Source organism: Gymnoscopelus microlampas (assembly GCF_963454915.1).
Source record: "Gymnoscopelus microlampas genome assembly, chromosome: 15".
Taxonomy (NCBI): Eukaryota; Metazoa; Chordata; class Actinopteri; order Myctophiformes; family Myctophidae; genus Gymnoscopelus; species Gymnoscopelus microlampas.
In genome coordinates, this window is record NC_139952.1 from 45,004,604 (window position 1) to 45,076,692 (window position 72,089).

Genomic DNA, 72,089 nt, shown 5'->3' on the forward strand with positions numbered 1-72,089 from the left:
TTAATAACCCTTTGTTTTAAGTTTTTTTTTTTTTTACAGAATCAAATGTTTTATGATCATGACTCACCAGGACCCCACATATTTGGCTGCGGAAGATTTAGCTATGCATTAAAAAACCTAAATGATTCAAGTTTCCAAACATTTTCAATTGATTTTCGAAAAATAGCAGATGTACAAGCTTGCAGCGTGTGAGCTTGTAGATCTGCTATTTTTGAATAGCCAAATGAATAAAGTGGTTAAAATGATTGTGACTATATGTTAAATGAGTAGTTCACCCCCAAAATGACTTATTTTCTATCAATTACACACCCCATGCATGAAGCCTTCAATTCATTGAGTCTCCACTGGTCATCAAATCATTGGCTTAGGAATGCGATAAAAACATCTCCATGAATTCAAGGCATCATGGGGTGTGTAATTGATAGAATTGTTTTTTTTTTTTGGATGAACTACTTTAACTACTTTTGTTGGGGACCCCCAATAGTTGACTGATTAAATGAATTCAAGCTCAATTGGCCTACAAACCTGATGTTGAAATACAGACACAGTTGAACATTATAGGCTAGTGTGTCATACCAATCGGTTTGTCCATTAGTTATATGATCCATCCATTCATGGAGTTTGTGGGCCATCAAGAATCAAATCATTACAAACAACAGCAAATGTCAAGTTACTTGGAGTGAACACACATGATGGAATGATGAAAATGACGTGCCTCAACCCCCCACCTGCTGGTTAAACTAAGCCACTACAACCACTCTGGCATCGATATGAACTGTTGAATCTATTATATAAAATGTGCATGGTCATGATATCAAAGTAATACTAACATTTTTTGTATTACTTCTAAACCTCTTGCATGTAGAAACACCAAAGTTAAGATAAATCACACATTTCAAACTTCAAAGGCACTTCTTTAATACCATCTTATTTTCACTCTCGAACTGCTCCCTTCTAAATCAAACCATTGCACATGTAAACCCAATAAAACCCAAACATTAAAGTGTTATTGGCTAGCCCCTCACCCTAGCACCCACACACCCACCCAACTCAGTCCCAAACAGCCAGGGCAAGTAAAGCAAATAAAACTGAAGCAGGAAAGGAAATACACTCAGCTGGCCTTTGGTTTAAAATTTAAACCAAAGGCCAGCTGAGTGTCTGTTTTGAACTGGGAGGAGATTCATTTAAACTTTAAATGAATCTCCTCCCAGTTCAAAACAGAACTTTAAAAAATACCTTTAACCACTTAAGCAGGTCGCAGAGGCTGGTACCAGGTCGGGGGGATGAGCCGTACCGTAGTGCATTCTGTGAGGCCAGCGATTGGCTGAGGTTTCTCCAGTCAATGTGGGAGGGATCAGATTAGCATTAGGGTGTGTCCCTGTTTGGACCATTTGGTACCCTCACAAAAACATGCAGTAATCCTGGTCACTATACTGCCTCCCCCTGGCCAGCCGGGGTGCCTGATGGAGGGGAAAGGAACTGGTTGGAATAACGTGTTCCTTCAACACGCTACGTCCAACCAGGGAAACTCTCCCCTGTCAGGTGACAAGAAGGTCAGTTGGCTCTCATGCATTGAAGGAGGCATGAGCTCGGCCTCCCTAGGTTGGCAAAGGGAAGGTAGTGCCCAGGATTACATAGACAATTGGCACTGGGGGTTACAAAATTGTGGGATAAAAATTTAGAGAAAAAAAAATATATATAAATAAGTGTTACATAGCTCTATATTGTGATAGTACTCATTGCTATAGAGTGTTTGTTCAGTAAAAGGAGTCTCCATGAAAATGCATTTTCAGTGCTCTCTCCTGATTGGCTTAAAATGTGAAAATGTACTATATTCTGTTTAAGAGCTGGAGAGACCCCTGTGACCGAACACACGCTCTCTAGCAATGATTACTATCAGAATATACTACTTTAACCTTTTTAACCAAAAAAATTAAAATAAAATAAAAATATCACTTACTTTAAGGTTGTGATATTTTTTGGTTAAAACAAAAAGTATTTTGTTAAAAGGTTAAAACACTATATTCTGATAGTAATCAATAATGCTATAGAGTGTTTTTTCAGTAACAGATGTCTCCCTGTCTCTCCAGCTCTTTAATAAATAGAAAATACATTTTCCGGTAGGTGTCAAAATCTCAGCCAATCAGGAGAAAGTATCCATTTTTAAGCTTCATTTTTATAGTGTTCCAGTTCCAATTTTGCCTGCTCATTTCTTAGTGTCATCACTTCCAATTTCACTTGTTTAATCTATATCCTGATTGAGTTCTCTATCCTGATTGGATAAAATTGGAAATTAAACTGAAACTGAAACGAAAATGCATTATCTGTTTAATAAAGAGGTGGAGAGACAAGGAGACTCCTTTTACTGAACAAACACTCTATAGCAATGAGTACTATCAGAATATAGAGTTATTTAACACTTATTTTAACCAAAGAAAATCATTTAGCCTACCTTTAAATGCATGTAATCAGTAAACTCATTCATGAGGTTCAACTGAAGCAGCATGACTAAAATATTCCCACACAGACTGCACAGACTGGAACTCATACAGGCTGCTTGAATGCAGAATTCATATTTTGTTATTGAATGAATGTTAATAAGCATGGTCCTAATGCCAGCTCAGCATCACAAAGCTACATTATAATTCTCCCTCCTGTCAGAGGAGTCATTCATTCACACAGATGCCCAAATATGGATTACTGATGTCATAGTATTGACACAATTCAGATAGATTTAGCTAAAATAGACATTCAGGTTGAGTAACGTCATTAGCTATTCCATATAATGATGTCATCACGTAGTGATATCACAATATCATTATTACATCAGATGTAAGTCCTTTTAAATGTCGTTATTGTATTTTCCAACACAAGCCATTCAGCAACTTCAGGAAACAGATTGCCCATCGTTCTAACTACCTCTTCTGTAAATTAGTTGCATTGATTCACAGTGGTGCTGGTGTGTGAAATGTTTCACTGGACGATACATCTGAAAGGAGGACCTAAGAATTCCTACACAGCTGCTGTGGTAGTCGGACACAAGCTGTACTCATTTGGAGGATACAGTAACAACAACAGTGATCAGATTGATGTCCACATCTTCCACACAGTGTCTCTACGCTGGAGGAAGTTGCCCCCATGGACAAATGGAAAAGGAGAACATGACCTTGAGGTTCCCTGCCCGCGCGGGGGCCACACAGCTGTTCTGTTAGAAGATATTGTCTATATCTGGGGGGGACACACTTACTGTAACGTGCTTTATTCATTTGATGTTGACAACCACAGATGGTCCAAGCCCAATATTGCCGGTACCGGTCCAAAGGCAAGGCAACACCACTCAGCCTGTGTCTTGAGGAAGGCCATGTATATCTATGGAGGAAACACCCTGCTGACTGGACACACTAATGACATCTACAAGTTGGACACCGGCACAATGGTCTGGTCTTTAATTGACACCGGAGGAACTCCACCACCTGCTTCATCAGCACACTCTGCCACCATCATCGGGACAAAGATGTTTGTATTTGGGGGCTTTGGGAACCAGGGGGTCTTCTACAACAACATCACAGTGTTTGACACAGAGACCAACAGCTGGCTGAGCACACCTTCTGCACAGCTTCTTCCAGAAATACGCTGGGGTCATTCAGCCTTTGCCTACAATGAAGAGCTGTACATATTTGGTGGCTACAACTCGAACCAACACTTCAATGATATGTGGAACTTCAATCCACAGACCTGCTCATGGAAGAAGATTGAGCCCAAAGGGAAAGCCCTGTGTAAGATATATTCCACTTGGATGGGTTCTTGCATGGTGGGAGATCGTATCATCTTCTTTGGAGGATACAGCACACCTGATGACCTGTATATCTTAGATTTAAGTCCTAATCTGAAGATGTTATCCAAGCTAGCAGTTATTCAGTACGGTGTGGAGCAGTCTGAACTCCCACATGACATCAGGTGGGAACTGGCTGTCATGACTGCCAACAATAACTGAAAATAACATAGCCCTATCTACTTATATAAACGAGGATTGACTTCCGCCTCGCCGCTGACGCCATACCCACAGCACTGATTTCGACTAAACACAACAACTGTACACCAACTCTCGCCACCACAGTAGCCACAACGTGCGCACTGAATTTACGTGGGGATTACGCAACTTCACATTGGTCATTGGTAACATAATTAATTCCACTCACCACATTACGGCCACAACGGAAGGGGAAACAGTTTCGCACCGTTTACCGTGCGCACTGCCGACGGCCACAGCCGAAACAACACGAAGCGGCGGCCATTGAAATCTCTGCATCTCCGCATCGCCAGAACAACAACAGAAGCGCGTTCTTCGCTTCAACCCCCCTTCTTGCTTACCTTTTTGTTCGACCCAGCCCGTTGCTTTCAGTTCAGTCATATCTGTATCACAATATGTCCGTCATTCACGTGCCATGTACATCCCAAACACAAAAAAAAAATCACACCCTGTGTGAAGGAAGCGGTGCCTTTGGGGCGGGGCTTAACTCATTTCAGTTCGTCCCTATTGGTGGTCTGAGTCCACTTACCAAATTTTTACTTGGTACTGGCAGCATGCTGCAAACTGGAATGATGGCTGTTTAAAGCCCAGCCAATGGGCAGACAGAGGGGGCGGGGCTTAAGTAATTACAGTTCGTCCCTATTGGTGGTTTTAGTCCATGTACAAAATTTGTACTCCCTAGCATGCTGTGAACTTGAGTTATGCCTGTTTAAAGGCCAGCCAATGGGAAGACAGAGGGGGCGGGGCTTCAGCAATTCATGCTCGTCCCTATTGGTGGTCTAAGTCCACATACCAAATTTGGACTTGGTGGCATGCTGCAAACTGGAGTTATAGCTGTTTAAAATCCCGTGCTTGGGGGTCCCTGGACCCCTCTTTGATAACTTCAGCAATTCATGCTCGTCCCTATTGGTGGTCTAAGTCCACATACCATATGTGGACTTGGTGGCATGCTGCAAACTGGAGTTATAGCTGTTTGAAATCCCGTGCTCATCCCGTGCTTCCACGGACGGACGGACATAACATACGCTGGGGGTCCCTGGACTCCTCTTTGATAACTGCAGCAATTCTTGCTCGTCCCGATTGGTGGTCTAAGTCCATATGCCATATTTGGACTTGGTGGCATGCTGCAAACTTGAGTTATAGCTGTTTGAAATCCCGTGCTCATCCCGTGCTTCCACGGACGGACAAACATAACATACGCTGGGGGTCCCTGGACCCCTCTTTGCTAACTTCAGCAATTCATGCTCGTCCCTATTGGTGGTCTAAGTCCACATACCATATTTGGACTTGGTGGCATGCTGCAAACTGGAGTTATAGCTGTTTAAAATCCCGTGCTCATCCCGTGCTTGGGGGTCCCTGGAGCCCTCTTTGATAACTTCAGCAATTCATGCTCGTCCCTATTGGTGGTCGAAGTCCACATACCATATTTGGACTTGGTGGCATGCTGCAAACTGTAGTTATAGCTGTTTGAAATCCCGTGCTCATCCCGTGCTTCCACGGACGGACGGACAAAGTCAAGCTTAGAGCGGTTGGCACCGCTAAAAATCACACCCTGTGTGAAGGAAGCGGTGCCTTTGGGGCGGGACTTAACTCATTTCAGTTTGTCCCTATTGGTCGTCTGAGTCCACTTACCAAATGTGTACTTGCTAGCATGCTGCAAACTGCCATAATGGCTGTTTAAAGGCCAGCCAATGGGCAGACAGAGGGGGCGGGGCTTAAGTAATTACAGTTCGTCCCTATTGGTGGTTTTAGTCCATGTACAAAATTTGTACTCCCTAGCATGCTGTGAACTTGAGTTATGCCTGTTTAAAGGCCAGCCAATGGGAAGACAGAGGGGGCGGGGCTTCAGCAATTCATGCTCGTCCCTATTGGTGGTCTAAGTCCACATACCAAATTTGGACTTGGTGGCATGCTGCAAACTGGAGTTATAGCTGTTTAAAATCCCGTGCTTGGGGGTCCCTGGACCCCTCTTTGATAACTTCAGCAATTCATGCTCGTCCCTATTGGTGGTCTAAGTCCACATACCATATGTGGACTTGGTGGCATGCTGCAAACTGGAGTTATAGCTGTTTGAAATCCCGTGCTCATCCCGTGCTTCCACGGACGGACGGACATAACATACGCTGGGGGTCCCTGGACTCCTCTTTGATAACTGCAGCAATTCTTGCTCGTCCCGATTGGTGGTCTAAGTCCATATGCCATATTTGGACTTGGTGGCATGCTGCAAACTTGAGTTATAGCTGTTTGAAATCCCGTGCTCATCCCGTGCTTCCACGGACGGACAAACATAACATACGCTGGGGGTCCCTGGACCCCTCTTTGCTAACTTCAGCAATTCATGCTCGTCCCTATTGGTGGTCTAAGTCCACATACCATATTTGGACTTGGTGGCATGCTGCAAACTGGAGTTATAGCTGTTTAAAATCCCGTGCTCATCCCGTGCTTGGGGGTCCCTGGAGCCCTCTTTGATAACTTCAGCAATTCATGCTCGTCCCTATTGGTGGTCTAAGTCCACATACCATATTTGGACTTGGTGGCATGCTGCAAACTGTAGTTATAGCTGTTTGAAATCCCGTGCTCATCCCGTGCTTCCACGGACGGACGGACAAAGTCAAGCTTAGAGCGGTTGGCACCGCTAAAAATCACACCCTGTGTGAAGGAAGCGGTGCCTTTGGGGCGGGACTTAACTCATTTCAGTTTGTCCCTATTGGTCGTCTGAGTCCACTTACCAAATGTGTACTTGCTAGCATGCTGCAAACTGCCATAATGGCTGTTTAAAGGCCAGCCAATGGGCAGACAGAGGGGGCGGGGCTTAAGTAATTACAGTTCGTCCCTATTGGTGGTTTTAGTCCATGTGCAAAATTTGTACTCCGTAGCATGCTGCGAACTTGAGTTATGGCTGTTTAAAGGCCAGCCAATAGGAAGACAGAGGGGGCGGGGCTTCAACAATTCATGCTCGTCCCTATTGGTGGTCTAAGTCCACATATTAAATTTGGACTTGGTGGCATGCTGGAAACTGGAGTTATAGCTGTTTAAAATCCTGTGCTCATACGGGCGGACGGACATAACATACGCTGGGGGGTCCCTGAACAGAGGGGGCAGGGCTTCAGCAATTCATGCTGGTCCCTATTGGTGGTCTAAGTCCACATACCAAATGTGGACTTGGTGGCATGCTGCAAACTGGAGTTATAGCTGTTTAAAATCCCGTGCTCATACGGGCGGAAGGACATAACATACGCTGGGGGGTCCCTGGACAGAGGCGGCGGGGCTTCAGCAATTCATGCTGGTCCCTATTGGTGGTCTAAGTCCACATACCAAATGTGGACTTGGTGGCATGCTGCAAACTGGAGTTATAGCTGTTTAAAATCCCGTGCTCATCCCGTGCTCGGACATAACATACGCTGGGGGTCCCTGGACCCCTCTTTGATAACCAGTGGTACGTGTGGGCAATGAGAGGAGAGATGGCATAGGCAGTCTCCACGTCCGTGTGTGTGTGTGTGTGTGTGTGTGTGTGTGTGTGTGTGTGTGTGTGTGTGTGTGTGTGTGTGTGTGTGTGTGTGTGTGTGTGTGTGTGTGTGTGTGCGCGTGTGTTTGTATGTGTTTCTTCTTTGCCGTGCTCATCCCGGGCTCATACGGACGACGGACGGACGGACGGACGGACGGACGGACATACGGACAGAGTCAAACGTAGAGCGGTTGGCACCGCTAAAAATTGACAGACAGAAAGGGGGGTCTGCTCCATCTTTGCTTAAAACTGCTCTACGCCCTTGTGACGAGACATCACCAGCACTGACGTTTTGTAATCTGATATCAGGACAGCTGCTCTACGAAAATGGTTCACAGACGGGGCCCATCAACACTCCACTGCTTCTACTGAGATCTACCGTTTCAATCCGACATCATCTACACAGCTCTGCGTCATCGTATCAGCAGGGAGAGCATGGAGGTCAACTCGTCAACCCAGCTCTGCAAACGTCCATAACAAGGTCCGGTTTGACAGCTCAGCAGGAGGCCTACGACAGGAGAGGCATGGTTTTGACAACTCGGCAGATAAGGAGCGGTGAGAAACCTTCGAACTACAGCAATACAGGACGACAGAAGGACTGCAGAAGTATAGAGCCACAGATGTCAAGCGGACGGCTAGATGTTCCAGAATCCAGATCTACAGGCCTTTGAGATTCAACAAAATGTCATCTGCAGATTGGAGGTTACTACATATTGGATAGTCCCATGTGTTCTTTTTCTGCGTCCAGCGCTGAAAAGTAGCTGTGGGCGCATACCGAAAGGCAGTGATTTCAAGGTTACAGGAGGTGGCCTGGTGAAAGTCTTTTTCGTGGCTTCAGTTTTTTGGACAATGAGGAACAACTTTTGTTTTAATGGCTGATTATTCTCCAGGTGTAAACATGGACATTCAAAAAAGAAGTGTTCTGCCAACATTGCGTTGTTAGCTCAGGCGAAAAAAGAAAAACAGGATCATTCCTGTGTGCGTGGACACCCATTGTGAACACTTTTTGTTAAAGGATGTTATATGATGTGTTTTGACCAGTAACCATATGAAGATTGTTTTTCATTTCCCTTTGTTTACAGAAGAACTAAGTGTTGATTTGTTACTAGTTCCTTAACCCACCAGAGGGGGTCGCTATTATGCTAACCCATACACAGGAGAATCTGTTTGTCTAAAATAGATTTTGGAGATCACCTTCAAGTAATGATTGATAAGTCTCTGGATATCCCTTTTTATGGAGGATTATTGATATTCCTCCAAGAGGGAAATTATATGGTATATCCAGAACTATATAATGTATTATTGGTTAATAACAGTATGAGATCTGTAGGTGACCTGTTGGAGTCAAGAGAGTGAGAAGACAGTCACTAACAGCAGGATGGCAAACCCTTAGATTTGAGTACTGATGTTTTTGCATTTTGATTTAAATCAGTCACACCCTGAGGATCCTGGTCTTTGTTCTGCAACAGCAGAACCCAGCTTTAGGTGTGAACTAAAAGCAAGTCACAGAGCCAAGTTCTTTGTGACCAAGAGGCTGATTTCAATACTATTGTCTTTATGCAAGGGTGATGGCAAAGGTGAAATGCATCTCTCTCTCTCTCTCTCTCTCTCTCTCTCTCTCTCTCTCTCTCTCTCTCTCTCTCTCTCTCTCTCTCTCTCTCTCTCTCTCTCTCTCTCAAAAAAACTCTGGTAAAGTCATGCAGACTCAGATTGAATTTATACTGTATTATTTGTATCTCTTGGTAAAAGCTTATTTTGTTGTAAGTACACAAGTGTGAACAAATGTGGTTGTGGAAGAAATCAGTTAGTTGCATGTAAACTTTTCTTCTTGACTCTAAGGAAAATGTTATGTTGTTTTAATCATCTCTTTTTGTTTAACTCATTCATACAAGGTTGAATACATACATGTGTGGACTTAATTTGAAGCTAATAAGATGTTAAACAATGATTTCATAATATGAGCTTGTGTAAAAGTACAGTTTGATAGATACCTGTTATGTGTTAAAACCAAGACAGATTGTAATCCATTGTGTGACTGAGAAGGTCCACCTCAAGAAGTCTTTTGTTTCTAAAAACCTGTTTTGTGAGTGGTCGAGAAGGAGGACGGGGAGGAGGTCCTAAGTCAAATGTCTGTCTGTATAAAGTACAATGTTTTGGTGATTCAGACACACTCTGTGGATTGGCAATGCAGGTGTCAGCGTCTGTAGAAATAAAAGCATTTCTGTGGACAAACCCTCTTTTCGAACTTCGAACTTCCTTGTTGTATTCTTGCACTCAGGGAATAGTTATGGAGTAGTGTTTTTCCTGTCTGATCAATGGACCAATATACGACAATAGCAACCCCAAGGTATTTTATAGATGAAGGTACGATCAGGCCATGGACCAGTTCATGGGAAGCAAACTACAAACCGGATCCGAAAGTTTGGTGAAATGAGAGGTGGCTGGACGAGCTTGTGAACCCAACACTATTTCTGAACAATTACGTCCTTTGTCAGTTAATCGGTTCAGGAATATAAAAGAAGATATAGCACAGGTTGTTTTCTAGGGACAGGTTTTTCGATGTGCACACTATGTAAATTTCATTGAGGCATCTTAACAAATGTGATCCAGTGTGATCCAGTGACAAGACAATTCATTCATTTAATAAATAATTAAGTTAAAGTTCATAACTATACATTTAAAAGCAAATAAGTCTTATAAAAACTTAAACCATTTTGTGGCCTTAGATGAATGTAAACGTTGTGAAAGATGTGAAAGAGATTAAAAAGTTAAAAGGTGAACAGAGACAAAAGAGATCACTGAATTTGTAATCTACTAGTTTCTACTAGTAGATTAGGAGAAAAGATGGTCTATCAGTTCCGACCCTTAGTGACCTATTCGATCCCAACGTCCCTATATATGGAGATACCCATAAATGGAGATGATTGACCTACGAAGTCTGACAGCATAGAATCTCTATAGAGCGTGCCAAAATTCCTGAAAGAGGCGTCAACAAGTGTCTTTTGGTAGCGGCGGACATCTTTGAGGGGTAAAAACCAGGTTGACTTAACATTGCCCAATGCCACGCCCAATGCCAACGCCCCCCGTGGCGTTGGCACGCTCTATAGACTATTCAAAAATAGCAAATATACAAGCTTGTATATCTGCTCTGCTATTTTTGAAAAATCGCGGAATGAAAATTTTTGAATATATATATATTTTTAAGTGAACATTTGTAACTCAAATCTTTGCTTCTGGGGGGGCCTGGAACAACATATTTTGATGGGAACGGCGGCCAAATACATCATTTTGGGGGTCCAAAAATGCACCACTGATATATCATCATGTCATCAGAGTGTCAAAACTCTTGACCTTTGTGACCTTCAACCTGGTCGTGGCAGCACTACGGGTGTCATCCACGGCCTTGGTTGCGTAGGTTAGGCTAGCTATAGTCAGGGGCCAACCCAGCCACCCTATGTAAATTACGCCACTGCTGAAAAACCTCCAAACAGAAACGTAACTAATAATTGGGCCGCGTGACCCGGAAATTACCGTAATAATCCAATAATGGGAGCAAAAAAAAATGGCCGTTTGGCGGCCCGTAAATGGCGTGGCCGTTCTGGAATTTTCCCGAATTTCTCAGTGGCCAGCACGTCCCTGGTCCCATAAGTAAGCATATTACAAGGAACGAAATAACAACTAGGGGTTACATAGGTAACCCCAGTTGTATTAGTTCCGTAGTAATATGCTTACCTAAAACCCCTTCTGTTGCGCTTTTTAGCGTGCAGAGTGAAGGGTTCAGAGGGAGTTCCCTGGGACGGTCCCATGACCCTAACCAATAGAATATTGTAGCCGGGAGTTCATGTGTTGTGCTCTGTGCATCGCTAGAGGGCGTTGATATCCCATAAGTAAGCATATTACTACGGAACTAATAAAACTGGGGTTACCTACGTAACCCCTAGTTTTCAAATAATTGTAGTAGAGTAAAAGTACAATATTTGCCTCTGAGATGTATTGGAGTAAAAGTAAAAGTATTGGAAATTGGAAATACTAAAGTAAAGTACAAATACCTCAAAATCGTACTTAAGTACCGTACTTGAGTACATGTACTTAGTTACTTTCCACCACTGCTGGTAGCGCCGTGCACAAGACATTTGGCAAAAATACTGGCGTGCAGCCTCATGAGCTTCAGATGCATGTGGCCACTGGCCAGTCTATGGCTTCAGTCATCTAAGTCAGTGGTTTTCAACCTTTTTCACACCACGGACCCCTACATTGATATACATTTGGCCCCAGACCCCCATCTAGAAAATATTTTGTGCCAGGGACCCCCAGAAGCAAAGATTAGGTCGTCTGCTGTTCGTTGTCTATAGCCCGAAAGGACAGTCATGGGTTTTATTGGTTGTCAGTGCAATATCACAACCAATCGGTGGACGGCCAACCAATCATGACGAGTTCCTGAGCCTTTTTTACCAAACACGACCCCTTTCCACACAGCCACGCCCCCCATATTTATATGAACAGAAGTGCACCGTGCACGCCTACTTTGAGGCACATTCTTTTGAACGTGTTCCTTGGAGAGTGCTGGCACACTCTCAAAAATATGCAGTAGGCCTATGTACACAACACTTCCTTGCCTTGGCCTGCTGGCACAACGGTTTGCAGGATTAGCCCCAGAGAGACTCACAAACCCATTTGTATATGTCTTGCCTCACAGAGGCGAAAAATAACCCAAATGCCTTCATATAAAGGACCATCTCCAGTCATTCAAACAAATAAATAACAAAAAATCCCACTAAAAAAAATAAAAATAAACAGCCCTTCTAATAAGGGCCACCTATCCTCATGTTTGTTTTATGTTTATTCAGATTTCAGCATGATCACAGATGTTTAACCCATTAAGACCGGGAACGCATCTGTGTCACTTTAGATTTCTTTGGCTATTCAAAAATAGCAGATATACAAGTTCATAGCGCGGCACCGAGTGCCACGCTATGAGCTTGTAGATCTGCATTTTTTTGTTTGTTTTTAAGTTAAAGGAAATGTGTGCAAATCTACATTTTTAACTCAAATCTTTGCTTCTGGGGGTCCCGGGAACAAAATATTTTCAGATGGGGGTCCGCGGCCAAATACAAATAATTTTGGGGGTCCTTCACATGAAAAAGTTTGAGAACCACTGATATATATAGCAACATAATTTTTTTCCAAAAAAAAAACCTGTTAGGATTTAGAAGACATTTTGAATTAAAATTGTCACGATTTTTCAAAAATAAACTTCTTGACTTTTTCCATAATGGAGAGTATGCACATGCGTCACTTTTCCACCGGGATACGCAAACAAAAAAACTTTGCAGATAGAAAGAGGATAATTGAAGCTTTCTGTACAGCTGCCATGTTGGTGAGTTTAACGTTGTTTAATCCAATCAGATAGGACTTTTCTGTCTGGATGTATAGGGGCTGTCAAGGCACGCTCAGGAAGTCGTTTTTTTGCCACTCACTAGTGTTCCCGCATAACTTCCGGGTACGATGATGTCACGCGCCAACCCCCAGCCGTCACCTTCCTCTTCTGGCAAAGTCACACGTGCTCCTCTGGAGTCGGCCACGTCAGCCCTGAAGAAGGAGAGTCATCTTGTATTTTAAAACAAAATGCCAGACGCCAGAGGGTCGAGCCATTAGCAACTTATGGCACCAGATGCCCCGCGCTTGGCTATGGGTTTGACCCGAGATGTTCTGCTCTCCATCCTGTAGATCAGTGGTTCTCAACCAGTGGTCCTTGGGGGGGGGGGGGGGGGGCTATTTTTGAAAAATCTTGAAAATGTGCGCATCTCTTTGAATATATATAATTTTAAAAGCGAACAATTTTAACTCAAATCTTTTCTTCTGGGGGTCCGGGGCCAAATGTATATCAATTTAGGGGTCCGTGGCATGAAAAAGGTTGACAACCACTGCTGTAGATTGTTGTATGTATCAACACATTCTTGTAAGTGACATATGTCCACATGATCGACGGGGAAGGGTCTGCCAACTTGCTGATGCGGTGTGCCTCCGGCCGTCTCCTACTGCCTTTTTTGTGTTTGTTTTGTTACCTTTTAATGCAAATTGAAAAATGTATAAATCTGTGAGAAAAAAGTATAACTTTGGTAAATTAAATCACAGTTGCTCTTTTTCTCTTTTATGCAGGGCATCTCAATAATAACAATTCCAAAACCAAAAGCAAAAGAGGACAATTTTCATTTCATGGATAAAAATCAGTTCAGTCTGGTGAAGAACGTTTTCATACAAAAAAAACAAAAAAAAAACACCTTATCTAGAACCAGTCTTTTTTGGTTGTGTCCGGTTGGTCAGTCGGCTCACTCACTTTGGCCCACAAGGTTCTGGGTTCGATCTCGGTCATCGCCGACTCAGCGTAGGAGTCGCATGGCTTGAGTAACTAAGTCGTGCAGGAGCTGATGGTATAGGTGTGGCGCTCCACCTCTGCAATCCATCTCCCAAGGGTCCAGCCCGTTGGAAAGGGGATAGACACTCTTGTTCTTGGCCGATATCAACGATAAGCCACTCTGACCTACTGCTACTTATGTTGGAGGAGTCCAGCGAGATGTGCCCCCAAACTGTTTACATTATTGCCAAACCTTCAGTCTTTCACATTGCGTACTTTTGAGTCCATTCTCTGGCTAAGGTGTTGTACTGCTGTTTATCAGATTTATAGATGTGCGCAATGTCTGGGACAAGAGGGTCATCTGGGTTTGGATCGCACAGCAAAGAGCATATGGACAACAACACCTTTGAGACCGTAAGGGCAGGTGACCATTGTGACCTTAAGATGTCAAGGCAAATGCTACCGTTGCTGTTTATGTTTGGGTGATAGATTCTTGTTGTGAAGGCTACCTTTGGCGGCTTAAAGGGATAGTCCGTGGGGAAGTGGATGGCAAGGAAGAACACCCCTCCTTGATACGCGCTGTCCGTCGGTCCCATGATGGTGGCCTGCCAGTGGAATAGGTCTTCCCCAACCGGACCGGCTGAACACTGAGCCGGTGGATCCGTTTGCAAGTCCTGCAACTCCTTCTTTATCCTCCTCAAAGCCATGTCAACCCTGTTGAATTAAGTCTGTACGTTTGAGGTTAGGTTGCTTTCAGTAACAGCTAACTCCAAACACCGAATCCTTTGAATCCGCTACAGTAGGTGTTGTTTTCGGTGATGTCTGTGTGACCTGCCTTTTAAAAGGACCAAATTCATTTACACGTGACGTCACTGTTAGGTCACAAAAGATACATCATGACACATGCACAACATCACGTAGGTCAGGGGTGATGCAACTTTGATGATGGAGAGGGGCCGGGCCACTATATTTCAGTGGTGGAAAGTAACTAAGTACATTTACTTAAGTACTGTACTTAAGTACAATTTTGAGGTATTTGTACTTTACTTGAGTATTTCCAATTTCCAATACTTTTTTTTTTAAAGATATTTTTTGGGGCTTTTTTATTTTTTTATATATTTTTTTTTATATATATATTTTTTTTTTTTATTGGTAGATCACAGTAGGCTGACAGGAAATGGGGAGAGAGATGGGGGGGTGACACGCAGCAAAGGTCGTCGGGATCGGGAGTCGAACCCGCGACACGCTGTCAGGCTGGCATTGCAGCCTAGGGTGCCTGGACCGCCACGCTGCGGCCCAGGCCCAATTTCCAATACTTTTACTTCTACTCCACTACATCTCAGAGGCAAATATTTTCAAACATTTTAGTACTTTTACTTTTGATTCTTTAAGTGCAGTTTGATACCAATACTTTTGTACTTTTACTCAAGTAACTTTTTGTAACAGAGTACTTCTACTTTGCAGTATTGATACTTTTACTTAAGCAAAACATTTGAGTACTTTTTCCACCACTGGGAGGAGGGGATTGTGGGTATTGTAGTTTTGACGCACTGCTAAACGTTGTGGGGGTGAAACACATAGATATATATAAAGGCTAGATGGCTCAAGGGGGCGGCGCAAGCGTAGCTCAACCGCGGCCATCTTGCGACGGTCACTCATAACATTATGTCTATGGTGCATATACTTTGAAATAACCATAGCGTGCTCAATTTTCATCCGATTTTCAAACGGTTTGGTGTTTTGTAAACACCAAAGATGTAGTTATGATACTGCATACTTATAATTATAATCATGTTTTTTTTTTTTATACAATAATATCATAACTACATCATTGGTGTTTACAAAACACCAAACCGTTTGAAAATCGGATGAAAATTGAGCACGCTATGGTTATTTCAAAGTATATGCACCATAGACATAATGTTATGAATGACCGTCCCAAGATGGCCGCCATGTGGCGACGTCGTACTCCATTGGCCAGCAGCGCGGGTGAGTCATCTAGCCTTTATATATATCTATGGTGAAACAGATAAGGGACGTTGAGACGCCCCTAGCCCTGGCCCAGAGCGTTAGTGAGTTCTCTCTAACGCTCTGCCAGGCGCTGGGCTCTGCGCTTGTACAATGAATTCCACTGCCCTGCGAGGGCTCCAACAGTAGTGAAAATAAACAAAAGCATTTCGCTACACACCTAAACAAAGGCTGTTTTGTGTTGTTAAAAGTCTGTTCTCGGAGGTGGGAAGCCTCTCAGCACCCCACCTTCTCTGTATAATACACTTTTTGGCCAGAAAATACATTATTTCACCAGAAGGAAAAATCTGGTCAATAGAAAAATTCCATTGACCAGATCTGTAGAGGGCACTGTGGAGCAACCAAAAAAATGTTTTTCCTTCCGGTGAAATGTTTTCTTCTCTGGCCAAAAAGTGTGTTTTACAGAGAAGTTGGGGTGCTGAGAGGCTTCCCACCTCGGAGAACAGACTTTCAACAAAACAAAACAGCCTTTATTTAGGTGTGTAGTGAAATGCTTTTGTTTCTTTTCACTACTGTTGGAGCCCTCGCAGGGCAGTGGAATTCATTGTACAAGCGTAGAGCCCAGCGCCTGGCAGAGCGTAGACGCCCCACGCTGCTGTGAAGAACACACACACACACACACACACACACACACACACACACACACACACACACAGAGAGAGAGAGAGAGAGAGAGAGAGAGAGAGAGAGAGAGAGAGAGAGAGAGAGAGAGAGAGAGAGAGAGAGAGAGAGAGAGAGAGAGAGAGAGAGAGAGAGAGAGAGAGAGAGAGAGAGAGAGAGAGAGAGAGAGAGAGAGAGAGAGAGAGGAAGTGAAGGATCTGTCATATTAACCTGACGTAAACAAGAAGTTGGGAAACATTGATCGACCTCTTTGATCACTTCCATTTAAAGTGAAAGTAGATTCCGACGCGGACATTAGAGGTAAGTTACGACGAAGGAAAAAGAAACAAAACACGGAGTGACCGTAACCTGTGCGATTGCTGCCTGTTGCTGTGTTACACGGGTCATGGTGACTTATTGAATGCCGTACCAGCCATGGTTCACACACAGGACGCTCGTCTGTCACAAGTGTCATGGCGCTACTTGTTCCTGGTTATTGAAAGTGTTACATTTACAATCAGCACATCTACAGAAACGTTCAGATTTCAAATACAAAGTGCCGACCCCATGACCACCGATGTTACACGTTAAAGCGTCTGGGTCTAAGTATCTGTATCTGCCGTATTGTTCAATAAAAGGCATTTTACTCCGATCGACGACCATGTTTTTATTTTTTATAATGTATCAGGAGTGCAATACACCTCCCAACCGATAGGAGCGCGTAATTGAAAGCATATGGAGAAAATGGCCACCAATCGGATTAAAATGCTTTTCATTGAACAATACGGAAGATACGGGTACTTAGACCCAGGCGTTTTAACTTGTTACATCCATGGCTTTGGGGTCAACACTTTATATTTGAAATCCGAACGTTTATGTAGCTGTACTGGTTGTAAATGTGACCGTAACCTGTGTGATTGCTGCCTGTTCCCGTGTTACACGGTCATCGGTGACTTGTCGAATGCCGTGACCTGATTCAGCGGAGTTCAATGTAAAAATGTTTACTCGTTTCGTTTGGGAGTTTCAATGATTTCAAACGTCATCATGGCACTTTAAATGGTTACAACGGTGAAAGCTGATCACGTGTTATTATATATCTAATAATAAATGTGGAAATCTCTTGATAGTTGTGTTGACAGTGGTGGAAAAAGTACTCAAATTCTTTACTTAAGTAAAAGTACCAATAGGCCTACTGCAATATAGAAATACTCTGTTGCAAGTAAAAGTCCAGAATTCCAAATTTACTTGAGTAAGTATTGGTTATTTTCAACAGCTTGTAGAAAAAGATGAACTCGGAATCAGAGGATCAAAGTTGATGAGTAGTTCTTAGTTTTATTTAGCTTCCATCATTGTTACATTCAAGAAGGAGACAGCCTGGTCAAAACTTAGAAGATCTTTAGGTACCGTGGTCAAAACTTGGAAGTCTTCAGGGTGGGTCTGTCTATCGAAGACAACTCGTAGCCTGCTGATTGTTTAGATCTAATCTAATAACCTGCATAATACAATTGTATGTATGCCATATACCGTGCACATGTTTAGGTAATCTAATAACCTGCATAATGCAATTGTATGTACATTATACAAGGGATGATCTCATGGCTACTGCCTGGCACATGTTTAGGTCACATATTGAAAGTGGGAGACATACATTGTATTCTATATATCCTGACTAGCTCTATTTCCACACAATTGGCTTTCTTCCAAGTGCCTTTCTCATAACATGCACTGTTGTAAAATATCCTATATAAGTACAAAAGTATTGGCATCAAAATGTACTTAAAGTACCAAAAGTAAAAGTACTAAAGTATTTGAAAATAGCAGATCTACAAGCTCACAACGGAGCTTGTAGATCTGCTATTTTCAAACAGCCTTTGTATAAAATGGGGCTAAAGTGGTTAATGTATGTTTTATTATGTTATGATTTATATCTGCAAAGTAACTAGTAACTAAAGTTGTCAAATGATTGTACTGGAGTAAAAGTACAATATTTGCCTCTGAGATGTAGTGGAGTAGAAGTAAAAGTATTGGAAATTGGAAACACTCAAGTAAAGTACAAATTACCTCAAAATTGTACTTAAGTACAGTACTTAAGTAAATGTACTTAGTTACTTTCCACCACTGTTTAAATGTAATTAAATTTGTGCCGTGATCGTTTTGGGGTCAGATAGCCCTGGCCCTCACTAACGCCCTGGACCAGGGCTAGGGTCTTTATTTAGTAAGACATGAGAACAACAGTACATGGAAGTACAAATTCACAATGCAAGGTCTACTAAACTGGAAGGCTCATAAAGCACTGAGCTTGTTTAAAATTAGATCCCCATGCACACAAATCATGATGACATGCTGTAAGAGACAGACAGATATACACACTACTATACAGAACGTCATACAATCAGCTTACAGGTTACTGGTATGAAAAGTGAAACATATGTACAAGAGAGAAAAAAAAGGAGGGTGGGGGGGGGGGCGTAGGTTAAGACTTAGACAGGGGCCATTTTCGAATTGCAGCCTCCTGAAGGTGTATCTTTAGGGCAGTTTTGAAAGTGAGTAGGGTTTTACACTCCTTTACTCCTTTAGGTAGGGCCTTCCACATTTTTGTTGAATAGCATGAGAACGAGTTCATTCCCTTTGTTGAGCCAAATCTGGGTTGAACATGATCCGTGGAGCTGCCTCTGGTGTTATGATCGTGGACATTAACATTTTGGAAGTATTTTGACTAATACGGGGGATCCCAATGTTGTGGCGTATCTTGTAGACCAGGCCCATTGTAAGTTGCTGTACTCGGTCCTCAACCCTAAGCCACCCAACCCTAGCAAAATGAGCAGGGGTTAGATGGGTTTTGTGTTTGAGGCCAAGAAGTAGCCTTACAAGTTTGTTTTGGGATGTTTGGAGCCTTGTTTTTAAGGCCTTGGTGGTGTCTGGAACTCAAAATGTACTTGAGTAAAAGTACAAACGTATTGGCATACAAATGTACTTAAAAGTACCAAAAGTAAAAGTTTTCATTGTGCAGAATGTCCCATTCAAGTTTTCAAATGTACACAACTCATTTGAAAATAGCAGATCTACAAGCTCACAATGCGTCGTATCGCGACGCATTGTGAGCTTTTAGATCGGCTATTTTCAAATGGTCTAAATGTATATAGGGCTGAAGTGGTTAATGAATGTGTTGTAATAAAAATCTACAAAGTAACTAGTAACTGAAGTTTCCAAATAAGTGTAGTGGAGTAAAAGTACAATATTTGCCTCTGAGATGTAGTGGAGTAGAAGTAAAAGTATTGGAAATTGGAAATACTCAAGTAAAGTACAAATACCTCAAAATTGTACTTAAGTACGGTACTTGAGCAAACGTACTTAGTTACTTTACACCACTGCACTCATGGTTGTAAAACCCAACAACCAAAAACCATGTAGAATCCCTTTTCCCCCCTTTTTTGTTGTACAGATCAAATCTTGGCCCTTCTCTGTGGGAACATCTAGGATTTTGAGGTCCTTTGTTCAAGTGTGTGGTGGGTTAGACGGTGGCAGTGGTTGACGCTTAAGCATTGGTGTAAAGTAACTAAGTACATTTACTCAAGTGCTGTACTTAAAGGTAGGGTAAGTGATTTACTTTGGTTAAAATAAGTGTTAAATAGATCTATATTCTGATAGTACTCATTGCTATATAGAGTGTTTGTTCAGTAAAAGGAGTCTCCCATGTCTCTCCAGCTCTTTATTAAACAGAAAATGCATTTTCAGTGCTCTCTCCTGATTGGCTTAAATGTTGTCACCTACCTGAAAATGTACGTATATTCTGTTTACTAAAGAGCTGGAGAGACCCCTGTGACCGAACAAACGCTCTCTCTTAAGTACAATTTTGAGGTATTTGCTACTTTACTTGAGTATTTCCAATCTTCTGTACTTATACTCCACTACATCTGAAAGGCAAATATAATTTTACTCCTCTACAATTATTTGAAAACTTTAGTTACTAGTTACTTTGTAGATTTTGATTATTATTACAAAACATACATTTACCACTTCATTTTGGCCATATACCTTTTGGCCATTTGAAAATAGCCGATATACAAGCTCACACGATGCCACACATTGTGAGCTTGTGGATCTGCTATTTTCAAGAAATGTTTATACATTAGAAAACTTGAAATGGGACATTCTGCATAGTGAGTACCTTTACTTTTGGTACTTTAAGTACATTTTGATGCCAATACTTATGTACTTTTGCTCGAGTACATTTTGAATTCCTGGACGTTTACTTGTAACAATGTATTTCTATATTGCAGTATTGATACTTTTACTTAAGTAAATACTTTGAGTGCTTTTTTCCACCACTGCGCTTGAGAGAGAGAGAGAGAGACCACAGTTTTCTGTTACAAAAACCTGTTGTTGGACTGGCTGGCCTTGACATTTCTCTGGCAGTGTTGTCTCGCTGTCACCAACCTTGGTCCGTTATCTGTCTTTCTCTCTCTGTCTCTGTCTCTGTCTCTGTCTCTGTCTCTGTCTCTGTCTCTGTCTCTCTCCCTCTCTTCTCTCTCTCTCTCGCTCTCGCTCTCTCTCTCTCTCTCTCTCTCTCTCTCTCTCTCTCTCTCTCTCTCTCTCTCTCTCTCCTCTCTTCTCTCTCTCTCTCTCTCTCTCTCTCTCTCTCTCTCTCTCTCTCTCCCTCTCCCTCTCCCTCTCTTCTCTCTCCCTCTCTTCTCTCTCTCTCCCTCTCCCTCTCCCTCTCTCTCTCTCTCTCTCTCTTTTTTTATTCCAGACTTTTATTTGTAACAGAGTATTTCTACTTTGCAGTATTGATACTTTTACTTAAGTAAAACATTTGAGTACTTTTTCCACCACTGCGGAATAGTCAAGTACAGTTTAGTGCTTGCTACTCATGTGAGATACAGTATATGACTGAGACTAGGCATTTGGTGATGAGAATGATCAATATAGCATCCATGATCCATCCATCTGCATGCTGTTACTTTAATCCATTGAAATAAAGAAAAGGAACGGATGTTTTTCTGCTGAGGAAATGGCAATGAAAATGACCAATTCCATTATAATCGTTATCTCAATATATTCTCTATACATCAGGTATATTCTATATCAGGGTTCCCCAATAGGCGGCCCGCCGGCCATTTGCGGCCCGCGAGAGGCAACTGTCTGGCCCACGACGACTCCTGTCATAAAAAAAATATATATATATCTGTATTACTGTTCAAGCAGACTAACAAACACATCTGTAAGTAAATTGTTGATTCTGGACTTATTTAGATTTTCAGTATGTACAACTGGCTGCTGATAATCTGTATTACCTTTCAAGCTGACTGTAACAACCAAATATTTTAACAGAGCTGCTCCTGCAGTCTAAAAACTCCTCATTCCACTCGGGGGGCGGGGGGGGGGGTTGCCAACCGGTCCCGTACGTTTCCAAATCACGCATCCCTGCTACCTGATCAAATCGACAGGAAGTGATGAATACTTTTTCATATGTATTTATGTATAATATGTTTACATATTTGTATTATATTATATATATTTATATTTAGCATGTTTTGGTCGTGCATGTATTTCTCCCCGCCTGCAGTTCCAGCTTTGGCCACTGGGGTGGCGGCTTCAATGTTTCCCAGCAACTCTGGGGGCCTGGTGTAATTAGATAGGAAATAAGTCATTTGTTTTGTGGTGAAATTATCCCTTTAAAGCATGACTCCCCCTGCTGTCTGGTTGCAGGTATGACGGGCAGCAGCAGCAGCCTGCTCCTCCGCTCTCTACGGGTCTATCTGAACAACCAGGACAGACTGCAGCCCATCATTGGTCAGCCAGCAGCAACATGTCTCTCTTAAAAACAAAAAGAAAAAACAACTGGAATGGTTACCTCATTGTGTGTGTGTGTGTGTGTGTGTGTGTGTGCGTGTGCGTGTGCGTGTGCGTGTGCGTGTGCGTGTGTCGCTGTAAAATCTGTATCAACACATTGAGACCGGGAACGTCTGTTATCTGCTATTCAAAAATAGCAGATCTACAAGCTCGTACCGTGGCACTCGGAGCTTGTAGATCTACTATTGTTGAAAAATCTTAAACATTTTGTGCAAATATTTGAATACATTTCTTTTTTTAAGCGAACATTTGTCAGTCAAATCTTTGCTTCTGGTGGGGGGTGGGGGGGTCCCTGGAACAAGATATTTTGAGATGGGGGTCCATGGCCAAATACATGTCATTTGGGGTGGTCCTTGACATGGAAAAAGTTTGAGAACAACTGATATAGCAACTTTTTTTTTTCCAAAAAAGTGTAAGGATTTAGAAGACATTTGTAGAATCGGCCTTAGGCCTTGATGGTGTGTGTGTGTGTGTGTGTGTGTGTGTGTGTGTGTGTGTGTGTGTGTGTGTGTGTGTGTGTGTGTGTGTGTGTGTGTGTGTGTGTGTGTGTGTGTGTGTGTGTGTGTGTGTGTGTGTGTGTGTGTGTGTGTGTGTCTCAGGTCTGACCAGTGTGACAGAATGCGTGAAGGCGGACACAGGCGGCGTGGAGGTGTTGTATCTCTGTGAGGCGTGCGCCAGTCGGCTCAGCAAGGCCGACATACGGAGCCACATCATGGGGAGTCTCCACAGATGCAACTACATCGTAAGTCATACATGGGGCAACTGGCGGCCCGGGGGGCCACACGCATAGCGCGGAACCGAGTGCCGCGCTATGAGCTTGTAGATCTGCTATTTTTGAAAAATCATGAAAATGAGTGCAAATCTTTGAATATGTATATTTTTAAAGCGAACATTTGTAACTCGAATCGTTGATGGGGGTCCGTGGCCAAATACATATCATTTTGGGGGTCCTTGACATGAAAAAGTTTGAGAACCACTGACAGCAACAGTGTTAGGATTCAAAAAACTGTTAGGATTTAGAAGACATTTTGTAGAATCGGCTTCAGGTCTTAATGGGTTAATGCGGGCCTGCAGGTTAATATCGGAATACTGATTATTTATATAATTGATTTCAGCTGTTCCAAACATGCAAACACGACCCGCTTTAATTACCTCAGTCTATATTAGTAGCTTAATGACTAATATTACAATTCTATCGTCTTTTTTATGTCCAATGTATTTGTATTTAAGTTCAAAAAGTTAACATACGTATAACTAAATGCATTTGAAATTAAATAAAAATGTTACTTTTCAGGATTCCAATAAAAAAATAGCACAAAAAAAAATCTGGATTCGAATAAAAAAATAGCAGATCTACAAGCTGAAAACGCGTCGCACTGCAACGCGTTTTGAGCTTGTAGATCGTCTATCTGTGCTACTTTTGTGTGACATAGAATGGCGAAGAACGGCATTCATTTAGGAAAAAAGTTAAAATACGGGGATAAGAGGTGTCTGCCCGACAGTATAAGCAATGTGGCCCTCTGGAGTGAGTGTGGAAATACTGTATAGTGGCCCTCTCCATCATCAAAGTTGCATCACCCCTGTCGTAAGTAGAGCTGCCAACGAATATTCCTTCGAATATTAAAAATAAAACAACCTTTGACTGTAAAAAAAAATTAAGGTTTGAATTTAAAAAAAAAAGAAAAATTGCCGCGCGAGTTCTCGCGAGACTCTGGGTGCACGTAATCTTAAAACGGCGGCTGGTCTCGCGAGATCACAGAGCCGTCAGTCAAGGCTTTACTTTATCATACGAAGGTGGTGCGTGCAAACGCGAGCCGCAAGTCCACAATGCGCCGTTGATGCAACACGTTGTGGGCTTGTAGATTAGCGGTGTTTGCCACAAGACACCGTCATACAGCGAAGAATTACGTCAGCTCACAAAAAAAGCATGCATGTTCACTCACACTATGTCACTTTAATTGATTCAAAATGTTAACAGGTCAAGGTGAAACGGGCGATTCATTTGGTAGTGAAGGCCGACAGTTTACAACGAGACTCAAAAATGTAAAAACCATGCATGGATTCTTGTCCCTCACGGTAAAACTCCCTAATAATTTCCCGTTTCATGTCGAGGTAAAGATTGTTCCAACTTCTGCGTCTCCGTTATCCAGATAAGTCCCGGGCTTGTATCATCCTAAACCAGGGGTCTTCAACGTTTTCAGGCCAAGGACCCTTGCCCCCCTAGCTGAGACAGAGATGAAGCAGGGACCGACCCCCTCTACATTGTATAAAATTGTGTTTCAGATGAAACTTTTTTTGTTTACTTGGTCTGCTCTTTTTTCCCTCTACACCTATATCTCTTTCTCAAAAATAGCAGATCTACAAGCTCACAAGCTACAAGCTTGGAGATCTGCTATTTTTGGCTGAAGTTCGCCTCAGAAAAGGGATGCTAGGGTTCAAGTGGTTAAGGAAAACAGCTTTATTAAAATGAGGCTATAGAATCAAATGAGTATGTATCATTCATTTGATCTCGCGAGAGAGATCACATTTCTCAGCACCAACCGCGGCCGGCGCATATAGAGAAAGAAATAGACTTCTGCTGTGGTTGAATTAAGTTTGACTGCATTCAATATTTTACATAAGAAATAATATACATTCGACGTCCGATAGGTTCGAATGGATCGAACCCACATCGTTTTTTAAAAGGAACATTCGAACGTCATTTTTGGCCAATTCTGGCAGCACTAATCGTAAGTAGTCACACTCACAGACCCATCGTTTTTGGGTGGCCAAGCTCATGCTTAACCCCTGAAGGAGGGTCCCTGTTTTGTGATCCTTCCTGCAGTTTTCGACATTGTGTTTATGTGGGCCGAGAGGTTGTAACTGTGTATTTAAGGGCATTACAAATACACGGTATACATTGCACACATTTTCACGATTTTTCAATAATAGCAGATCTACAAGCTCGTAGCGTGGCTATGAGCTTGTATATCTGCTATTTTTGAATAGCCGAAGTGTAAAATAATACTTTTTTTTTTTTGTTGCTCAAATCAAAAAGTGACACAGATGCGTTCCAGGTCTTAATGGGTTGTTAAGTGACGGTGTCGCACACCAAAAATAGCCCAGATGGCCTATTTTCACAGATTGTTGCCACTCCTTCTAACCGTAAGGGACGACGTCTCTCTCTCCTGACAGAAAGTCTGGCACCCGTACGTTATGGGCGGATGGGAGATAACGGACCTGTCCAAGTTGGCCTGGCCCCTGATGGAGATGGCCCGTGTACTGGAGAAGCAAGAGGGACCAGGGGATGTACAGGTGTGTGTGTGTGTGTGTGTGTGTGTGTGTGTGTGTGTGTGTGTGTGTGTGTGTGTGTGTGTGTGTGTGTGTGTGTGTGTGTGTGTGTGTGTGTGTGTGTGTGTGTGTGTGTGTGTGTGTGTGTGTGTGTGTGTGTGTGGAACAGTGGTGTATAAAGTACTAAATCTTACAAGTAAAAGTCCAGAATTCAAAATTTACTCGAGTAAAAGCACAAAGGTATTGGTATCAAAATATACTTTAAGTACAAAAGTACTCATTATGCAGAATGTTCCATTTCAAAATGAATAAAAATCTCTTGAAAATAGCAGATCTACAAGCTCACAATGCGACGCATTGTGAGCTTGTAGATCGGCTATTTTCAAGTGACCGAAATGCATATAGGGCTGAAGTGGTTAATGTAGGTTTTGTAATAACAATAATCAAAATCTACAAAGTACCTAAAGTTTTCCAATAATAGTAGAGGAGTAAAAGTACTATATTTGCCTCTGAGATGTAGTGGAGTAGAAGTAAAAGTGCTGAAAATTGGAAATACTCCAGCAAAGTAAAAGTACCTCAAAATCGTACTTGAGTACAGTACTTGACTAAACGTACTTAGTTACTTTAGACCACTGATGTGGGAGTGTGACGTAGAAGTCGCAGAGAGACGAGTCATGTCTGTCTGTTTGTGTGTTTTTGTGTGTAAATTCATTCTTTTTTTCTTTGTCAACAATGACATTTCGAGGTCATGGAGATCGATTCGGCCGCATACAAGATGATGGCGTCCCTCAGCGAGGCCGAAGGTCAGGGTTTCATCTGTTGTTCCGTATTTATTTAGGACTTATTTAAGAAGAAAAAAATATGTTGCTATAATCAGTGGCTCTCAAACTTTTTCACGTCAAGGACCCCCAAAATGATATGAATTGTAAATGATATGAATGACCCCATCTCAAAATATTTTGTTTTCCGGCCTGGGCCGCAGTGTGTCGGTCCAGGCACCCTAGGCTGCAATGCCAGCCTGACAGCGTGTCGCGGGTTCGACTCCCGTTCCCGACGACCTTTGCTGCGTGTCACCCCCCCATCTCTCTCCCCATTTCCTGTCAGCCTACTTTCCCTATCCCTCTCTAATAAAGGCATAAAAAAGCCACAAAAAAATCTTTAGAAAATATATATATATATATTTTGTTCCAGGGACCCCCTCAGAAGTTGTAACAGAGTTAAAAATGTACCCTACAGAAAAAAAGATATTCAAAGATTTGCACACATTTGCACAATAAAAAAAAAAAATAGCAGATCTACAAGCTCATAGCGCGAGTGCCGCGCTATGAGCTTGTAGATCTGCTATTTTTGAATAGCCAAAGAAATCCTAAAATGACACACAGATGCGTTCCCGGGAAAAGGATCGTTAATACATTATAATTGTCCTCTATAAGTAAAATGTTTGAAGTGTTTTTAAGTGCTTAGTTGATTACTTGATATCTAAAATGAACGATCTCTCTCTCTCTCTCTCTCTTTCCTTTCTCCACAGCGATACGTTTTCTACACGCCGTCAAAGATGGACGCTGGGCCCAGCTGTGCTCTTCCGTCCAATCGGCCCGTTCCCCCCCTGTTGCCGGGGCTCTCGCCCAATCGCAGGAGCCGCCGGTCGATTTCGCCCAATCACACGAGCCCTCCGTCGAGATGGACAGGCCTCCCGCCCCGCCCCCTGCACGGAGGACCCCAGCCATTGGCCGGTTGGAGAATTCGGTCGTGTTGCCCGGCACCTATCAAATGCCACCCGAGCCCCCTGCTGGCCAATCCGAGCACAGCGACGTCTTTCTCGATGGCTATGCAGACACCAAGCCTATTATCGGTGAGTTTTAGACATCCGTCGCGATAGTAGTCATAGAGGCGAGAGGCGTGTCTAGCGCCCTCTTAACACATCGGGTGCCAGCATTTTTTCATAACTTACCGTGGGTGCCAGCATTCTCCCCATTGACTGCGCTTTGCTGTTTAACGCTTCCGCGTGCGCGACGAGCAAATCCACGCAAAAAAAAGCATCGATTCATGTTCTGCCATGAGTCTGGCTACAGGCTGGAACCATAACATTCCCCTCGCGGGTTACAACAGGGGGGGGGGGGGATCGCCCATCGCGCATGACCGTTTTTCCCCACAGGAAACAGATTCGGAGATATAGGCGTTTCAAAGTAGGAAATAGACAGGAAGCGGATGGGGGAAAAAAAACTGTTTCCGGTGAGCGATCTGGCACTTCCTTCGCAGGATTACAATGGGTGCTCCCAGAGCTGCTCTAGCCCCGCCCGCGCGGAGAAAAACGAAAAAAAAACAAAAAGACTGAAATCACGGTTCAGACCGTGAACGGCACCGAAGCTTCGGAACCGCCACTATGTAAACACACGGTTCAGACCGTGTTTGGCACCCGATGTGTTAAGAAGTAGAAAAAAAGTCGAAAAAAAAGAGGCTTGTGATAGAAGGGAGGCTTTTAATTGCTTATTTCAACGGCGCCCCCGGTCATTAATAGAGAGACGGCTTTTAATTGAATACTGATCCCGGGCTGGGGCGCTCCCCTAGAGTTAGTGTCGAAGTGTCCTTGAGCAAGACGCTGAACCCCTAATTGCTCCCGATGAGCAGGTTGGTGCCTTGCATGGTTTCCTCCGCCATCGGTGTATGAATGTGTGTGTGAATACATCCACACGGCGTAGTGTCATCAGTGGGTTGTACCTATAGGGCGGAGTTGCACTCGGGGGAAAACACAGATTTCCCCCAGCTGGTATAGACGGAGGGATGTGGGGTTTTCAAACTCATATGCTGTAAAAGTATACTTATCTAAAAGCAGGCGTCATGGCTTGCCAGATCACAGGCACAGAACCTTGTTGCCACTCGACAAGGAATGCTACATTAGCAAATTAAACAAGAGTCCGATTGGAATGTTGTCCTGACTGGACAGAGGATCCAACACAACACAATGGCCCGAGGTTATCAGATTGAATCACCTGGTAAGAGACACTATTACATTTTCTACAGATATGATCAATTAAACTTATCATAATATCAAAAAGCAAAAGCCATTCATTCATCAATGATGTTTATAGAACACGTTTTAGTGAATTCCTAGTACAGGAGACATCGACGCCATTACAGTTTGGAAACGCAACATGCAGCGATTTACACACAAAACAAGCCAAACCCTAGACTATCCTCGTGTAAAAACCTACAGAAAACACAATTGTTAATCTGGCAATGAACACGGAGCTAAATCCTGCATGATATTAAATGACGCACTTCGCCAAATGGTAATGGCGTCGGTACATGCCGTTCACTTCAAATTCACTATAAACATTATTGATGACTTAATGGCTGTTGGGTTTTGATATTATGGTAAGTTTAATTGATCATATCTTGTAATAGTGTCTCTACCAGGCGATTAAACACGGTGCATATGAAACATGTTTTGTAACAAGGAGCGAGACAAGAGGTAACCAGAAGACTCGCACCAAAACACGCTCGCCCCCATTTTTCTCAGCGACCAGCGGTTGTTGTATTCTTGTATTTGTTTTACGGTTTGAAATAAGTTCAGGGTTAGGCATAGTTTTACTGAGGTTCAGTTTAGGAATAAGGTTAGGTTTAGCAGTTTAGGCATAGTTTTACTGAGTTTAGGAATACCAGGTGAATACCGGCGGGTTTGCCCCGGGGCGACTGTGTTTTGGGGCGAGTGTTTTGATATTTAGACGGAGCTGGAAAGAGGGAAACAGATCTCCGGTTTCAGTGGTGCTTGTGCTGAAACTTGACTAATGCCATTAGATATAAGGATAATCTGATAAACCACATGAACCCCAGTTTACGTATTCTGGGGGGAACATAAACCAAACATTGCCAATCTAGCTCACAGTTACAACGCGTCGCGTTCCGACGCACTGTGAGCTCATAGATTGTCAATGTTTGGTCTTTTTAGTCACATATATCTTAATAATAAGTCAACTTTGCCGAGGGCGAGTGGACGATTGTGTTCCAGCTGTCCTTCTGGTGGATTTTTCTTGGCTGACAATGTCTCTATCGTCCATAAAATAGCTCTGAAAGTGATCCAAACGATCGTGTATGATGTAACTCTATGAGGCAGATCGTTGTGTTTTCCCCCGGGACAAAATCGAATGGGCGTTCCTGGGCGTTCCCGTCTATCTCCGTGTGTATCTATGGGTTAATGGCACAATCAATGTAAAGCGCTTCGGATAGAAGCGCTATATAAATGCACCATTTACCATTTACCATTTAGAGGTCACTATTAGAGGATTTACGGTATTCAGAAAATTGTAAAACTCAATAGGCCTATGAATAAAAACTACAAATCAAGGTAATTTAACTATACCGTGTGCGCGCGTGTGCGTGTGTGTGTGTGTGTGTGTCTCTACACGTGTTTTCACCAGGCCTCGACCGCTTGGTGGAGTGCAGAGGCGAGGAGGACGGGCGCACGCACTGTTTCCTGTGTCACTGTTGTCGAGTGAAGACTCTTGGTGACGGCATCATCCGTCACCTCACCAGCTCCTCTCATTACTACAACTACATGGTCAGTGTGCTCGGCAGTGATGTGTCGTTCATTCGATCGATTCGTTCAAAAAGAACCAGTTCATTTGCCGCGAACGTGAACGAGCTCGTTCACTTTCTGAAACTGTTACGTTCACGCGCGACGTAAAAAAAAAAACGCTCCCGCGATGGTGTTTTACACACATTATAAAACATACATGAACCGCTTCAGCCCTTTTTTTATTCCTAGGCTATTTGAAAATAGCAGATCTACAAGCTCGTTTTGAGCTTGTAGATCTGCTATTTTCAAATATGTTAGCACTTTCACTTTGGGTACTTTAAGTATATTTTGATGCCAATACTTTTGTACTTGTACTTGAGTAAATTTTGAACGCTAGAAAATAGCGCTACTGAACGACAGTGTGAACGAATCATTTGAATGAATCAATGGCGTGTTCACTGAAATGAACCTTTTTTTTTCCCACCACTAGTGCTGTGTTTATCACTAGTTCATCTCAATACTACAACTACACAGTGGTGGAAAGTAACTCAAGTACAATTTTGAGGTATTTTTTTTTACTTTACTGGAGTATTTCCAATTTCCAATACTTTACTTCTACTCCACTACATCTCAGAGGCAACTATTGTACTTTTACTCCACTACAAGTATTTGAAATACATTTAGCTACTAGTTACTTTTTTGGCTTTGATTATTATCGCAAAACACACTGACCACTTCAGCCCTATTTACATTTCGTCCATTCGAGACTCATTGTATTCTAGTGTCTTTTGCCCAGGACCCACATGCAGCCTTTCTCCAACACCATGTCTTATGGCAGTGGTTCTCAACCTTTTCAGGCCTCGACCCCACAAAATAATCATATTTGAACCGGGGACCCCCAAAATAATCATATTTGAACTGGGGACCACCAAAATAATCATATTTGAACTGGGGACCCCCCAACATAATCGTATTTAAACTGGGGACGCCCCACCCTGACAAGCACTTGGAACTGTAGGAGGTAAATATTGTAAAAAAAAAAAATAGCAGATCTAGAAGATCTACCAATCTCAACAAAAGACACTGGTGTGTGACAAGAAAGAGACACTGGTGTCTACATATTGACCAGAAAGAGACACTGGTGTCTACATATTGACCAGAAAGAGACACTGGTGTCTACATATTGACCAGAAAGAGACACTGGTGTCTACATATTGACAAGAAAGAGACACTGGTGTCTACATATTGACCAGAAAGAGACACTGGTGTCTACATATTGACCAGAAAGAGACACTGGTGTCTACATATTGATAAGAAAGAGACACTGGTGTCTACATATTGATAAGAAAGAGACACTGGTGTCTACATATTGATAAGAAAGAGACACTGGTGTCTACATATTGACCAGAAAGAGACACTGGTGTCTACATATTGACCAGAAAGAGACACTGGTGTCTACATAATGACCAGAAAGAGACACTGGTGTGTGACAAGAAAGAGACACTGGTGTCTACATATTGACAAGAAAGAGACACTGGTGTGTGACAAGAAAGAGACACTGGTGTCTACATATTGATAAGAAAGAGACACTGGTGTCTACATATTGATAAGAAAGAGACACTGGTGTCTACATATTGATAAGAAAGAGACACTGGTGTCTACATATTGACCAGAAAGAGACACTGGTGTCTACATATTGATAAGAAAGAGACACTGGTGTCTACATATTGACAAGAAAGAGACACTGGTGTCTACATATTGACCAGAAAGAGACACTGGTGTCTACATATTGACCAGAAAGAGACACTGGTGTCTACATATTGACCAGAAAGAGACAGTACAGTCAGTTGGGGCATTAACGAAAAATGTTTTTTTTACATTTGTAGTTTTTTGTTAGTGTTCGTTGACTATAATAACCTTGGCGTGCAGGTGGAAATGCGGCCTGAAAGCGAGGGCGTAATGAGAGGCTGTGACAGGCGGCGTCTCCTGTCCGCGGCACAGAGAGCGGAGGAACGAGGCGGCAGAGGACGAGTGAAGGTATATCGCTTTTGTCACACCGTCTACCTGCCTGGTTTGGGAGAAATCTTTCAGACTTTTATTTTTTCTCTCTTGGCCACTGCAAATTTGCAGACTGCCTTCTTTCAAGCTTTCAATGGGCTCTAATTAACCTTAAGCTTGTTTTAAACTCCAACAAAACAAAATGCATGCATGGTATTTACTAGGTCTCCAAATATACATCCCTTTACTGGTATTTACACTCTTAAAGGCGAACAAATTGAGCTGGTCACATCTTATAAATACCTGGGCATTTGGCTAGATGCCAAACTCTCATTTAAGGTTCATGTGGAGAACCTAATCAAAACATTAAGAGGTCATATTGGCTTCCTTTACGGAAACAGGTCTTGTTTTTCTTTTACCAGCAGAAAGATTATTGTTCAATCTGTAATAATGTCTGTATTTGATTATGGGGATACACTGTATATGCATGCTTGAAGTTCACTCTCCACACTGAAGCCTCTGGAAGCAGTCTACCACGGTGCTTTGCCTTTTATTACTGGTGATGATTATCTCACCCATCACTGTATTTTATATGATAAAGTGGGTTGGCCATCTCTCGCAGTTCGTAGAGAGCAACATTGTATGTTATTTATTTATAAGGCCTTGTGTGGTAAACGTCCTTTATACCTAACCTCGCTTTTGGAACCAAAGGTTACTGGTCACTCAACACGTTCACAAACACACATTAGATATACCAGTCCACGTAAGAGCAGTGAACAAGGAAAAACTGCTTTCATGTATTATGCTCCACACAAATGGAACAAACTTCAGGACTCTCTGAAACTTGTGCGATTGGTCTCAATAGAGACATTCAGGGTGCTTCTTGAGGACACACTACATAGTGACTGTACCTGTTTCATGTAACACTGTTTATTGTCTCCGCCAGGCCGAAAGGCATGGCGAGAGAGTATGTTTTACCCCCTGTCTGTCCGTCGGTCCGTCTGTCTGTCTGTCCGTCCGTCTGTGGACAGCTAATCTCCCGCACCGTTGGCTTGATCGCAACGAAACTGTGCACACACACTCCCTGGATGCCAATTCAGAACCTCTGCCCCAATTTTATCACATGGCCCTGATATAGCGCCACCAGGAGGCCGCTTTTTGCAAAACACATTTTTTTACAGTACTCCTACATATTTTGTCCAAACATCACGCAAATCGGTACACAGTATCTCTATAGTCATTAAACGAAACGGGTCTTTCAGATTTTTCATATTCCATCCTGATTGGCTAAAAATGGCTTTCAAAGTTTGCAGAACTGCTCCGTTTTGAACAAAATGCCTCAAATTATTAACACAGCATGCAATTAACGTGAAACTTAGCACGCATATTCCCACTAGACCACGGAAGAAATTCCACTTGAGATTTTTCAAATCAGCCTCATGGTGGCGCTATAACAGCCCAATTCGTGTTTTTACCTATAAATGCACCAATCTGTGTAAAACTTTGTATGCACACTCCCTAGAGGTCAAGAAATAACCTTTATCCTGTATTTTTCACATCTACCTTTTATAGCGCCACCAGGAGGCCGACTTATGTAAAACATATTTCTTTACATTACTCCTTCCGATTTTTTCCAAATTTCACGCAAATCCGTACACATGATCTCTATAGTCATGTGATCAAGACGGATCTGTTTAATTTTTCATATTCCATCCTGATTGGCTAAGATTGACATCTACAGTTTGCAGGAGTGGCCCATTTAGAACAAAATGCCGCAAATAATTAATGCATCGTCCGATTGCGGTCAAACTTTGCACGCACATTCACACTATGTTGAGGAACAAATGCTACCCTTTTAACATTGGCATGTTATAGCGCCACCAGCAGGTCTAATTTATTAAAACATTTTTTTTAACAAAATTCAAATCCTCAAATCATGAATGCAGTGTCCGATTGCCTTGCAAGACCTAAGAAGAAATGGCAGCCTTTTCACATTGGCCTATTATAGCGCCACCAGGAGGCCACAATAACCTACCTGACCTGGCGGAGACCTGTGCTCCGAGGAGCACTTTTTCTAGTTTGCATCTGATTTTAAATCTCTGTGTTGTTATCCATGTCCTCACTGTATTGTCTGATTCACCGCCTTTTGCGATTATTTTAATGTGGTTTCATGCTTCTGCTTTTCTTTTTTGCTTTATTGTCAAAGTTGTGACATTGTAATGTGATTCAAATGTTTGTTATCAGGGCGTCCTTGAAAAAGAGAGCTTGCTCTCAATGGGTTTCCCTGAATAAATAAAGGAAAAAGAAAAGAAAGAAAGAAATCCATTAAGACCAGGAACTGATTTCTTTGGGCTATTCGAAAACAGCAGATGGACAAGCTCATAGCGCGGCACAGAGTGACGCGCTACGAGCTTGTAGATCTGCAGTTTTTTTAAGAACCTGTTCCAATGAAGTGAAGTATTTATTTACCGGTACTCTGTTGTTCTGTTTTTCATTGGGAGTACTTTTCCCACCACTGTGTCTTGTTTCCTACTGTAGGTGAAGTGGTTACCGACCTCCCTGTGCATCCAACTGACCGGCAACAGTTACCATTGGTGTAAGTTCTGAACTGCATTAATCTGATTACGTTCATTCAGATTACATTAGAACAGATTACCACTGGTCTAAGGGCTGAACTGCATTAATCTGATTACATGCATTCAGATTACATTAGAACAGATTACCACTGGTGTACAGTAAGTGCTGAACTGCATTAATCTCATTACATTCATTCGGATTACATTAGAACAGATTACCACTGGTCTAAGTGCTGAACTGCATTAATCTCATTACATTCATTCAGATTACATTAGTATAGATTACCACTGGTGTAAATGCTGAACTTCATGAATCGTCACTGTGCTCTTTAATCCAGTGGTTCTCAAAGTGGGGTCCGGGGACCCCCAGGGGTCCTTGGGGAGGTTCCAGGGGGTCCCCAGCCAAATGTGTTCATATAGCATCACAATCATCTTTAACCTTTTATGGTTAAAAACAAGTCAAACTTTTTATTCCCTACTTTTACTTAGTTTATTCTATACTTTTACGTAGTTTATTCCGTACTTTTACTTAGTTTATTCCGTACTTTTACTTAGTTTATTCCGTACTTTTACTTAGTTCATTCCGTGCTTTTATATAGAAATAACAGAGTATTTCTATATTGCAGTATTGATACTTTTACTTAAGTAAAATATCTGAGTTATTTTTCCACCACTGCTCCTTCCTTGCCTCTAAACCTGTAACCTGTTGTCTCTAGGATATATATATATATATATATATATATATATATAGATATATATATATGTTATCAGTGGTGGAAAGTAACTAAGTACATTTACTTAAGTACTGTACAATTTTGAGGTCTTTGTACTTTACTTGGGTATTTCCAATTTCCAACACTTTTACTTCTACCGCACTACATCTCAGAGGCGAATACAGCGCATAGATCCGCTGTTTTCAAATATTTTAGTACTTTTACTTTTGGTACTTTAAATACATTTTGATACCATTACTTTTGTACTTTTACTGAAGTAAATTTTGAATTCCAGACTTTTACTTGTAACAGAGTACTTCTACATTGCAGTATTGATACTTGTACTTAAAGGTAGGGTAAGTGATTTTCTTTGGTTAAAATAAGTGTTAAATAGCTCTATATTCTGATAGTACTCATTGCTACTGTATAGAGTGTTTGTTCAGTAAAAGGAGTCTCCTTGTCTCTCCAGCTCTTTATAAAACAGAAAATGCATTTTTGTTTCAGTTTCAGTTTAATTTCCAATTTTATCCAATCAGGATAGAGAACTCAATCAGGATATAGATTAAACAAGTGAAATTGGAAGTGATGACACTAAGAAATGAGCAGGCAAGATGGAACTGGAAGACTATAAAAATGAAGCTTAAAAATGGGTACTTTCTCCTGATCGGCTGAGATTTTGACACCTACCAGAAAATGTATTTTCTGTTTATTTAAGAGCTGGAGATACATGGTGACTCCTGTTACTGAACATACACTCTATAGCAATGATCACTATCATAATATAGTGCTTTAACCTTTTAACAAAATACTTTTTGTTTTAACCATAAAATATCTCATACCCTACCTTTAACACATCGGGTGCCAGAGGTTTATTAAAATATTATACGTTCAGTGCCTGCATATCTTCCATCCACTTACGTTGATACGTTTCGTGCTGTAGAATCCCCGACGCGGAAGTGCATGTAAACAAAGCGTGCGTGCGAGACGGCAGAGGGTCCCGACTAACGCCTGGAACAATAATATTTATAACGCGATCCTCCATTGCAGAGTGATCGCCGATGGAAAACGGCTCGCTTCCACCACGTTAAAAAGAAATGGAGATATTAAGCTTTTAGTCAAGGAGTTAACATTGGAAAGGGCGACCGGAAGGATTTTTGACAAGGATCCACATCTGGCCTCTCCTTCTCAGAAACTCCTTGGATGATCCCAAAGTTTTGTTAGAGCGCCCCACGTGGGCCCCACTTATAAAAATAAAACGGGGTCAAAAATGGTCACTCAATGTGTTAAGTAAAACATTTGAGTACTTTTTCCACCAGGTTATATCCTCCCATGTTTTCTCTCTCTCTCTCTCTTATTCTCTCTCTGTTTCAGGTATAAAGACGCTGGGGGGTGGTAACGTGTGGACACCATGGTCCTTACAAGGTGTGTGATTAGCAGTGGCGTAAAGTAACTTAAGTACATTTACGCAAGTACTGTACTTAAGTACAATTTTGAGGTATTTTTTATTTTACTGGAGTATTTCTAATTTTCTCCACAATTATTTGAAAACTTTAGTTACTAGTTACTTTGTAGATTTGGATTGTTATTACAAAACATGCATTAACCCTATATACATGTCGGCCATTCGAAATAGCAGATCTACAAGCTTGTAGATCTGCTATTTTCAAACGTTTTTTTTTATACATACATCTGAAAACTTGTGAAACGGGGCATTCTGCATAATGAGTACTTTCTACTTTTGGTACTTTAAGTACATTTTGATACCAATACTTTTGTACTTTTACAACAAAAACAAAATGGAATTCTGGACTTTTACTTTAGTAAGAAATGTGAGTACTTTTTCCACCACTGGTGATTGGTAAAGTGACACTATGGCCACATTATCACTGTATAAGAAAGAAAATGTCATGCACTCTGCTTCCTTACCAATGTCTATTTTCTGGGGGCACGGTGGCGCAGTCGGTAGCGCTGTCGCTTCACAGCTAGAAGGTCCTGGGTTCGATTCCCGCAGGGGACGCTGTGGGCGCTGGGGGCGTGTCCTCTCCTCCGCGTCATCAGTGCCCACACCCTAGGTGGGGTTGGCGAAAGGGCCTACTCTGTGTGGAGTTTGCATGTTCTCCCCGTGTCTCCTAGGGTATTTAATACCCTCACAAAAACATGCAGTAATCTTGGTCACAATACTGCCTCCCCCTGGTCAGCCGGGGCGCCTGATGGAGGGGAAAGGAACTGGTTGGAATAACGTGTTCCTTCCACGCGCTACGTCCAACCGGGGAAACTCTCCTCTGTCAGGTGACAAGAAGGTCAGTTGGCTCTCATGCATTGAAGGAGGCATGAGCTCGGCCCTGGCCTCCCTAGGTTGGCAGAGGGAGTACATTACATAGACAATTCGCACTGGGTGTAAAAAGTAGGGGTTACAAAATCGTGGGATAAAAAAAAAAACAATGTCTATTTTCTGTTGCTCTTTCAGCATTCAAATTGTCTTCATTCTATTCTTTTCTCTGCAGGGCCAGGCGATGGCGCCGCAGAGGCCTCGGGCATGGGAGGGACGTGGAAGCATGCCGCCGAGCTGTCGAGGCAGGGACGAAAGAGGAAGGCGAGAGGCCGCAGAGGCCTCGGGCATGGGAGGGACGCGGAAGCATGCCGCCGAGCTGTCGAGGCAGGGACGAAAGAGGAGAACGATCCGGTGTTCAAGGTAAGCCTCCCTCTGAACTACGGCCCTCTGGTGCTGGAGAGGACATCTTTCAGCCTGGACGCCTTGCCCGCGTTGCCCCCGGCCGACCCCGCGCCGCCCAGCCCCTCGCCCGAGCCCCAGCCCCAGCCCGGGGACCAGGAGTTCACCTCTGGTCCTCTCTTCAGCGATCGCCACGACGACTTCTGCGAAGACGCAGATACACTCGGCGAGCAACGGGAGTCGCAGCACGAACTCTTCGGCGAAGACCCCGACACGCTCGCCGAAGAGGACCAACATGAGGAGTGGAACTCGTGGGACACTTGGGGTCACCAAGAGGACGGGGATGGCTACTTTACTGACCGCGACCAGCCGAGAAACCCAGCCCAGGAGAGTCGGCGCATCAACGTTTGGCTTAATTAGCCACTTAAGCCCGATATACTTTTTTTTTTATAGTTAAAACCTGGTGAAAAATAGATCATCTACAAGCTCACACCGCGTCACATTGCGATGCGTTGTGAGCTTGTAGATCGGCTATTGTCACAATTGTTTTTTTAACCCACCAATCAAAGGGAGTTTCAAAGGGCGGAGGATATTGAAAAAGGATGTCCCGCCTCCACACATGATACCGTGTCCTCCTGACACGGTTTCTCTGGGCCGTGGTGGCTCCATAGCTGTCCCATAGCTGTCCTCTCATCTTCTGGAGTCCAACCACATGAACCCATTAAGACCTGAGGCTGATTCCACTAAATGTCTTCAAATCCTAGTTGTTGTTTTTTTTTGAAAAAACATATTTTTTTTTATCAGTGGTTCTCAAACGTTTTCATGTCAAGGACCCCCAAAATGATGTGTATTTGGCCTTTTGGACTCAAAATATGTCGTTCCAGGGACCCCCAAGAAGCAAAGATTTGAGTTAAAAATGTGTATATATATTCAAAGATTTTTCAAAAATAGTAGATCTACAAGCTCATAGCACTCGGTGCCGCGCTATGAGCTTGTATATCTGCTATTTTTTAATAGCCAAAGTGTGAAATTATGCTTTTTAGCGGCGCTAGCCGCTCTCTCTATACCTGACTTTGTCCGTGTGCGTACGTCAACGTTCTGATTGGTCAGGTGCGTCAACAAAGTGATTGGTCAAGCTTCACGTGACACGTGGCTATAAACACATTATAAACACATATCGATGACAAAATGTATCAAAGGCGCCGCTACCTTCACACAGGGTGTGAATTTTTTAGCTCAAATCAAAAAATGACACAGATGCGTTCCAGGCCTTAATGGGACCGGGAACGCATCTCTGTGTCATTTCAAGATTTCTTTTGGCTATTCAAAAATAGCAGATCTACAAGCTCATAGCGCGGCACCGTGCGCCGCACGTGTTATGAGCTTGTAGGGCTTGAAGCTGAGCTTGAAGATTAAGTGTAAATCTTCCAATAATACATTTTTTAAAGCGAACATTTGTAACTCAAATGTTTGCTTCTGGGGGGTTGAGATGGGGGGTCCGCGGCCAAATACATGGTGGTCCTTGACATGAAAAAGATACTAGAGTATATAAGAACTGTAAGAGAATATATTTTCCTTTTTTAGTCTTTATATACTTTATATAACTCAAATCAAACTTTATTTATAGAGCACCTTTCACACAACCTTAGTTGACCAAAGTGCTGCACGGTTCAAAGCAAAGAAATGCATCAAAACAAAGAACAAAAACACACTAACATGTATAAAACATGTTCTCTTTGCTTTCCGTTTATTTCACATGGGTTATTTCTCATCCTTAAACATGCATACATCAGACGTTTTGGGACATCTATTATATTGAAACATTTTGAAACATTTACATTTATCAAAAGCTAGTGGCTAATTGGGACGCTTTCACTTTGGTAAGCCTGGAAATATGTCTTTCTTCACACTTTTCATTTAAACAAAGCCTACTTCATGTTAAATGGAAAAAAAATGATGTTAGACAGAACTTAAAGAACGTTAGTTTTTTACAACCAAGGTTTATGTTTTAGCTTGTAATTAAAGTATAAATAAAAGATGAGTGTTACATTTTTTTTCCATTTACTGCTTTCTTTAGTTTTAGCAATTTTCCCGATCTTTTTTTACAGTGGGCGGGGGCATTCGGGCAGGTGGCTAAATATGTATTTTTAATAACAATAACCCGGCGATTTCTTTATTATTATTTACCGTAGCTCTTCTAGCCCACAATAACTCACATCTGGCCATCAAAGACCACGGGACCTTTTTTATTGTGTAAAAAAAGACCAAAAAACTATAGAAAGCAGTAAATGAAAAAAAATTAACACTCACATTTTATTTACTTTAATTACAAGCTAAGACATAAACCCTTGGTTGTAAAAAGAAATAGTTAAAGTTGTCCTTTAACTTCTTGCTACTTAAAGGGGAAATCCACCCATTTTCAATATTTAACTATGTCATTAATATAGCATAAAGGAGTTGTGTGGAAAAAAGAAAAAAGTTCCCCCCTTTCTGTGTTGCCTTGAACTGGAGGATTGATTTTGGGTTTAACATTGCAAATTACAACATGATGAGTCATCATGTTGTAATTTGCAATGTTAAACCCACAATATATATTTTTGCCCCTTGAGTTACAAATGTTCGCTTTTAAATATATATATATTCAAAGATTTGCACACATTTTCACGATTTTTCAAAAACAGCAAAAAAACAGCTTTATATTATCTGCTATTTTTGAATAGCCCAAAGAAATCTACAATGACAGAGATGTGTCCCCGAATTTGAATGTGTTCACAACCTGCCAATGTGAACAAGCTGAAAAACGGGTGTCTATATTCCCAAAATCGCCAATTTGACGATGTGTCTGTAAATCATGTCAAGATCAAGATTTTGTTACTGGCTAAATATGATCTAATGCAGGGGTCTTCGACAGGGGGTCCGGGACCCCTAGGGGGTCCTCAGAGTTACTACAGGGGGTCTGCCAAATCTTTGTGTAATATGATTTTTTTTTTTTTACATTAACCACTTCAACCCTAGCGTCCCTTTTCCGAGGAGGACTTTAGTCAAAAATAGCAGATCTACAAGCTCGCGAGGCGTTGTGAGCTTGTAGATCGGCTATTTTTGGCAAAGAGTTATAGTTGTAGACTATAGAGGGGAAAAAAGAGCGGCAAAGGTTTATCTGAAACAATTTTAGGGGTCCCTGCTTCTCTCTCTCTCAGCTAGGGGGTCCTTGGCCTGAAAACATTGAATACCCCTAATCTAATGGCTCTGAAAGGATTGGTGAGCTCATCTCTGTTTTGCTTGTCCAGAATCTCTCTCTTTCAACGGGTATGGCTGAAACTATTGAATCTCACAATGCTGCTTCTTGGTTTATTAAGCCGACCAATCCCAGACCAGGTGTCGATGAAAGTCCTTTGGTGCCGTGCTTTAATCACTCATCGATGTGTTGTTTTATTTTCACATGCTGCTTTAAATGCATTGTAAACAAAAGGCCTTTTATTGTTATTATTATTATTATTAGGGGTTTTGAGCTGATTCATGCCACACTGTATAGATGTCAATGTGTTCATGCCATTACCACAATATACAGTATACACGGTCCTTAAAGGGATAGTTCACCTCCAAAATGGCTTTTTTTCCCCTATCGATTAGTCACCCCATGGAGACTTGAATTCATGGATACTTTTTAGTTTGTTGTCGCATTCCTAAGCCAATAATTTGATGACTGCCAGCGGTTCCGGTAGGAGACACAAATAAGTGTCCTTTGTCATCAAATTATTGGCTTTAGGAATGCGACAACAACTGAAACATATCCATGAATTCAAGTCTCCATGGGGTGACTAGTCGATTTTCTCAAAAGTCATTTTGGGGGTGAGCTATCCCTTTTTAAGTGTCACTCAGTGAAGCGCTGAATAAAACCAGTATATCCTTCTGGGATAATGCTGCGCCACCAAGATTGGTTCAGTATTAGCTATAGCGTAGCGTAGCGCACTGGATGCTATTTTAATTTACATTGTTGATATTCAGTAATGTGGGGGAGTGTCATTGCTGGATTTCAAGTGTCAATTTTTTTCCCCGGTGCAGAATAAACGTCAAGCCTTGGTTCGCAGACTTTGCCTCGGTTTCTTCATTGAGTGGTATCAGTCATTACAATTCTGCTCTTGACTCTTTTAAACTTTAACCCCGTAATACTACCCGGGGCCTGACAATCACTGCATTGGGGATACATTTACATACATACACTCACTCCTGAGGGCCACATCGCATGTACTGTCAGAGGGCAGACACCTCTTATCTCTGTATTTGTACTTTTTTTCCCCGTCATTCTATGTCACACAAAAGTAGCGAAAATAGCAGATCTACAAGCTCAAAACGCATCGCAGTACGATGCGTTTTGAGCTAGAATTGTTTGAATGTGACAAAGCTCTGTCACAATGTTCTATACTGATGGTCCATTGTGGAACCTTGGGCCGTCAGCCTTTACTTTATAGAGTGTGGAGCACTGAGGTAGTGCTCCAGTCAGAAGGCAGGCCTTGATAGCCACAGCTTTGATAAACTGAATGTAAAGATAAGGACTTCAGAATTCTCCAGGCGCTCAACTGAACGCTTGTTTGCATGCAGACTTTGATGTGGAGCGAATTGCCTTCGTGATATATCAGGTCGTATTGTTTTAATATCATTAATTTGTGTTCTGCTATTCACATATTATAGAGGGAATCTCCCTTATTGTCAATAAAGATGCCTTGCTCAGGTGAACGGTAATTTCTGTGTATGTCGTCTATAAACTGGACTTTAGGGTTTTATTGAACCATAGAGTGACAGGACCACCACGGCACATCAATACTCTATCCGGAACGTACTTTCTGTACATGGTGAGGCCTTCCACTAAAGACAGTGTGTGTGTGTGTGTGTGTGTGTGTGTGTGTGTGTGTGTGTGTGTGTGTGTGTGTGTGTGTGTGTACCAATGTGCAACAACATAATACAATGATAATGTATTGTCAGATACCACAATACTTTTACATAAGTAAAACATTTGAGTACCTTTTCCACCACTGCACCAGAGTCAACCAGGAGTGCAGTGGTACCTAAAAACTGATCAAAAACGTATAATGTTAAAGTAACCTAAAACAGGGTTGGATCTGCTGGGAGGAGGGGGGGGGGGGGGGGGACTGATATGTGTGATACTAGTGTTTTATAACATCACAATAATAATTTAATTAGCACATTAAGTTCCGGGAAAGCATCTGTCTTTTTAGATTTTAACTACTTAAACTTTAACCATTATTTTATAGTTTTGCAATTCAGAAATAGCAGATCTACAAGCTCATAGCACAGCACAGAGTGCCGCGCTATGAGCTTGTAGATCTGCTATTTTTTTTAAATTATGAACATTTTTGCAAATCTTTTAATATATATATATATATATATATATATATATATATATATATTTTTTTTTTTTTTTTTTTTTTTTTTAACCGAACATTTGTAACAAAGATTTTTGCTTCTGGGGGGTCCCTGGAACAAAACATTTTGAGATGGGGGTCCGTGGCGAAATACATCAAAATGTTTTCTAAATCCTAATCCTAGTATGTTGTCATATCAGTGGTGCTCCACCTGATCTAAGCCTCAGACTTCCATTGTAAAAAAGTAAACTTACATTTGTTAAGATGCCTCAATGAAATTTACGGAGTGTGCATATTGAGTGATATGATATGATATATCTTCTTTTATATTCCTGAACCGATTAACTGACAAAGGACGTAATTGTTCAGAAATAGTGTTGGGTTCACAAGCTGGTCCAGCCACCTCTCATTTCACCAAACGTCCGGATCCAGTTTGCAGTTTGCCTCCCATGAACTGGTCCATGGCCTGATCGTACCTTCATCTATAAGATACTTTGGGGTTGCTATGCTGAATAGCGTGCCATCGGGAAGCCGGTGCGTGTTGGTCTAATCAGGTACTGGGTTCCCTGATTGGCCAATCCAACAAATCCAGGGATTGGCCAGGATTTGTGTGATGTTTGTGCTGCTGTATATATAAGTGGTACTGTGCAATGATTCTTACAGAGCAGGGCTGGACAATCTCTTGTAAGCTATGCAGTTGCTGGTATATAAAATGTTACTTTAAATCTACAGAGTTGCTGGTGTATAAAGTGTTACTTCAATCTACTTGAATCTACAGCGTTGCTGGTGTACAGAATGTTCCACTGGGCGGTGCACCTGAGTCCTCTTGGAGTACCACTACGACAGTTTAATGGTCACCGTAGCCCACCGTATCTTTGGGCATACCCATGTTTTCGTGTGACAACTTCTGTGTTGGTGGGACACAACATTTACGCCTTTGAAGATCTCAGGCAATTTGGTGAAATTGCTGTGCACATCTTTAACACAATGTCTTTACGTTGGACGACGTTGCACCCAGGGAAAACAGGGAGAGAACGTCCATTTCCCCCCATTCGCTCTGGCCACACAGCTGTGCTGATAGAAGATACTGTCTATTTCTGGGGAGGCTATCCTTTCTCCAATGTACTCTATGCATTTGATGTGGACACCCACACATGGTTCAAGGCCAAGAATTCTGGGACTGTTCAAGGGAGGTACAGGCACGCAGCCTGTGTCTTGGAGAAGGTCATGTATATCTGTGGTGGATTTGATAGTTGGTCTTCCTATCATAATGACATTCCTGCTCATAATGACTTTTGCAAGTTGGACACCACCACAATGGTCTGGTCTTTAATTAACACCAGAGCAGCTCCACTAGCCTGTAAGGGTCTCTCTGCCACCATCATAGGGACAAAGATGTTTGTATTTGAAGGCAGATTTGACCGTGCTTTTAAATGCAAAGCTAATATCCGAGTGTTCGACACAGAGACTAACTGTTGGCTGAGCATACCAGATAAAGAAAATAAAAAAGAAAATCTTTGTTCAAAAGTAGTAACTCACTCAGCCTTTGCCTACCATGGAGAGCTGTACATATTTTGTTGCAGAAGAGAGAAACTACATCCGATGGAGCTGATGGTCAATGATCTGTGGAAATTCAATCCAGAGACCTTCTCCTGGAAGAAGGTTGAGCCCAAGGGTGAAGGCCCAGGTCCAGGGTTGCCTAACAGCTGTTGCATGGTGGGAGTGGGAGATCGTATCATCCTCTTTGAAAGACATGAAGGAGAGTCCGTAATCGTTGATGACCTGTACATCTTAGACTTTAATCCTAGTCTCAAGACGTTATGTAAACTAGCAGTTATTCAGTACGGTCTGGAGCAGTCGGGACTCCCACACGACATCAGATGGGAACTGGCAACCATGATAACCAAAACGGCGATCCCACGAAAAAAGAAAGATAGTAGGGTACTTATCCCCTCTTGACCCCCTTCAGTTTACTTACCAGGCAGACATCGGGGTTGACTGTACAGTCGGTATCATGTTTATTGACTTCTCCAGTGCCTTCAATACTATCCAGCCTCTACTGCTTGCAGGGAAGCTTGCGTTGATGGGGGTGGACCGAGGCTTGGTGGCTTGGATCTCTAGACGACCTCTTGGGCAGACCGCAGTATGTGAGAGTGCAGGGTTGTCGGTCAGAGGTGCTGGTGAGCAACACGTGCTGGTGAGCACCCTTCCTGATCACCCTCTACACATCTGATTTCATCTGAAGACCTGCCACCTACAGAAGTTCTCAGATGACACCGCGATGGTCAGCCATATCTCAGGAGACAGCACTGCTGAACATGATGGTTTTTGCTATTTTTTTTACATTTCTGACAAATTTCTGACATCTTTCTCTCATTTTCTGAAAGGTAATCGTCCTTTTGCAAAGTCTTGTTTTTATTTTATTTCAGTTAACTACAATGTTTTTTACCCTCCCAATCTGCAATGTGGACGCTGCAAAGCACCGCTTGGGCCTTCATCAGGCCTGATGAAGGTCCAAGCGGCCGAAACCTTCCCCACACACGTTGTAGGATCCAGAGAACTGGCTGCGTGGGTTGGGACGGGTACTGGCAGAGGACAGTGTTGATTTTGTCAACTGAAACTGTGACGAAAAATGTTCGTCGACTACCTTTTTCCACAGACGAAAACGAAATAAAAACTAAGCTACAATGACTAAAACTAAGACTAAATATAGTGTCAATCTCGTCAACAAACTAAAATGTTACTGAGGAACGACGCGTTGTGAGCTTGTAGATCGGCTATTTTCAGCATGCAACCAAGTGTAAAATCAGCCATTACGACGCCATCAAGGCGCCAGTAGATTTAGTCGACTAAAATCTTATGATATTTAGTCAACTAAAACTAGATGACTAAAATATCAAACTAAAAGGAATTTTATTCAAAAGACTATGACAAACGAAATCAAAATTTGCTGTCAAAATCAACACTGGCAGAGGACAAGAGGTTCAGGGGAGCCAGACATTCCTTTGTGAACCAAATTCCAACTCTACCTCCAGGCAGCGGTGGAAAGTAACTAAATAGATTTTTTTTTTTACTTTGAAAATTTGCAGACTGCCTTCAATAGTTTTCAATGGGCTCTAATTAACCTTAATAAAGTAAGTGATATTTTTATTTTATTTTTATTTTTTTGGTTAAAAAGGTTAAAGTAGTATATTCTGATAGTAATCATTGCTAGAGAGCGTGTGTTCGGTCACAGGGGTCTCTCCAGCTCTTAAACAGAGTACATTTTCACATTTTAAGCCAATCAGGAGAGAGCACTGAAAATGCATTTTCATGGAGACTCCTTTTACTGAACAAACACTCTATAGCAATGAGTACTATCACAATATAGAGCTATGTAACACTTATATATATATATATTTATTTTTTTTCTCAAAATTTTTATCCCACAATTTTGTAACCCCCAGTGCCAATTGTCTATGTAATCCTGGGCACTACCTTCCCTTTGCCAACCTAGGGAGGCCAGGGCCGAGCTCATGCCTCCTTCAATGCATGAGAGCCAACTGACCTTCTTGTCACCTGACAGGGTAGAGTTTCCCTGGTTGGACGTAGCGTGTGGAAGGAACACGTTATTCCAACCAGTTCCTTTCCCCTCCATCAGGCGCCCCGGCTGGCCAGGGGGAGGCAGTATAGTGACCAGGATTACTGCATGCAAACTCCACAGAAAGGCCCTTTCGCCAACCCCACCTAGGGTATGGGCACTGATGACGCAGAGGAGAAAACACGTCCCCAGCGCCCACAGCATCCCCTGCGGGAATCGAACCCAGGACCTTCTAGCTCTGAGGCGACAGCGCTACCGACTGCGCCACCGTGCCCCCCGCCTAACACTTATTTTAACCAAGGAAAATCACTTACCCAACCTTTAAGCTTATTTTAAACTCCAACAAAACAAAATGCATGTATATAGCATTAGCAGGTATTTACTAGGTTTCCAAATATAAATCCCTTTACTGGTATTTACACTCTTAAAGGTGAACAAATTGAGCTGGTCACATCTTATAAATACCTGGGCATTTGGCTAGATGCCAAACTCTCATGTAAGGTTCATGTGGAGAACCTAATCAAAACATTAATAGGACTTTTACCAGCAGAAGGACTATTGTTCAATCTGTCATAATGTCTGTATTTGACTATGGGGATATACTGTGTATGCATGCTTCACTCTCCACACTGAAGCCTCTGGAAGCAGTCTACCACAGTCCTTTGCGTTTTATTACTGGCGATGATTATCTCACCCATCACTGTATTTTGTATGATAAAGTGGGTTGGCCATCTCTCGCAGTTCGTAGAGAGCAACAATGTATTTTATTTATTCATAAGGCCTTGTGTGGTAAACTTCCTTTATATCTATCCTTGCTTTTGGAACCAAAGGTTACTGGACATTCAACACGTTCACAAACACACATTAGTTATACCAGTCCACGTAAGAGTGCAGTGAACAAGGAAAAACTGCTTTCATGTATTATGCTCCACACAAATGGAACAAACTTCAGGACTCTCTGAAACTGGTGCGATTGGTCTCAATAGAGACATTCAGGGTGCTTCTTGAGGACACACTAGTGACTGCACCTGTTTCATGTAACACTATTTGCATCTGTGACATTGTAATGTGATACAAATGTTTGTTATTGCTTCTCATTATATACTATGTATTTTATATGCTGTTATCAGGGCGTCATTGAAAAAGAAAGCTTGCTCTCAATGGGCTTCCCTGAATAAATAAAGGAAAAAGAAAAGAAAGAAAGATTTACTTAAGTAGCTACTGTACTTAAGTACAATTGTGAGGTATTTGTACTTTACTTGAGTATTTCCAATTTCCAACACTTTTGCTTCTACTCCACTACATCTCAGAGGCAAATATTATACTCCACTACATTTATTTGAACAGTTTAGTTACCAATTACTTTGTAGATTTTGGTTATTATTACAAAACATAAATTAACCACTTCAGCCCTATAGAGCGTCGCAGTTCCCGCCCACTTCCAGTTGCCGGAAGTAAATACTCAATGCATTCTTCCCATTGACTTTTCCGAAAATATTTATATAAATTAATTTAAGCCTAGAATCAAGCTATCCAGGATCCTGGTGAATCATGACCATAAAACGTTTGATTCTGTGAAAAACTTTTTTGAAAACGGCAAAACAAAGTGTATTTATTAAACATAGTATATCATATCATTAAATATAAAATTTAAAAAATCACAGAAAAAAAGGTTTTATGGTCATGATTCACCAGAATCCTGGATGGCTTGATTCTAGGCTTAAATTCATTGATATAAATATTTTTGGAAAAGTCAATGGGAAAAATGCATTGAGTATTTACTTCCGGCACCCGGATTCTGCGCAACTGCGATGCTCTATATACATTTTGTCCATTTGAAAACAGCCAATCTAGTGAGCTTGTAGATCGGCTATTTTCAAAAGATTTTCATACATTTGAAAACATTCTACATAATGAGTGATTTTACTTTTGATACTTTAAGTGCATTTTGATGCCAATATTTAATTCCATACTTTTACTTGTAACAGAGTATTTCTATATTGCAGTATTGATACTTTTACTTAAGTAAAATATGTGAGTACTTTTTCCACCACTGCCTCCAGGCAGTCGAGGTTAATGGTGCGTTTTATCCAAGGGGCAAGGCTTGGATATTTACGATGAGGCCAACACGGAAGCTTATGAATGGCCAGAGTGGCGCTGTTTTACCCTGCGCCGACCTGAAGTGTCAGAAAGAATAGACCCCTTAACAGACGACGTCACACTGATAAGAACCAGTATGCGTGCAACCAGTATGCGTGCAATGAAACCCATTCTATCAGGTCTCGCTAGGACGCGCCTCACTAGCCAACACACAAGAGGGGGTTGGGGTGCGCTGAAACCAGCGCAGCCCGAAATAACAGGTTGGGAATTGATTGCGTGAAACAATCACCTGTGCGTCCACGTCCAGTCTCAATGTTAGTAAACAAATAATTGGTCTATTTATTTTAGCGCAAGTGAATGGGTTTTTGACAAACTTTAGACTAGATTTTCTTACCGTAATAAAAATTGTCATAAATTCTATATGCTTCCAGTTGCTAGTTTAAAGTCTCCTTTCAATCATGATATGCGTTTTGCTAAATTATGGTCCCATTTATTCTAAAATTGACGATAAAGTAGGCTATGCTCCAGGAGGGGCGGGATGATTTGATTGACAACCTACACAACCAATAGCATTCATTCCCCGCCCCCGCTCTTGATTGAAAAGCTACCCAACCAATAGCATTTTTGGGGGTGTTTTCCGGTTCGCTGGTCACGTGTCTGGTCTCAACCAATAGCGTTTGAGTTCCGGACGTGGCCAACTGTATATATTAACGATGGAGGAATGCATGTTCCTGAACTATCGGCTTCATTTTCGTTCTGTAGAAAGCAGGGGAGTGGCTTTGTCCATTCTTTTTTACAGTCTATGGTTTTATCAGCCTTGCTGTTCCCTAGTTCCACTTGTTCCCTAGTCCCTAGTCCCTTGTTCACTAGTCCCTAGTTCCACCCTCAACTTGTCCCACACTGAATTATTCAACTCCTTTCATTCATTTTGAATCATTTAATAATAATAATAATAGCTCAGATTGTTATAGCGCTTTTCTAAGTACCCAAAGTCGTACATAAAAAGGAAATAACCAACTTTATTAAGAATCTTTTCAGAATATCTGATGCTGAATGACTATAAAGAAAACATCCCAAGGATGCACCTGGGACGTATCATCAGTGTTGTAGCCTGGGGTCATCGGGTGTTTCGGGTCTCGCAACAACACACCCTCGCCCAGGTGACCCAGCCGGGGGTTGATCAAGCCCCGACTTACGTCCCAGTAGACGCACGGTCAGTCCTCTTAGGGCAAGACAGGGCCCCTCAGTCCGCTTCTCTGAAACTACTCTGCCTCTGCCGGGACATGGGGAGGCTCGGCCAAGGCAGTAACGTAGGACGCGCAGCTAACCAATCACAACACGGGGAGGCGGGACATGGGAAGTGGGGAAGAGAGAAGCTAAAGTTTAAAAAATATATATAAAAAATGTTTAACAGCAGTGCCGATCAACGGCTATTAACACATTATTTATATCATTGTGTTTTGTATTTATTTCATTGTGTGTTTTATATATTTCATTGTGGTATTTGGTGTAACATTTTTGGACCAATGTACCTTATGAAATAGCTAAAAGTGGCAATGAAATCAATACAAAACTCAATAAAATAAAAAACATTACAGAATAAATAGATACATTTATTTATTTAATTGTATTTTCTATTTATTTAATTGTATTTTTATTTATATCATTGTGCTTTTTATCTTCATTGTGGATTTTATTAGGGATTTCATTGGGATATGTATTTTTTAATTTTTGGACCTATGGACTTCCATAGTTCCTTGTGGACACAGGCATGCAATAAAATTGTTCATAGGTCAGTACGAGTAAATAAATATATGATAACCTCTCCACAGGAGCAGCTTTTTCATGGTTATCACACATTTTGTGATTTTCCCCATATGTACATGACAGGTGAAAAAATGACAACATTTTAAAAAGAGTACAAGTTTTCTGAAATTGTATATTTAAATATGCAAATTAGGCATTAGGAAAATATGCCCACATTTGCATAACTTTCCAGAATCAACATTGGAACATCGGACAAAGCTAGAGTCAACATACTTGATACTCATTTTGTTAAGATGTCGGAGTCAAAAGGTTTTTAACGAGGGAATATTCAATATCTGGCTCAATTTTGGGGCTCTGGCTCATGGACTAAATGCATAATTTGCATATTTAAATATACAGTTTCAGAAAACTTGCAATACGAAAAATCATTGTCTTCATGTGAGTAATCAACTCAGGAAGTTTCATTATGATAACTATATTTTAAATTTTGTCATTTTTTCACCTGTCATGTACGTATGGGGAAAATCACAAAATGTGTGATAACCATGAAAAAGCTGCTCCTGTGGAGAGGTTATCATATATTAATTTACTCATACTGACCCTATGAACAATTTTATATAGGTTTGGTTTTGCCCACTCTTTCGGTAATTAAATCTTGTCTGGCTCATGCATGGACTATAAGGTGTAAGGCCACAGTATAAAAAATGAGCAGTACCTAAAACAAACAGTGTGAGGCAGCAATACGCCGACAGGCGTCGAGACTGCCGGGAAAGCCAAAAAAGAACAAGGAGAAGAAGAAACACTTCCGGTTTTTCGAGTTAGCACTACAGCTCTTTGTGCTAGCGTCACTGAGTAGCGTGGTACCATAGCGTGGTAATAATTCGTCACCAATACAATGGCCGCGCAGCAGGACGCTTTCAATGCTAAGATATGCTTAAAAGACAAGTATGCAGTGCAGGGCCTGGGGGACGTTACTGTTACTACTACTGAGCTCGATTGGAATAATCTTAAGAAGCTCAGCGGCACTGATTCTCAGCCTCCAACCCTGGCAAACGTGTTTACATATATAAATACGGCGTTGTTCGGGGAAATGCGACATTCCCACGCCATAATTCAATTAAAACTACCAGAGGAGGGCTATGCCCCAAGGTTAGATTGGTATCCTGATACCGCGGCCTTTGATAATGACCTGAGTACGTTCCACCACACTGGAACTACTGAAAACCCTGGAGTCCCAGGCGGGGTAGACTTTAACCTTGGTGCTTTCACACCATTGGTAGGCGCCACCATCGTTCGATGGTGGAAGCCCCAAGCCCTTTAAAAAAGGTAAATATGTTTTAATTTTATTATTATTAATATTATTAATTATTACAGTCACATGGGTGGAAAAGGTACTAAAATGTTTTACTTAAGTGAAAGTATCAATACTGCAATGTAGAAATACTCTTACAAATAAAAGTCTGGAATTCAACATTTACTTGAGTAAAAGTACAAAAGTATTGGTATAAAACGTGTACTTTATTATGCAGAATGTCCCATTTCACAAAATGAATTAAAATCGTTTGAAAATAGCAGATCTACAAGCTCATGTGATGCTGCATTGTGAGCTTGTAGATCTTCTATTTCCAAATGGCCGAAATGTAGTGGAGTAGAAGTAAAAGTACTGACAATTGGAAATACTCCAGTGAAGTAAAAGTACCTCAACTGTACTGTACTCTAAAGGCACTTTGTTCCACAGGCGCAAGGCCTCCACCCCCCCCCCCCCCCCCCCCCCCCCCCTATCCCCCCCCCCCCCCCCCCCCCCCCCCCCCCCCTATCCCCCCCCCCCCCCCCCCCCCCCCCCCCCCACCCCTATCCCCCCCCACCCCTGACTCCTGACTACGAATCCAGACAGCAAGTTCCAGAGAGCCCCCGTGACACAGAGCGGATCCACCGACGGTCTGGACGAGAAACTGCCCTACCCCCCAAATGACAGTCAAGTGACAATGTAAGGACTTTTAAGACCTTTTTAATACCTAAATTGTAAAGGGGAAAAAAATAGCATTACTACATCAAAAGTAATCAACAAACTATAACAGGGGTCTTCAACGTTTTCAGAGAGAGAGAGAGAGAGAGAGAGAGAGAGAGAGAGAGAGAGAGAGAGAGAGAGAGAGAGAGAGAGAGAGAGAGAGAGAGAGAGAGAGAGAGAGAGAGTATTTTTTATTTTTCATAGATTTCATAGGCAGCTTCATAGACTTGTTTCACAGCACTATACGATACGATAATACTTTATTGTCAGTTCACACTGAAATTTGTCTTGCGACCCAGCAGCCATGTATGCAACAATAACAGTTCACACATTTGACATGACACAAGAAAAAAACAAAACACAATACAAATACATACATACATAAAGACATACAAAGACAAGAGCAATGTCCACCTCTCAGCCTACCCTTGGCCTATAAATCCTGATTAAGCCTCAGTGTCGTCTGATGGACAAAGGACCTCTTCAGTTTGACCTTATTGTATGTAGGAACACCGTATCTCCTTCCTGAAGGCAGCAACCTATATTCTCCATACAAAGCATGGCTAGTGTTTGAAGTGATATTCCTTGCCAACCTTATCATACTATCATTATACGTAGTTGTATAGAGCCTCTGAAGTGGCTGTCCAACAATCTTTGAACAAATGTTCAGTTGCTGCAGCAGTTGTGACTTTAAGGCTGCAGACAGACATCCATACCAGGTGGTACTACAGTACTGAAGAACACTCATTATAACAGAAGTGAAAAACAGAAGAAGAATCTGTCTACTAGCACCAAAAGATCTCAAACGGCGAAGGAAATAGACTATCATGTTGGATTCATGTTAATGTGTATTTCCAGACATTTAACCATGCTCTAAAAACAATACTTAGTAAACCTGACCTTTCACTCTGTACTTTCACTCTGTTTTCCCCCTATACCGAACCACTTTGCCAAATGGCTAAAGTTCTCCTCAGAATAGGGATGCTTGGTTGAAGTGGTTAATGTAAAAATCACAAAGATTTGGCGGACCCCCTGTAGTAACTCTGAGGACCCTCTAGGGGTCCCGGATCCCCTGTTGAAGACCTTTGAACTATACTATAGAAACTGGTCAAACATTGGCCAAACAGTCATAAGAAAGATTTTTTTAAATGGCCGATCTACAAGCTCACAGCGCCTCGTGAGCGTGTAGATCGGCTATTTTCACAATATTTATCTATGGAATCAGGGTGGGGGGTCCCCAGTTCAAATATGATTATTTTGGTGGGTCGCGCCCTTCATTTAGTTATGTGTCAAATAAAACAAGTCTATGAAGCTGTCTATGAAATGGTTTCATCTGCAACACAAATTCTATACAATATGTAGTGGGGGTCCCTGCTACATCTCCTGACCCCTGCTGTAGAGAGTACTCAGAGTAGACCCTCTCCCTCATGCTAAACTTAAATGACAACTTTATTTTCCATCCTGAATGACTAATATTATTATTGCATTTTGGCTATGTGCAATAAATGCAAGCCAATGTTCAGAGGCATTGTCAGTATTCATATTTGTTTTGTTGGCAATAATTCAATTGTCAGCCAGTGTTTTGAGACATATTGTCTTTTATTGCTACAAAATACATGATAAAAACCTTGCCAGTGGTGTAAAGTAACAAAGTACATTTACTGAAGTACTGTACTTAAGTACAGTTTTGAGGTATTTTTTACTTTACTGGAGTATTTCCAATTTTCAGTAGTTTTTGTTCTACTCCACTACATCTCTGAGGCAAATATTGTACTTTTACTCCACTACAATTATTTGAAAACTTTAGTTACTAGTTATTTTGCAGATATAATTATTACATTATAAAACATACATTTACCACTTCAGCCCTATTTTATACCTAGGCTATTCAAAAATAGCAGATCTACAAGCTCATCTGTGCCACCCTATGAGCTTGTAGATTTGCTACTTTTGATCGTGAAAATGTCTTTGAATGTATATGTTTTAAAGCGAACATTTGTTACTCAAATCTTTGCTTCTGGGGGGTCCCTGGAACAAACTAATTTGAGATGGGGGTCCGCGGCCAAATATATATCAATTTGGGGGTCCTTGACATGAAAAGGTTTGAGAACCACTGATATTTATTATAGCAACATACGTTTTTTTTCCAAAAAGACATTTGTAGATTTGGTTTAAACCGAGATGCTGTGGGTTCATGTGGTTAAAAGTTATTTGTTCTACAGGTTCACCTCCACCCACCTCCCCCCACACCACCCCACCTCTCACCCCCGGCACTCAGTAGCTCATAGCTCGGCACTCAGTGCCGTGCTATGAGCTTGTAGATCTGCTATTTCTGAACAGCCCAAAGAAATAAAAAAAAATGACACCGATGCGTTCCCGGTCTCAATGGGTTAATGTTGATTTAAAATGGCCATTATATCCAAAGAACCTCATTGACCTCCACTGCTATGTGGTTTGACCTGTCCTTTTCTTCCACTCTTTCAGGACGGCGTTCTACCAGCAGAGCACAGAGAGCTTCCAGGACGAGTGCACCAAGGAGCTGCTGGGCGCCATCGTCATCACCCGCTACAACAACCGCATAGACGACATCAAGTGGGCCAAGTCGCCCAAAGACACCTTCACCATGCATGGCCGACGGCAGTCAGACCAGCTTTGTGGAGTGTTACAGGTAAAAGGCTCCATTTCAATTTTGTTTCTCCAATTTTTGCTTCTGGGGGTCCCTGGAACAAATGTTTTGACATGGGGGATCCGCAGCCACATAAATATGATTTTGAGGGTCCTTGACAATTATGTAAAAGTTTGAGAAGCACTGATATAGCAACATACGTTTTTTGGGGCGGTGTAGCCGCCCCCTATAAGTGAGTTTTGGACACCGACCAATCCTGCACCATGATTGGCCAATAGTCTACAACGCATTGTATACCCCTAACCCTTCCATTGTTAATGCAAATCGATACTTTTGCAAAGTCAGCCAATCACATTACAGCTAGTGTCATCACGACTAACTGTAATGTGATTGGCTGACTTTGCAAATTCAGGACTGTGATTGGCTAGCGAAACACATGACACGTGTGCAGCCCTATGAATAGCAGTATGGACTTTAAAAAAAGTAACTTATCCTTTTTTAAAGTGAGTCATGTTGTGATGACCACACACCGCCCACTTCACACTGGGTGTGATTTTTTAGAAATCTGTTGGGATTTTGGAAGACATTTTGTAGAATCGGAACCTCAGGCCTTAATGGGTTAATTGAAGTCACTGAATTTGTTCTAACGATGAACTCTGATTAATTTCAATTTTTCGAATTGTCATTTCGTTTCACCTAATTATTCCTGAGAACAACTGTCTAAAACAGACCATGCTCTTGTGCTACAGGTCACGCCTCTGATAAGGCAACGCCAGAACTCTATATAAAAGCAGACACAGAGATGGCTTTGTTAGTTTGTGTGGAAAAAAAAAGAGACAGAAATGGTTTTATGTAGAAGTAATATTAATGCATTTGATTTATAAAGCACTTTACATTTGGATAAATCTCAAAGTGCTACAATGAACATTTTCATAAGAACCATCACACCACTAAAAAGATCTAAAAGCCGAAATAAAATATTAAAAACATGAGGACATAAAGCCTAGAGGTAAAATCAGTGTAGCTTTTGTTAAAAAGGTAGGTATTTTGTCCTGGGTTCGAATCCACCGTAGTGCATCCGGTTTTGTCGGGCGTCTACACAAACACATTTGGCTCGTGTCCAGGTGAGGGAAGCCGGGCGGGGAAGAGGGTGATATTTGTCACTGCATGACATGTATTCCTTCCTACGGAACCCATTAAGGCCTGAAGCCGATTCTACAAATGTCTCCTAACTCCCAACAGTTTTCTGAAAAAAACGTATGTTTCTATATCAGTGGTGCTCAAACTTTTTCATGTCAAGGAACCCCAAAATTATATGTATGATTATATGTACAATTATATATATATGTATAACATGTTTCGGCCATCCGTTAGCCTCATCTCACTGTCTGTTTTTTGCCTTGTTCAACAGCTGCGTTAATGCCACACTGCCCACTAGTGAACCGATGACATCCTTTTTTTTATGTTTTGTTTGTGAATACTTAAACTACCAGCTGCAGGCTTTGGTGCCCCCCAGTTTTTCCTTAGTTACGGTCAAGTCACCCAGAACCCTTATTTCACACATGGATATCCGTTTGGAACTGGCACCCAGAACTATTACGCCACGCATGCGTATCCGGCCCGTTGGCTTTCCTCCTGGAATGTTCGTGCAGACCCCTCCCCTTCAGCAGGGGACCGGAGGACAGGATGGGGGTGTTCGGAGGCACCTGTACCTCCAATCCACCCGCAGAAGCCTGGCCGCAGTAATGTTCAGTTGTTTTAGCCTCACAATGATGAGTGTTTAGTTTGTTTAACTTTTTTATTTTTTATGTTTTGTTTGTGAATGCACAAACTACCGGCAAAGTGTCCGTTGCGATTAAGCACTGCATCCAAATGTTTTTTCTTCCCTTTTTTCTTATCCAAATGTGATAGCAGTGGCGGACATTTTCTGGTTCCATCCTTCCAGACCCCATTCATTTTCCCATAGAGATTTCCATTATCAATTATTGAGAAATTGGGGTCTGGAACGATGGAACCAGAAAATGACCGACCATTAATGTTCAATTTTTGTATTTCAATTTACTTCTGTACTTCTGGTTCATAAAAAGGGTACATACCGATACAGCTGCCAACGTTTTATTTCAGGTCTCTTCTGTTGTGCGTGCAAAACACGAGTTCCGTATAAACCACTTAAAGGTTTCATGACGTTCAGTTTCACCACACATTAAAAGTCTTTGCAGGGGAGAGGACAAAAAAAGCTTGCAATGCGTCGCATTGTGAGCTTGTAGATCGTCTGTTTTCAAATGGCCGAAATGTATAGGGCTGAAGTGGTTAATGTATGTTTCGTAATATAATCAAAATCTACAAAGTAACTTAATTTTAAAATAATTGTAGTGGAGTAAAAGTACAATATTTGCCTCTTGAGATGTAGATGAGTAGAAGTAAAATTTTAGTACTTTCGCTTTTGGTACTTTAAGTACATTTTGATACCAATACTTTTTTACTCAAGTAAATTTTGAATTCCGGACTTTTACTTGTAACAAGAGTAGGTTACTTCAAGGTTCAAGGTCTTCATTAATGTCCCAGAAGGGCAATTAGGTTTACAGCAAAGAGGTAGTGGTTTAAAACATACAAACAGTACAGGACAACAACAGACGTGAAACACCATAGCATAAACATAAACCTGGGCGCATCTAGTGCAAGTATAGAATAGACAATAAAAATATAAAAATAAAGGCTACATCCAGAAAATGTGCTACGATATAAAGTGCCGGCATAAAGTGCTTGTTCGTCCACCATCGTCATCATCATCAACATATCATCATTTACCTGTTACTGGCAGCGTTGACTGCACGAATCGAGGCGGGGACAAAAGAGTGCTTATATCTGTTATTACTAACACCAGGGGCACCCAGACGACGGCCAGATGGCAACAGCCTGTAGCTGTACTCTGACTTGAGTGGATGGGCACTATCCTGCCGAATGGACCCGGCCTTCATGAGCGGCTGTCTGGATCGAGGCTCTCCAACTGGATGCCAGTAATCCTGGAGGCAGTTTTCACAATCAAAAAAGAGAATGTTTATCTCTTAATGGCGAGGTTACCATACCAACAGATGATGGAGAAGGAGATGACAGAACATAGGCGCTGTAAAACAGTTTCATCAGGTTTCATGCGTTCATTTTATTATCATTGTGTGTTCTTCTGATAACTAACTATGCCAGTGTTTCATGGGTTGACATGGATCCTGGCAGGCAGCATTGACAGGGTTGCCAGATCTGCTTATTATAATTTCCCCGCAAGACTTTATAAGATCTTAAGATGACATGCCCATGTCCATATAAGGAGTTGCAGGTCAGCCATGCCTAAATATAGAGTCCACGATATGCCGGACAAATGAAGTCTGACTAGCAGCAATGGTAACCATGACAACCTGGACTCGCCCAAACATACTGAGTATGTATGTATGTATGTATTTATCAGGGACAGTGCACATTAATCAACATGTCAGTTTTTCCACATCTACGTGAATGAGCCAGAGTTAGCCAGAGTTGGCTAATTTTCATCTGTAGTCCCTGAGCAGGCTGTTAAAAATGGTGGTATTGCAGCCACAGCGCCATTCATGTTAATTTGCTACTTCGTTGAGTGTTTGATATGCACATCACAATGGCAGTATTTGATAGTTTATTTGGTTGGAAGGTGTGAGTGGTCTCTCTCTCTCTCTCTCACACACCCCAACTCTTTCTGAGACCTAGTTCATAAAGTGTTCTTATCTCATATAGTGAGATCATACAGTGGAGTGAACCAACGCGCTCTGGCCTGGTTTAGCCCCCCCCCCCCCCCCCCCCCCACACACACAATTCAATTCAAAGGGCTTTATTGGCATGGGAAAAAAATACGTTTACATTGCCAAAGCAGAAAGCACGATACAACAATACAGCAATCAAATAAAAAAATATGTACATTTGAAAGTCATAATCTTCAATAGATCAATTTCTATGTACCAAGATCACTGGGTGCAGGTATAGTGTAGGAATATACACAATGATTAGTCTTTAGGGTGGTTGTGTTCCGTTTGATATCCTTCTCCTATCACAGCAACTCACGAATCTTGCTGCTGTGTTTGCACATTGTTGTACTTCGCCCAGCAGATATGGGAGTTTTTTGTCATTGGTCATGTTTTCAAAATCTCTGTGTGTGGTTGTAATCTGTGGGAAGTATGTGTCTCTGATGTCTTGGTACAATGGACAGACGGTTAGGAAGTGTAGCACACACACCACACACACCCAACGTGTTATATGGGATTTCCGTTCCTCTCAGCACTCTGTTGTTTACATTCACTGTGTTTAGGTTCTGCACAGAAACACAAAGGAGTGGATATCAGCAACAAAGTGATATATGAGTTTATCAGAAGCAATATTCAATGAATTAATCACTTTATTACCCATTCAATTGGGGAACGCATACCGTGTCATTTTAGATTTTTAGCTATAACCTTTATTTTCTACTTTGGGCTATTCTTTGTTTTTTTTGGGGGGGAAAAAACGTATGTTGCTATAATATCAGTGGTTCTCAAACTTCTTTCATGTCAAGGACCCCCAAATTGACACTTATTAGCCCACGGACCCCCATTTGAAAAGATAAGCCAGGGACCCCCCATATAAGATACGATTTTGTACGGCTCTAGCAGTGATTCTCAACCATTTGAGTTCCGGGAAAGCATCTGTCATTCTAGATTTTAACCACTTAAACTTTAACCATTATTTTATGATTTGGCTATTCAGAAATAGCAGATCTACAAGCTCATAGTGCAGCACAGAGTGCCGCGCTATGAGCTTGTAGATCTGCTATTTTTGAAAAATCATGAAAATTTGTGCAAATCTTTTAATATGTATATGTGTATGTATATATATACACACACACACACACACACACACACACACACACACACACACACACACACACACACACACACACACACACACACACACACACACACACACACACACATATAGTCTTGTATATTGTATATTGTATATCTGCTATTTTTTAATAGCCAAAGAATGACACAGATGCGTTCCAGGTCTTAATGGATTAAAAAAGAAAAGAAAATTAACTTAGACTTTTTTTTTCGCTGGGCTACGTCATACACTGGGAATTCCCCCACTCGCCCCCCTGGTGACATCACAAGCAAGCACCGACTCTCACGATGGATCCCTCCTCCTCTTTCACACACACACACACACACACACACACACACACGCACGCACGCACGCACGCACACCACACCACACCACACCCCACACACACACACACACACGCACGCACGCACAGCATGTGTTTTTGTAAATAGAGCGAGGCATGGGCAGTTTGAGCGACTGTGCCAGGCGAAGGGAACGATCAATGATTATCATCTTTAACCAAATAACGCACCGTGTTCTCTCCAGGGAACAAATAAGACTTTCCACTGATCAGCTTTGATGTCGGATCCTTTTTTAATATAAAGTCATTTCTCCAGGTCAGTTCTGTTGGATTTGCTCAGCATCCAGGACTGTTCTAACTTCTACTACTGTCAGGTAGGTACACACAGATAGGCTTTTTATTTTCTCCTGCAAATGTTTTAAATGTCACTGTATCCCAGTGGTACATTTACTCAAGTATTGTACAAGTAGCCTACAATGTTGAGGTATTTTTTACTTTACTGGAGTATTTCCAATTTTCAGTACTTCTACTCTATAGCCTTAAAGACTCTCGTAGATGTATTTGATCGATGTTGACATTTCTTTTTCTCTACGAGAGTCTTAGCTACCACCCCCCTCCCCCAGATTGCCCTGGAATGTCACCAGTAAAGCCCGTTTTTCTCCAAACATGTACAAATGTAAAATATAAGGTGCTTGCCCCCAAATGTTAACTCGGTGTCCGTTGTGTTTGTGTAATGTATTAGTCCATATTTTACAATAAAGAAGTGTTTTAATCCCGTGTGTGGCCGATTCTGTCGGAAGTTCCCAATGGGTTGTGGTGATGGGGCGCATCCGGCGAAAGTCGGAATTACACTCAATGTAAACACGAAGTAAACGAGGAGGGGGGGGGGGGGGGGGTCGCTGGACACCGAGTTAACATGTGGCGCACGCAGCGGGTAAACATCTTATATTCTGCATTTGTACATGTTTGGTGAAGAACGGGCTTTGGAGCTGACATTCCAGGGCAATGTGGGGGGTGGTCGCTAAGACTCTAGTACAGTGGTTCTCAAACTTTTTCATGTCAAGGACCCCCAAATTGACACTTATTAGCCCGCGGACCCCCATTTGAAAAGATAAGCCAGGGACCCCCCATATAAGATACGATTTTGTACGGCTCTAGCAGTGATTCTCAACCATTTTAATTTCAAGGACCCCCAGTTTAACATGCATTAGGCTACGGAGTAGTACGGACCCCCATTTAATGGCATTTCTATCTCTGGGACCCCAATTCATATTATAAAATCAATGTTAATTTAACTCCCATTTGTACACTCTCAGAGTTACAGACCCATAAGGGTCCATTTGGTTCCTATCCATCATTTAGCTAGGGACCCCCTGGAACGCCCTCAAGTACCCCTGGGGGTCCCCGGACCCCACTTTGAGAACCAATGCTCTAGTAGAGATACAAAATAAAATAAAAAGTCAAAACCGATAAAATACATAGACATAGAGTCTTTATCTAAGGCTGGCTACTTCTACTCCACTACATCTCAGAGGCAAATATTATACTTTTACTCCACTACAATTATTTGAAAACTTTAGTTACTTTGTTTGATTATTATTACAATACAAACATTAACCACTTCAACCTTATACTGTATAGATTACGGCCATTTGAAAATAGCCGATCTACAAGCTCACAATGTGTCCTGATGCCACACACTGTGAGCTTGTAGATCGACTGTTTTCAAAAGATTTTTATACAATTTATACACATTTCAAAAACTTGTGAAATGGGACATATTCTGCATAATGAGTACTTTCTACTTTTGTACTTTAAGTATATTTTGATACCAATACTTTTTTTTTACTTTTACTCAAGTACAGTAGTATTTCTACATTGCAGTATTGATACTTTTACTTAAGTAAAAACATTTTGTAGCCTACTTTTTCCACCACTGAGTATAGAGCATTTAAATTAAGGGCATTCATCATTGGCCAAGGTTATCCAAACTAGTATCAGTCGGAGCAGTATATTATTTGATTATTTAGAATAGGAATAGAATAGGGCTAAAGTCGTTATAATGTAATAATTCATATCTGCAAAGTAACTAGTTACTAAAGTTTTCAAATAATTGTTGTGGAATAAAAGTACAATATTGACCTCTGAGATGTAGTGGAGTAAAAGTAAAAGTATTGAAAATGGGAAATACTCCAGGAAAGTAAAAAATCCTCAAAAGTGTACTCATGTACAGTACTTAGTTACTTACACCAGTGCGGGTAGGACACCTACTGGTTGACAAGTAGTACTGCCTGAGGCTCATACGCGCAATGTCTCCCCTGTTCAACCAGTGATTGCCTCTTTGACGAGCTGTAGATGTTCTCACATGGGAGACCAGGGTTTGAGACCCAGGTGGGACATAAAAGTTACGTATTGCAGCTTTAGCTCTGTAATCACAATCGTTAATCATTATCATTATTTTCATTCTTTTCTGGAAAAAATGTGTCTCTTTTTTTGTGTGTCTTAGTTGCTCAATGTGTTTATCAGCGCTGTGTCTTTCTTTGGTAGGGGGGAATATATCTATGTACACTACTGCAGTGGTTCTCAAACTTTTTCATGTCAAGGACCCCCAAAATGATATGTATTTGGCCGCGGACCCCCATCTAAAAATATGTTGTTCCAGGGACCCCCAAGAAGCAAAGATTTGAGTTACAAATGTTCTCTTTAAAATATATATATTGAAAGATTTGCACAAATTTTCACGATAAAAAAAATAATAGCAGATCTACAAGCTCATAGCGCGGCACTCGGTGCTGCGCTATGAGCTTGTATATCTGCTATTTTTGAATAGCCCAAAGTATAAAAGGTCCTAATTATTCTGATGCTATATTTACACATTTTGCTGGGTACCCCCTGGAACCCCCTCAAGTACCCCTGGGGGTCCCCGGACCCCACTTTGAGAACCAATGGTATACTGCAGGGGTCGGCAATAGGCGGCCCGCGGGCCGAAATTGGCCCCCCAGAAATAATATCTGGCCCGTGAGATAATTTTGAGAATTATTTTTTTTTGAAAAAAAATATTTTATTTTTTTTAGAAAAATATTTTTTGATTTTTTTTTGGGGGGGAGGGATTTTATTTTTATACAGTATCAGACCAATAGTCTCACATATAGGCCGCTATTATATCTATTATGTCCAAATACAGAAACTATCCCCACCTAAATAATGACTATTACTCCATGTTGAGAGTGGGTACATCCACACATGTCCGTAAGCTAGCGTGCAACGGTACGCTGGCTACGCGACGGTAGCCCCGTCCACTCCCATGTTAAAAAAAAAACGGAACGGTACTTCCGGTTTTAAACTTAACATGGGAGTGGATGGGACTTCCGGCGTCCGTACGGTAACTTGACGGAGATATGTGGATGCACCCAGAGAATGACAGCGGGCCGGGTATAACGTGGGCGGCGCTCGCTCAATGACATGAAAAAAAGTCAGTGGACACTGGTTCGTGAAACCAGGTAAGATGAACACATACCGATCTGTCCACTCCTCTCTAAACACTCTGTTTTCACTGTCAACTTTCCTCTTCAAACTTTTCGATAGCGCCATTGTTGTTGTTTGTATCTCGCTCACTAGCAGCAGCTGAAATGTTTTCTGCAATCAAGCGACAGACTGAACAAATAACAGCGAGCGCCCCCTATGTATTTTTTATTTAGTTAGTAAATGGCGCATTGTAATTATAGCTAATTCGGTTTAATTATGTTAATGTTCACATTGTTGGTGCCATCAGTCACATATTAGTAAAGATACAGTATGAATGATTTACTGAAAAGTGTTATAAAAAAAGTATTAAAAATTAATGTTAAAATAATTATAAATACTTATTTCATAGAACCTGAACCCACTTTTGAAATCATGCACTCATAAACACGATGCATTTTAAAGGATTTATAACATTTTATAGCTAGATTAGAGGAAAATGGAGAAGAAAAAAAAAATCACCAGAAAAATCGCCTGTGCTGATATTTAAACCGGAAAAAATGTTGATTTATATTGGTCAAACAGAACCGAATTAGACCCAAATTAGACCCGAATTAGACCGAGTTAGACCCGAATTAGACCCGAAAAATTTTGCGCCCGCGCGCTTCGCGCGCGGGCGCGTGTTGTGCACGCACATGCACGCGCGCTGTGCGCGCGTGCATGTTCGCGGGGAGGCCCGGCCCGCGATGGAACGTCTGGGAGTGATATTGGCCCTAGGCTTATCTCAATTGCCTACCCCTGGTATACTGTATACATGTATATGGAGTGAATATACAGTATGAATGTTTGGTATGGGGGAGAATATGGATACACTTGAATATCATGATTTGTTGTTTAAAAAATGTTTTAAACTTTAATTCCTTTGCTTATGATTGCATAAAATGTTAATTCCCTCCTAGTAGAAAAACAGAAAAATAGTACTATGATGTTTGATGTTACAGCGACAGTGATGATTAAATTCAAATGCAGATCCCACTGTTATGGATAAAAAAACACCCATAATAAAATCATCTTCATTTGTCAAGCAAAGGTCCTTTGCTTGACCCTTCCTTCTGTGAAGTCTGTTGTTTTCTTCAATGTTTCCTGTATTCTTTTCAGTTCACGTCCCCGGAAAGTTGAAAACCACCAACGCCTCTCATGACCCAGCGTCCGCAAAAGAACGTGGTGTTGTTGCAACAGAGAAGGAATTGGCAGCGCAGCGCTCTGACACTGAGACAGGTGAGACTTTTTTTTTGGGGGGGGGGGGGGAATACTACGAGTGAATGGATGAGAACGGAGAGCACAACATCTCAGGTCAACCCATGCCAAGCGGGCATCTGGTGCACGTTGCTATGGCTCAACCCTCTGGGGTCTGGCATTTTGTTTTAAAATACAGAATGACAATCCGTTTGTTAATGTCAAACACTATATCTGTGGTTTTCAACCAGTGGTCCGGGGACCACCAGTGGTCCTTGAGAGAGTACCAGGGGGTCCCCAGCGAAATTAGTTCATAACATCACAATCATTTTTAACCACTTAGCTTAGGCTATTCAAAAATAGCAGATATACAAGCTCAAAGCGCGGCACCGAGTTTTTCCCCACAGGAAACAGATTCGGAGATATAGGCGTTTCAAAGTAGGAAATAGACAGGAAGCGGATGGGGGAAAAAAAACTGTTTCCGGTGAGCGATCTGGCACTTCCTTCGCAGGATTACAATGGGTGCTCCCAGAGCTGCTCTAGCCCCGCCCGCGCGGAGAAAAACAAAAAAAAACAAAAAGACTGAAATCACGGTTCAGACCGTGAACGGCACCGAAGCTTCGGAACCGCCACTATGTAAACACACGGTTCAGACCGTGTTTGGCACCCGATGTGTTAAGAAGTAGAAAAAAAGTCGAAAAAAAAGAGGCTTGTAATAGAAGGGAGGCTTTTAATTGCTTATTTCAACGGCGCCCCCGGTCATTAATAGAGAGACGGCTTTTAAATGAATAGAGGTCGGCAGTGGCTCAGGGGTAGAGTGGCCGGGTTGTGTGAACTGGAAAACCGCAAGGTTCCCAGTTTGATCCCGGGCTGGGGCGCTCCCCTAGAGTTAGTGTCGAAGTGTCCTTGAGCAAGACGCTGAACCCCTAATTGCTCCCGATGAGCAGGTTGGTGCCTTGCATGGTTTCCTCCGCCATCGGTGTATGAATGTGTGTGTGAATACATCCACACGGCGTAGTGTCATCAGTGGGTTGTACCTATAGGGCGGAGTTGCACTCGGGGGAAAACACAGATTTCCCCCAGCTGGTATAGACGGAGGGATGTGGGGTTTTCAAACTCATATGCTGTAAAAGTATACTTATCTAAAAGCAGGCGTCATGGCTTGCCAGATCACAGGCACAGAACCTTGTTGCCACTCGACAAGGAATGCTACATTAGCAAATTAAACAAGAGTCCGATTGGAATGTTGTCCTGACTGGACAGAGGATCCAACACAACACAATGGCCCGAGGTTATCAGATTGAATCACCTGGTAAGAGACACTATTACATTTTCTACAGATATGATCAATTAAACTTATCATAATATCAAAAAGCAAAAGCCATTCATTCATCAATGATGTTTATAGAACACGTTTTAGTGAATTCCTAGTACAGGAGACATCGACGCCATTACAGTTTGGAAACGCAACATGCAGCGATTTACACACAAAACAAGCCAAACCCTAGACTATCCTCGTGTAAAAACCTACAGAAAACACAATTGTTAATCTGGCAATGAACACGGAGCTAAATCCTGCATGATATTAAATGACGCACTTCGCCAAATGGTAATGGCGTCGGTACATGCCGTTCACTTCAAATTCACTATAAACATTATTGATGACTTAATGGCTGTTGGGTTTTGATATTATGGTAAGTTTAATTGATCATATCTTGTAATAGTGTCTCTACCAGGCGGTTAAACACGGTGCATATGAAACATGTTTTGTAACAAGGAGCGAGACAAGAGGTAACCAGAAGACTCGCACCAAAACACGCTCGCCCCCATTTTTCTCAGCGACCAGCGGTTGTTGTATTCTTGTATTTGTTTTACGGTTTGAAATAAGTTCAGGGTTAGGCATAGTTTTACTGAGGTTCAGTTTAGGAATAAGGTTAGGTTTAGCAGTTTAGGCATAGTTTTACTGAGTTTAGGAATACCAGGTGAATACCGGCGGGTTTGCCCCGGGGCGACTGTGTTTTGGGGCGAGTGTTTTGATATTTAGACGGAGCTGGAAAGAGGGAAACAGATCTCCGGTTTCAGTGGTGCTTGTGCTGAAACTTGACTAATGCCATTAGATATAAGGATAATCTGATAAACCACATGAACCCCAGTTTACGTATTCTGGGGGGAACATAAACCAAACATTGCCAATCTAGCTCACAGTTACAACGCGTCGCGTTCCGACACACTGTGAGCTCATAGATTGTCAATGTTTGGTCTTTTTAGTCACATATATCTTAATAATAAGTCAACTTTGCCGAGGGCGAGTGGACGATTGTGTTCCAGCTGTCCTTCTGGTGGATTTTTCTTGGCTGACAATGTCTCTATCGTCCATAAAATAGCTCTGAAAGTGATCCAAACGATCGTGTATGATGTAACTCTATGAGGCAGATCGTTGTGTTTTCCCCCGGGACAAAATCGAATGGGCGTTCCTGGGCGTTCCCGTCTATCTCCGTGTGTATCTATGGGTTAATGGCACAATCAATGTAAAGCGCTTCGGATAGAAGCGCTATATAAATGCACCATTTACCATTTACCATTTAGAGGTCACTATTAGAGGATTTACGGTATTCAGAAAATTGTAAAACTCAATAGGCCTATGAATAAAAACTACAAATCAAGGTAATTTAACTATACCGTGTGCGCGCGTGTGCGTGTGTGTGTGTGTGTGTGTGTGTGTGTGTCTCTACACGTGTTTTCACCAGGCCTCGACCGCTTGGTGGAGTGCAGAGGCGAGGAGGACGGGCGCACGCACTGTTTCCTGTGTCACTGTTGTCGAGTGAAGACTCTTGGTGACGGCATCATCCGTCACCTCACCAGCTCCTCTCATTACTACAACTACATGGTCAGTGTGCTCGGCAGTGATGTGTCGTTCATTCGATCGATTCGTTCAAAAAGAACCAGTTAATTTGCCGCGAACGTGAACGAGCTCGTTCACTTTCTGAAACTGTTACGTTCACGCGCGACGTAAAAAAAAAAACGCTCCCGCGATGGTGTTTTACACACATTATAAAACATACATGAACCGCTTCAGCCCTTTTTTTATTCCTAGGCTATTTGAAAATAGCAGATCTACAAGCTCGTTTTGAGCTTGTAGATCTGCTATTTTCAAATATGTTAGCACTTTCACTTTGGGTACTTTAAGTATATTTTGATGCCAATACTTTTGTACTTGTACTTGAGTAAATTTTGAACGCTAGAAAATAGCGCTACTGAACGACAGTGTGAACGAATCATTTGAATGAATCAATGGCGTGAACGTGAACGAAATCGTTCGTTCACTGAAATGAACCTTTTTTTTCCTACCACTAGTGCTGTGTTTATCACTAGTTCATCTCAATACTACAACTACACAGTGGTGGAAAGTAACTCAAGTACAATTTTGAGGTATTTTTTTTTACTTTACTGGAGTATTTCCAATTTCCAATACTTTACTTCTACTCCACTACATCTCAGAGGCAACTATTGTACTTTTACTCCACTACAAGTATTTGAAATACATTTAGCTACTAGTTACTTTTTTGGCTTTGATTATTATCGCAAAACACACTGACCACTTCAGCCCTATTTACATTTCGGCCATTCGAGACTCATTGTATTCTAGTGTCTTTTGCCCAGGACCCACATGCAGCCTTTCTCCAACACCATGTCTTATGGCAGTGGTTCTCAACCTTTTCAGGCCTCGACCCCACAAAATAATCATATTTGAACTGGGGACCCCCAAAATAATCATATTTGAACTGGGGACCACCAAAATAATCATATTTGAACTGGGGACCCCCCAACATAATCGTATTTAAACTGGGGACGCCCCACCCTGACAAGCACTTGGAACTGTAGGAGGTAAATATTGTAAAAAAAATAAATAGCAGATCTAGAAGATCTACCAATCTCAACAAAAGACACTGGTGTGTGACAAGAAAGAGACACTGGTGTCTACATATTGACCAGAAAGAGACACTGGTGTCTACATATTGACCAGAAAGAGACACTGGTGTCTACATATTGACAAGAAAGAGACACTGGTGTCTACATATTGACCAGAAAGAGACACTGGTGTCTACATATGAGTGTCTACATATTGATAAGAAGGAGACACTGGTGTCTACATATTGACCAGAAAGAGACACTGGTGTCTACATATTGACCAGAAAGAGACACTGGTGTCTACATAATGACCAGAAAGAGACACTGGTGTCTACATAATGACCAGAAAGAGACACTGGTGTCTACATATTGACCAGAAAGAGACACTGGTGTCTACATATTGACCAGAAAGAGACACTGGTGTCTACATATTGACCAGAAAGAGACACTGGTGTCTACATATTGACCAGAAAGAGACACTGGTGTCTACATATTGACCAGAAAGAGACACTGGTGTCTACATATTGACCAGAAAGAGACAGTACAGTCAGTTGGGGCATTAACGAAAAATGATTTTTTTACATTTGTAGTTTTTTGTTAGTGTTCGTTGACTATAATAACCTTGGCGTGCAGGTGGAAATGCGGCCTGAAAGCGAGGGCGTAATGAGAGGCTGTGACAGGCGGCGTCTCCTGTCCGCGGCACAGAGAGCGGAGGAACGAGGCGGCAGAGGACGAGTGAAGGTATATCGCTTTTGTCACACCGTCTACCTGCCTGGTTTGGGAGAAATCTTTCAGACTTTTATTTTTTCTCTCTTGGCCACTGCAAATTTGCAGACTGCCTTCTTTCAAGCTTTCAATGGGCTCTAATTAACCTTAAGCTTGTTTTAAACTCCAACAAAACAAAATGCATGCATGGTATTTACTAGGTCTCCAAATATACATCCCTTTACTGGTATTTACACTCTTAAAGGCGAACAAATTGAGCTGGTCACATCTTATAAATACCTGGGCATTTGGCTAGATGCCAAACTCTCATTTAAGGTTCATGTGGAGAACCTAATCAAAACATTAAGAGGTCAAATTGGCTTCCTTTACGGAAACAGGTCTTGTTTTTCTTTTACCAGCAGAAAGATTATTGTTCAATCTGTAATAATGTCTGTATTTGATTATGGGGATACACTGTATATGCATGCTTGAAGTTCACTCTCCACACTGAAGCCTCTGGAAGCAGTCTACCACGGTGCTTTGCGTTTTATTACTGGTGATGATTATCTCACCCATCACTGTATTTTATATGATAAAGTGGGTTGGCCATCTCTCGCAGTTCGTAGAGAGCAACATTGTATGTTATTTATTTATAAGGCCTTGTGTGGTAAACGTCCTTTATACCTAACCTCGCTTTTGGAACCAAAGGTTACTGGTCACTCAACACGTTCACAAACACACATTAGTTATACCAGTCCACGGAAGAGCAGTGAACAAGGAAAAACTGCTTTCATGTATTATGCTCCACACAAATGGAACAAACTTCAGGACTCTCTGAAACTTGTGCGATTGGTCTCAATAGAGACATTCAGGGTGCTTCTTGAGGACACACTACATAGTGACTGTACCTGTTTCTGTGGACAGCTAATCTCCCGCACCGTTGGCTTGATCGCAACGAAACTGTGCACACACACTCCCTGGATGCCAATTCAGAACCTCTGCCCCAATTTTATCACATGGCCCTGATATAGCGCCACCAGGAGGCCGCTTTTTGCAAAACACATTTTTTCACAGTACTCCTACATATTTTGTCCAAACATCACGCAAATCGGTACACAGTATCTCTATAGTCATTAAACGAAACGGGTCTTTCAGATTTTTCATATTCCATCCTGATTGGCTAAAAATGGCTTTCAAAGTTTGCAGAACTGCTCCGTTTTGAACAAAATGCCTCAAATTATTAACACAGCATGCAATTAACGTGAAACTTAGCACGCATATTCCCACTAGACCACGGAAGAAATTCCACTTGAGATTTTTCAAATCAGCCTCATGGTGGCGCTATAACAGCCCAATTTGTGTTTTTACCTATAAATGCACCAATCTGTGTAAAACTTTGTATGCACACTCCCTAGAGGTCAAGAAATAACCTTTATCCTGTATTTTTCACATCTACCTTTTATAGCGCCACCAGGAGGCCGACTTATGTAAAACATATTTCTTTACATTACTCCTTCCGATTTTTTCCAAATTTCACGCAAATCCGTACACATGATCTCTATAGTCATGTGATCAAGACGGATCTGTTTAATTTTTCATATTCCATCCTGATTGGCTAAGATTGACATCTACAGTTTGCATGAGTGGCCCATTTAGAACAAAATGCCGCAAATCATTAATGCATCGTCCGATTGCGGTCAAACTTTGCACGCACATTCACACTATGTTGAGGAACAAATGCTACCCTTTTAACATTGGCATGTTATAGCGCCACCAGCAGGTCTAATTTATTAAAACATTTTTTTTAACAAAATTCAAATCCTCAAATCATGAATGCAGTGTCCGATTGCCTTGCAAGACCTAAGAAGAAATGGCAGCCTTTTCACATTGGCCTATTATAGCGCCACCAGGAGGCCACAATAACCTACCTGACCTGGCGGAGACCTGTGCTCCGAGGAGCACTTTTTCTAGTTTGCATCTGATTTTAAATCTCTGTGTTGTTATCCATGTCCTCACTGTAT

General features: G+C 41.8%; 3 protein-coding genes across 4 annotated transcripts in view; 2 read left to right on the forward strand and 1 right to left on the reverse strand.

The window, feature by feature from the left end:
- Positions 1 to 14,153: 14,153 nt before the first annotated feature.
- Positions 14,154 to 14,597, reverse strand: LOC311061342 (ubiquitin-conjugating enzyme E2 D4-like; the record flags this gene model as incomplete). The annotated part of the gene is made up of 1 exon (XM_084079943.1): positions 14,154 to 14,597. The coding sequence occupies one exon, from the start codon at positions 14,595 to 14,597 to the stop codon at positions 14,154 to 14,156; it is 444 nt and encodes a 147-aa protein (XP_083936069.1).
- A 2,124-nt stretch (positions 14,598 to 16,721) lies between these two features.
- Positions 16,722 to 38,658, forward strand: LOC311061096 (uncharacterized protein). 2 transcript variants are annotated; one of them, XM_084079618.1, is made up of 11 exons: positions 16,722 to 16,839; positions 22,228 to 22,311; positions 22,971 to 23,113; positions 25,546 to 25,665; positions 26,387 to 26,444; positions 27,170 to 27,493; positions 30,060 to 30,199; positions 32,087 to 32,194; positions 34,694 to 34,751; positions 36,816 to 36,866; positions 37,949 to 38,658. In XM_084079618.1, the coding sequence occupies exons 2-11, from the start codon at positions 22,230 to 22,232 to the stop codon at positions 38,533 to 38,535; spliced, it is 1,671 nt and encodes a 556-aa protein (XP_083935744.1). In that variant the 5' UTR covers positions 16,722 to 16,839; positions 22,228 to 22,229; the 3' UTR covers positions 38,536 to 38,658. The 2 variants fall into 2 exon arrangements, with proteins under 2 accessions (XP_083935744.1, XP_083935745.1); XM_084079619.1 differs by lacking the exon at positions 32,087 to 32,194.
- Positions 38,659 to 68,187: 29,529 nt separating this feature from the next.
- LOC311061097 (uncharacterized protein) overlaps positions 68,188 to 72,089 on the forward strand; it is a 9,244-nt gene continuing 5,342 nt past the window's right edge. Inside the window, exons 1-2 of the mRNA XM_084079620.1 lie at positions 68,188 to 68,341; positions 69,997 to 70,104. Coding sequence (XP_083935746.1) covers positions 68,339 to 68,341; positions 69,997 to 70,104 — 111 coding nt within the window. The 5' untranslated portion in view covers positions 68,188 to 68,338. The remainder of the gene's footprint in view (positions 68,342 to 69,996; positions 70,105 to 72,089) is intronic.

What these genes read in the sequence shown, in the direction of transcription:
- LOC311061096 (XM_084079618.1), top strand. Translation starts at nt 22,230, where the DNA reads ATGACGGGCAGCAGCAGCAGCCTGCTCCTCCGCTCTCTACGGGTCTAT. An exon ending in AGGGACCAGGGGATGTACAG is followed by an intron (nt 25,666 to 26,386) that starts GTGTGTGTGTGT and finishes TGACATTTCGAG; the next exon opens with GTCATGGAGATCGATTCGGC. An exon ending in GTCCCTCAGCGAGGCCGAAG is followed by an intron (nt 26,445 to 27,169) that starts GTCAGGGTTTCA and finishes CTTTCTCCACAG; the next exon opens with CGATACGTTTTCTACACGCC.